The 72,089-nt window shown below is 36.7% G+C and overlaps 5 protein-coding genes and 1 long non-coding RNA gene across 7 annotated transcripts in view; 1 reads left to right on the top strand and 5 right to left on the bottom strand.

The window, feature by feature from the left end:
* Positions 1–14,849: 14,849 nt before the first annotated feature.
* LOC120014172 (uncharacterized protein K02A2.6-like) lies at positions 14,850–18,964 on the bottom strand. The gene is made up of 5 exons (XM_038866091.1): positions 18,634–18,964; positions 18,324–18,399; positions 15,879–16,035; positions 15,407–15,656; positions 14,850–15,322 (listed from the first exon to the last, which is right to left on the bottom strand). Exons 1-5 carry the CDS (start codon positions 18,962–18,964, stop codon positions 14,850–14,852), a joined length of 1,287 nt encoding a protein of 428 aa, XP_038722019.1.
* A 4,271-nt stretch (positions 18,965–23,235) lies between these two features.
* LOC120014171 lies at positions 23,236–23,637 on the bottom strand. The gene has a single exon (XM_038866090.1). The coding sequence runs from the start codon at positions 23,635–23,637 to the stop codon at positions 23,236–23,238; it is 402 nt and encodes a 133-aa protein (XP_038722018.1).
* An 11,879-nt stretch (positions 23,638–35,516) lies between these two features.
* On the top strand, positions 35,517–36,610 carry LOC120015584. Its single transcript, XR_005471791.1, has 2 exons — positions 35,517–35,817; positions 36,445–36,610. It is a non-coding gene; the product is annotated as an uncharacterized LOC120015584 (long non-coding RNA).
* Positions 36,611–45,259: 8,649 nt separating this feature from the next.
* On the bottom strand, positions 45,260–54,980 carry LOC120015247 (uncharacterized WD repeat-containing protein C2A9.03-like). 2 transcript variants are annotated; one of them, XM_038867573.1, is made up of 10 exons: positions 54,719–54,978; positions 53,934–54,075; positions 53,665–53,832; positions 53,489–53,575; positions 53,223–53,357; positions 52,932–53,042; positions 47,386–47,477; positions 47,196–47,301; positions 46,567–46,653; positions 45,260–46,190 (listed from the first exon to the last, which is right to left on the bottom strand). In XM_038867573.1, exons 2-10 carry the CDS (start codon positions 54,066–54,068, stop codon positions 45,777–45,779), a joined length of 1,335 nt encoding a protein of 444 aa, XP_038723501.1. In that variant the 5' UTR covers positions 54,069–54,075; positions 54,719–54,978; the 3' UTR covers positions 45,260–45,776. The 2 variants fall into 2 exon arrangements, with proteins under 2 accessions (XP_038723501.1, XP_038723503.1); XM_038867575.1 differs by having other exon boundaries at positions 45,777–46,190; positions 54,723–54,980.
* Positions 54,981–65,263: 10,283 nt separating this feature from the next.
* Positions 65,264–66,784, bottom strand: LOC120014384 (probable xyloglucan galactosyltransferase GT12). The gene has a single exon (XM_038866324.1). The coding sequence runs from the start codon at positions 66,782–66,784 to the stop codon at positions 65,264–65,266; it is 1,521 nt and encodes a 506-aa protein (XP_038722252.1).
* A 2,176-nt stretch (positions 66,785–68,960) lies between these two features.
* Positions 68,961–72,089, bottom strand: part of LOC120015361 (MACPF domain-containing protein At1g14780-like) — a 7,161-nt gene continuing 4,032 nt past the window's right edge. Inside the window, exons 4-7 of the mRNA XM_038867763.1 lie at positions 71,993–72,070; positions 71,726–71,909; positions 71,105–71,271; positions 68,961–69,895 (exon numbers count right to left, since the gene is read on the bottom strand). Of these exons, the coding sequence (XP_038723691.1) occupies positions 69,188–69,895; positions 71,105–71,271; positions 71,726–71,909; positions 71,993–72,070 (1,137 nt within the window). The 3' untranslated portion in view covers positions 68,961–69,187. The remainder of the gene's footprint in view (positions 69,896–71,104; positions 71,272–71,725; positions 71,910–71,992; positions 72,071–72,089) is intronic.

Genomic DNA, 72,089 nt, shown 5'->3' with positions numbered 1-72,089 from the left:
AAAATTCCATCATCACCTTGCTGCACCTCAATTCCCAAGAAATAAGTCAAAAGACCAAGATCTGTCATCTCAAACTCCTTCATTATTGAGCTCTTGAACTCTTCAATCATGGACATATTACTTCTAGTGAATATTAAGTCATCCACGTAGAGACAAACAAACATAACTTCTCCCTGCAGTTTAGAAATACACAGTATGCTCATAAGGACATTTAGCAAATCCACTTTGAAGAAAGTAACCATCAATTCTGGAATTCCATGCTCTGGGCTCTTTTCAATAAATAGACTTTATCTTCCTCACCTTGAATAATAAACCCAGGAGGTTGATCAACATATACCTCTTCATCAAGATGCCCATTGAGACATGCTGATTTTACATCCATTTGAAAAATCTTCCATTTCATTTGAGCTGCCATGGAGATGAACATTCTCATTGTCTCCATTCGAGTTACAGGTGCAAACACTTCCTCATAATCAACTCCATTTTCTTGCTTGTAGCCTTTTGCCACCAGCCTTGCTTTGTATTTTTCTACATCCCATTTTGCATTTCTTTTAGTCTTGAAAATCCACTTTACTCCGATGGCTTTGTGTCCTTGTGGAAGTGAAGTAAGTTCCCATGTTTCATTTTTATTGATGGCCTAAATTTCCTCTTCCATCGCCTTCCTCCATGTGAACTCCTGAGATGCTTCTTCATATGTTAATGGATCAAAACCTATGAAAAGACATAACATATTAAACTCGTCAGCATTATCAATTCTCCTTGTGACATTGTACAGGTCTTGGATACTTCTTGTCTTTCTAGTTTCTGCATTCGAAGAAGATGAATTGATTGCTGATTGAGGTGAAGTTTCAATCACATCTTTTCTATTATTTTCCTTCTTTTGCTCCATTACTTCTTCATAAACTACTCGACTTTTCTGGTCATTGCTTCCCCAATTCCAGATTTTCTCCTAGTCGAATTCAACATCTCTTGACATTACAATCTTCTTGGTAATTGGATTGTATAGCTTGTATCCATGAGAATTCTCTCCATAGCCAAGCAAAATACACTTCTGACTTTTATCTTCAAGTTTCGTCCTCTTCTCTTCTTGGATTTTTGCATAAGTGACACTCCCAAAGATCCGCAAGTGATCAACTCTTGGTTTTCGTTTACTCCATGCTTCCTCCGGAGTAACATTGCGAACTCTCTTTGTAGGAAACCTGTTAATTAAATATACTACACACACAACAACATCAACCCAAAATTCTTTAGGAACTTTTCTTTCTTTCAACATTCATCTCACCATATTCATAATGGTTTGATTTTTCCTTCCGAAACACCATTTTGCTGCGGTGTTTGAGGCATAGTGAATTGATGAATAATTCCATTCTCCTTACAAAAAATATTGAATTCATCGGAAGTATATTCGCCACCATTATCAGTCCTAAGACTTTTTATGTAACAGCCACTTTGCTTCTCAACTAAACTTTTGAATTCTTTGAATTTGATAAGTACTTCCTTTTTCTCTTTCAATATGTAAACCCATGTTTTTCCACTATAATCATCGATAAAGGTTAGAAAATACCTGTTACCTCCAATTGAAATTGGATTGATTGGTCCACATAGATCGGAATGAACCAAATCAAGTATTTCATTTACTCTTTGTGTTCCTCCTTTCATGAATAGCTTCCGATGTTGCTTTCCCAAGACACAAACTTCACACAGCTTGCTTGGTTGATAAATCCGAGGTAAACCCATTACCATTTGCTTCCTTTCCAAAAGCTTTAAGGCCTGAAAATTCAAGTGACCATATCGAAGATGCCAAAGAGTTGAATCATCTGTAACACTAGCTTTGAAGCAATTTGTTTGATCACAAGGAAAAATCAAAGGAAACATCTGGCTCTTGGTCATCTTCACATGAGCTATCAACATGTTATTTTTATCCTGAACATCAATACCCAAATTTTGCGTGTGCATATTTTAGCCTTTCTCAAGCAGTTGACCCAAACTTAAAATATTACTTTTCATACCTGGAACATAATAGACATCATATATATATCTTTTCTCACCATTCTTTAACGCAAACAAAATTTTGCCTTCCCCCTTTATTGGCTTTTGAGATAAATCACCAAAAGTGATATTGCGAAATTCTTTTTCATCAAGCTCCACGAACATTTCTTTTTCTCCACAAATATGGTTTGTAGCACTTGTATCAAGATACCATACATTGGAGTTGCTCCCTTCCATCTTGTCACTGCTTCTTCTTTCTCTGCTTCTTCTTTATCAATAAAATTCACCTTCTCTTCATTGTTGTTATTATTGTATCAACACTTAGATGCATAATGACCAAATTTTTTATAGCAAAAACATTGAATTTCTTTCTTATCATACCTCCCATTTGATTGTCCACCACGTCCACGGTATGGAATTCTGCACGTCCACGTCCGCGACTTCTTTGATTGCTTTCATCATTGCTTTCTTGTGTTTTATTTGTTTGTTGCCATCTACCTCCTCGTCCTCGTCCTTGTCCTTGAGAACCTTGGCCTCGACCTCTTTGAAATCCACCTCTACTGTATTCATATTTTTTATTACCAAGAGTAAGTTTTGTTTGCAACACATGTCGCACCGAACTTCCTTCTCCTCGCTTTATTAATCTTTGCTCATGAACTTCAAGAGAACCCATCAACTGCTCAATACTCATCTCCAGCAAATCTTTTGATTCTTCCATTGTTATTGCAATAAGATCATATTTTGGATCTAAAGATCTCAAAATTTTCTCCATTACACAAACATCTTCTATATTTTTTCCATTTCTTCTCAATTGTCTTACAATAGACAATGTTCTCGTGAAGAATGCTGAAATTGATTCAGAGCTCTCCTTTTGAAGTGACTCGAATTGAGTTTGTAGAACTTGCAAACGAGCCTTTTGCACCTTCTCTACTCCACTGAATGCTTTCTTGAGAAGATCCTATGCAGCTTTTGAATTTGTTGCTTCAAAGACTATTTCAAACAAGGAATCATCAAGTCCTTGATAGATCGCAAAGGGTGCTTTCTGGTCTCGTTTCTTAGATTCTTGGAGCAAATCCTTTTGCGCCTTTCCTAATGCTGCTTCGTCATGGCTTGATGTAGGCATTATGAAGCCAACATCAACCATCTCCCATACATTAAGAGAACCTAGCAGCGCCTTCATTTTGATATGCCGTATATCAAAATTTTCTTTTGTCAATTTAGGAACTGACATTTGATTGTTGTCGCTAGAAGCCATGAGTAAAAACCTCTTCAATACCAATTTTGTTGGAATATTTATAAACTTGTATGTAAACACTCAAGAGAGAATACTTCAAAGTTTTAATTCTCTGCACTATATCTTAGTGCTCTCTCTCTCCCTCACGGTTACATTCTTCTTCACTACACTTTATACTAAGAGTAGTTAATTTAGATACATGAATTTCTTGATGACTCTCCTTATTTTCTATGTGACTTTTCAATACTCAAGACATGGATATGATCAAAACAATAAATAACAAGTTTAATTAGTCAACAAGATGTTGCTGGGTTTAATGTTGTGAATGATTCGGTAGACGGAATGAATGGTGCAAGCAAGCAAATCCTTTTGCTGTTCCAAGAATGATTTTGAATATGTTTGCCCAAGATAGTGGTGGAGCAGAAGGAAGCCTTTCATGGAGTTTGGCTTGTAAACTACCGTTTGGTGCATACTTTGATAACAGAAGCTGCAAACGAGGTCCAATAGTATCCTTTCAGAGATTATATTTGGATCCCTAGCCTTTCCTAGAAGAGTAGAAGATTTGATGGTGGTAACTTGTGGGATTTAAGGAATCATTTCTTTGCCTCTGACCATCTATTTGGTTTCCATAGGCAAATGGATGGGTTAATTATATTGTATTTTAGAGCACTGAAATATAAGACTTGTTATGAATTATTCATTGAAAGAAATTTTATTACAGAACCATCATTCAACGTTTCAAAATGAGACAAAACACTATAGATTTTTATAGTCACGATCAGACTTCTTGTTTCTGTGGCATTTAGTTAACAGATTTTGGTCAATAAATACGTATATGGTAATTTGACATGTGATTTGAAATTGAATCTAAGTTTTCTAAAACAAATTAATTAAAAATGACATGTCATTAAATTTTTTTTAAAAAAAACATATACGGTACTCTACCTTTCTATCTCACATCTCTCTCTAAAACGTTACTCTCTCTAGAATCTCTCCTCTCTCTCCCCATCGGTAGGCCATGGCAATAAGAGGATGGGCACCGAGATAGTTTGCCTATTTCATTGTGTGTTTACAGCGGAATTTGAGTGTTGCGAACAAATGAGATCAGACGATGTGTGCAGGAACAAACCTCTTGGAACAAAATCCCAAAAAGGGGTGCAAACTCGAGAAAGAAATTGGCCTCCAAGGGGCGCAAGCACACGAAGAAGAAATTGTAAAAAGGCGATTGAATTGAATTGCTATGAAACGAAAATTACATGCTCTTTTTGAGTCTTTGATTGATCAGACCTTGTAAAATCTAAAATCTAAGCTTACATGTTCTACAAAATTGCTAACAATGGTTTTTACAGTTGGATCTATTGAATTGTTGCCAAGTGCCCTATGTTCTTTTAATTGCTCAGTAATGCTGAAGAACTTATCCCTCCTTGACCGACAAGTGTTCTCCACGTCCTAGTGTTGTTGCGTCTCTTCTGGGCCATAACTTCCACGTTGGCCATTTTTCTTTACACGTTTGGGATGTTTGGATAATTGCCATGTTTGATCGATTTACTTCGCTCAAGCTTCTAGCTCGTCCAATTGCTATCTAAACTTGGCCATTCACTCAGTCTTCATTTAGTCAATTCAATGGCATTATTTTATCACGTGGCATATATATATATATGTGTGTGTGTGTGTATATATATATATATATATTATATCCAACAATTACCCTCCAATACGGCTTGATTAAATTCTTTTGATTAAGCCATAATCAATTTTTTAGACATTCTCTGACTTTGTCCTATTGGGCTTCATATTTTCATTATGACCTAACATTAAATGCTTGACTTGTATTTCTTTTCACACTCTTGTCATTGTATACGACGTTGATCTTGGACAACAGCTTTTTACAGGCTAAATGGCCCTGCTTTTGCCACGTTAGCAAATTTCAAATTTCTTGATCTCAATTTGATACTTCGTTTTATCAAGTTAACCATCACATCACTCTATTTGGTTAATCGTGCCACTTTCTTCGGATATCGTTGCCTTTATACTCGTTTTTCCCTTTTCCTGACTTTTACTTCCTCTTCTTCACCGCATTGCTTTTGTAATTTTTCGCCATTTTCATACTTCCTAATTCCTTAGCCATGGTGAAAGCTTCTTCTTCCAAAGCCAAAAGGACCTCTTCTTATCAAGATTATCGTTCTACCTTGAGAACAATTTCCATTGAATCTGATTATCTCTTCCCCCCTGAACTGGAGTCCGATAATTTTTGCCTTGGCCCTGCCTTTGTGGATGGGGATACTGTTTCTACGGCTCCTTTGGGTCAACTTTTCTCACTGACAGGATCCTTACCTTTTACAAAGCCTATTGAGTTTGGCTTATTATGTACGCCCAATGTCGTTCGTACTTGGCCCAAACATGACAATGCTTATCAGATCTGGTATCAACGCATTATTAATCATGCTCCTTCGTGAGCAATACTCGCCCAAGCTGGTATTCTAGATTTACTTCAGCTTTGTACTTCTATTCCTGTTTATGATCTTCTATTTCATTTTTTTTTACTTCTGTATTCGTTCAATTTTTCTACATGTGATGACATTACTTTAAGTGCATTATTCGTCTAGCTAGACGTTGTTGATTTTACTTTTAACTAGGAAGTAATGGTTTTCCACTAATTAGCTTTGACTTTCAAGTCTATTTCTAACGTAATCCATTAGAATTTTGCCCTATTTTTCTCATCTGTCTCCCATTTAATGCTCTGTTGGCTTATGTAACCGCTTCATCATAGATTTTACAACGCCATCATGGGGAACTGTGTGCCCCACTTTGTTTTAAGGGCATGAGACGTGAGACATAATAACTACATTCTTTTCATATCTTCTTCTGCCACGTGTATCACTAACTAGGTGGTTACTACTATGTAGGTAACTTCTGTAGCCTATAAAAGCAGGCTTTGACCCATTATTCATTATTTTACCCTTCGTCTTCTTTCTTGCTTCATGTTTAAGTTTCTTGCCATGACTTCTTCATCCTCGCCTTCCTTGCTAACCTTTGAGATATTCCTTCAATTGCTGTAAGACCCCTTCGTTAATAGTGATATCGTCTTTTCTTCAAGAGTAAATAGGTTTTTAGGTCCCGTCTTTACTCTCTTAGGCACTCTGGGTTCCTTGGATTCGGCTTGTCTATTTCCTGCTTCACAACCCTTGCCTTTTACTGAGCCACTTTCTTTTGCTAGGCTTTACGATGTTAACGCTATTAACATATGGCCTACCGAGGATAATCTACTATGTTCATGATACGAACGTTTGATTGCTGATGAGGCAACAAAGCAGAGTTTCAGGGTCGTTGGCATCTTGAATTTCTTGGAGGTTTTATTACACGCTCATGCGTATGATCTCGTGCTATTCCCTATAGCAATGTCTTTTTGGTATTCAAAATACAATGTTTTCATCTTCTCTACCAGTCCTATGATCGTTATGCTGCGTGATCTTGGTGCCTCTGTTCAACTTTCTCCACTAGGTGAGTCTATTTAGGCCCATACACATTTTAATTCTGAGAGGTGGAACCCCAGAGCTTTTGACTTCTCATCCTATCGTGCCCTTATGCGTCAATTCTCCTATAGCCCAAATAGGCCATCAAGGTCTGAACGGACGTCTTTCATTTATTACTGGCTTTGCAAGTACATCTTATGCATTCCAGCTTCTGAATCTGCAATGAGGTATTATTCTCTGGCTGGTGACATTGCCAATGGGCATTGTTTTGATTTGTCGTCCTTCATCCTGGCTGCATTGTATAGAGGATTGGCTGTCTTGCTTGAACAACTACGCTATGGGTAGGACTTAATTGGGTCAGGCCCTCTCTAGCTTATCCAACTTTGGCTAAGGGCCTATTTTCCTTTCTTTGGTGTTGTACCCAATTACATAGATGACGTTGAACTTCCAGGTAGCATCTTTAGTTACTTGCCTCCTGTTAACCTTCCATTACAAGACGTTTTTACTTATTTCTTTACTCCTAAATCTTTGCCACCTTTTCCTTTCGTTGGAGATGATTATCCTCCTTTTGTTTTTCCTTCTTCTAATCAAGTCTCAGAGGATTATGGATTAATCGTTCTGGCCTGGCGTAAATTCTTAGTTGGTCGCGAACTGTTTCATGATTTTCTAGAAGGAAAAAGGGGTGTGGAGATTTATTCTCCCAATTTCGTTGTAGGCCAATTCAGTCTTTCTCAGGCATGGCCTGTTCCTTTGTTTTATGGCCATAACTTGCGTTCTATTGAACGTTTCCCTTGTTTGACTCTTAATGACCTTACCATTATTTCTTCTGAGTTTGATATTCTCCTTTCTTCCTTTCCTGCTTTGCTTCCCACACTTAGCTTTTCATCTCGTCATCCTATCTTCGAGACTTTTTGGCTTGAGGCTAGGCAGCGTTTATTTCCTTCTTCATTGGCCACTCTTGTTTGGCCTCTAAATTTGATCCATCTAGAGTTCTGCCTCTTGAACATCCACTAGCTAGTTTGGTGAGCCCTTCAAGGCGTGGGAAACGGCCCATAGATGACTCGATTTGCATTGCCCGTCACAAGGTATTCTTTATGCTTTTGTATGCTTTTGTATGATTTTTGTCTAATATTTAGAGACTAATAACATCTTTTATGCGTTGTAGAGGTTCCAAGCTTGTCCTACTACTCCTTCTCCTCATTCATAGGTAGGATTGTACGTGCATGAATTTTCTTTTAATAAATAGGTCTAACCTTTTTTTTGTTTGGACGAAGCATCTTTAAGGCTTCTTACCTCGAGCTGGATCTCAGAATGGAGTCAGCTACAATTCACACCTCCCAATGCTCATTTATCTCCTGATGAAATTGTCAATCTGGACGAGGCTCGTGATCTATAGCCATGTATGCTGCATTTCTCGACATGAATCCTGCTCAAGCTGGGTTACCCAAAAATTTCATGCGGCTTGGCTTGATAGAGTCTTCTATGCCCTATACTTTTGTACTCAATTCTCTTCCTCTGAGTGCACGTCTTTTAATATCTAATGGTGTGCAAAAGGTTCATGCTCTTATTGAGAAATACCGTCAGATTCAATCTACCAAGACTTTGGTAGAGTCATTGACCATTCAGAGGTTGCATTCGTCCAATGCAATCACTAAACAGGAGACTGTTGATGTAAATTATTGACAATCGAATTGTTGAGGATGAGTGGGTAAATGTAAGACAAAACAGAGAGATTTTACGTGGTTCGGCTTTGAGCTTAGGTCCACGGTGTAGAATGATATGGTCTTTTATTTATCACTTGTGATTACAGAGTGAGTAAGAAATCAAAGTCTTCCTTCTGAAGCCTCCCTTTCCTTGTCCTAATGAACTCCTTTTATGCTTTTCTTGAGCAGTTACCAACAGTTGTGGCAGTTGGAGAACTCCTTTTATGCTTTTATTTATCACTTGCAGTAGTTTCAGCTGTTACCATTTAACGAGGAACTGCCTTATCTTCGGCTTCGTCCCTTAGTTATTGGTTCGGCCTTATTTGTATCGGCTTTGTATTGCCTTTTTAAGACCAAGTCCTTTTTGGACTGTATGTTCTGGTCTGATTTTTGTTGGGCTTCGTGGCCCTAGCCTCTGTTGGGCTTTTATGTTGGGTCTGGCCCGTTTGTATTTGTATATAGATTGGGTTGAACAGGACCCATAATTTGTTAAGGTTGATCTTGACCCCTACACTTTGCCCTCTATTTTTAAATTTGGTTTAAACTTAAAAATATTTTATTTGGGGTTGCGTCTTCTTTAGAGCTCTTCGTCTCTTCACCTCTGTTTGCAATTTCGACTGTTGAAGTTTTTATGCAATAGTATAACTCTTAACGAGCCCAGGTGCGAATAACATCATTTATGATATTCATTGCATTCCCAACATGGGCTGCAAGGTTTAAAAGGGATTTTGTAATCGATAAACATTCTGATTTCGAGAATGGCCCCAAGCGTTATCACAAACTCTGTTCAACGCATCTCTGGCCACTCGAGGCACTTCCGTATAAGATTGGTTTCGTTCGTATTCGTTTTAGAGATTTCTTTCTACCTCCTCCAGAAGTCCTTTTAAGCATTCAATGGAGTTTTGAGGATTCTCTTCGTATAATTCTTCAGACACTACAAATATTTCAATGATTGAATCGTCTGGTTCGTTGTTGTTTCGAGATGTGGAACCTTCTCCTTTGGTCCCTGCCTTTTTTGAAGACGATGGATCTTCGTTTCTTGCCCGTTTTGAAGGAATGGGATTCTCTTTCTCATCCAATGCTCTTTTTGTAGGAGTTGAATCAGAAGAACTCATTTTGCTAGGTGTTGAGAGATTTTTCAAAAAGAAGAAGGAATGTCCTCTCCTTCCTTCTTTTCGTGTATTTAAGGGTGAAGGAATCACGTTCAAAGAAGTAGTTATTTTTCGAAGAACGTGGGGAAGCTAAACGGTTACACCGTTTTAAGAGATTATAGTGTCTCTTTGTATTCTGGAATTGAAAATAGACGATTCAAATACCCGCCTTCGATATTCGTAGTCAAAGAAATGGAATTTCATGGAAATCTTTTTGAAATAAAATTGAAAGAAGGAAAATAGACAGGGGTTTTAATCTAGGGTATAAAGAACACTATCTATTCCATCTACAACAGATCCAAGCTGTACTGTGATCTCAGTGATTGCTTCGTACAATTTATCTGGATCATGACTACCTGCTTGTCTGCCCCATGACATATATCGAATACCTTGTATGGCATATTTTGAGACCATGAGTTGTCTTCTATAGTCTTGAACTTGATCGGTTGCTTTCTTGAGTCTTCTTTTGGTTTCCATCAAAGCTCTATTAGAGAGTCAATGGTTTTCTGGTGATCTTCTTCGTATACTTCTTCTCTTATAGGAGAGAGGTTGAATCTGGGATCATTTCCATCTTCATTCCCTTTAGAAGTAGAACCTTCATCGATTTTAGATTTCTTCGCAGGTGGAGAGTTAGGAGTATCCATCCTTGAAGATTTTTTGAGGAAAATATTGGTTTCTGCTAATTCCTTCTTTTGCATATTTATACAAATGGAATATGAAAGAACTTATTAGAAGTTGTGATTAGTAGTGGGAAGATGGATAGTTATGGAATCAATCCATGTCTCTTTTCGAGGAGTTGGAATGCCTTTTGGTTTGCTCGAGGGTTAATTTATCAGAATTGATGCCAATTTATTGGAGTTGAATTATTTTTGGAACTTTGGGAAGCTTCGTCTTCCTCTAATAGAGCTTCGTCTTCTAACGAGGAGATTTTTGCTTCATCTAAGGGCTTTATCTTTGACAGAAATTGAATATATTTGGAATCTAACGAGGAGATTCTTGGTTCGTATAAGAGCTTTATCTTTGACAGAGATCAAATAAATATGGAATAGTATTTATAAAAAGTTACTATATAAACTACTCAAGCCTTTAAGGTCTTGGCCATAAGGCATGATACATTCTAACTAGATAATTTTTCATAAAAAGATTGATGTTTTGTAAAGCTTGTCGCAGCTTTTGAGGATCCTCCTCCATGGTAGCATATTCTGACATATCCCGAAGCCGATAAAGTGAACTTCCTGCCAACTTGTAGGCTCTGGTAAGTTCCATTATCCTTCTCTCTGCTTCATGGAGGTCTTCATCCAAGCGTATCACCAGATATTGCAGATCGGAGATATATTGGTGAGGATCATACCCGTCGGGATAGAACTTCAATTGTTGAAGTTCTTCTACAATTTCAGATGGTCCTTCATCTGACTTGGTTGGTGGTTTGGACATGATTTTCTGATATTCAGGCCTAATAGGAAGCTTGGAGGAACTCATGACTGCAGAAGTTTTTTTGTTTTGGTAGTGGTGTTTCTTTGGTTTTCCTCAGTGTATTTATTGGGAAAGGAGCGCAACTTTAAGAGCTAGATCGTGTTTCGATTCTAAGTAGTCTTTAAGGAGATGTGATAATGTAGCGCCGCCATTTTCGCCATTTATCAAGAAGTTACTTTTGATCGAACGGTTCTAATCAATTCAGGAAGAACGATTTCCGAGGAGTTTTAACTTTTGAATTTTGAATTTACGATTTAGTCCTTGAGGGTTTTTTAATAGGTTACTGTAACCACCCACTATTTCAAACTTCAAGAACACGATTCGACTTTCGGTACGTTTTTACTTCTTCTTTTTCGAGTTTTCAATCATGGCTTGGTTTGGTTCCTCCGAAGAATTTATTGATAGGTTTGAGGGAGAAAACGAGAGGGACGAATCTAATTTTGTCCGCAGATTATTTCGAGTGAAACCCAGGCTATTATGGATATTCAAGATGAGTTTTCTGAAGGCGATATATCTGAAAGAGAACTAGGAGATCAAACCCTAGTCTTAGGGTTTCATCTTACTCTGAATCTGAAGGAGTATCGAGCAAAAAGGTGATTAGTCCATCTAAGGTTAGCTTTTTACCAACCACTCGTTCAAAGAGTAAGACTCAAAAGGTTGTAGAGGAAGATATAATAATAGACAAGGATCCTGCTTCTGTGTTAACAGAAGAGGATTTAAATAGCTATAGGGCCGAATTTGGAATTCCTCAAGAGATAGAAATACGAATTCCTGCTCCTGGTGAATCAGCTTCGTATGAATTTCCAGGGTGGACTGTTGTGTATGTGTTAGCATTGAGATGTGGATTCAAATTTCCCTTAGGACCTTTAGTTAGATCAGTGCTGAGATTTTTTGGAGTTGCCCCCAGTCAACTTATACCTAATGCTTGGCGTATTTTACTTTCTTTAGAAGCTTTAAGTACAAAATTTAAACTTACCTTTGGTCTTCATGAATTTCTTGCTGCTTATTTTTGGCAAGAAAATAAGAAGGATGTAGGAAGATTTATGTTATCAAAGAAGGATAAGGAAAATTTGATTGCTGGAACTACATCTAGTGATCATAACTGGCAAAAGAGGTATTTCTTGGTGAGGAAGGAAACTCTTTTGGAAGATGATGATACTATCCCTATTTCTTGGAGTATTCAAGGTAAAATTAGTTAGATTTATTTTATCTTCATTCAATCCTACTATGAATAATTGTCCTTTTATTGCACGAAAATCTCCTAAGATAACCATTACTAAAGAAGCTCAGAGGAATAGTCAATTGTTTTTGAAGACGATTCTGCGTTCTGAAAGAGATTGGAAATTTGTTTCAGCAAAGTATCTTTTTGGAAGTAAGTTGATAAAACATTTATGTTTTTGGTTTTGTTTCGTGTTTCTAACAATTTCTCGTCTGATTTTTGACAGAGCCTCATATGGCTCCAAGAACAATCGTTCCTTTGACTCTGAAAGAGATTGCTGATAAGAAGAAAATCCAGAAAAGCTCTAAGGAGAGAAGAACAAAGAAGAAACATGAGTCTAGCTCAAGACTTCACAGTGAATTGGGAACAATTGCTGAAGTTATTGAGACTCCTGAAGTTCCTGAGAGCAATATAGATGGTGACTCTACACTTGTGAGGAAGAAGAAACCTAGGCTATCGTCTCCTTCTTTGGTAGGTGAAGATACAGAATTGAGCAAGGAAGCCGATGATATCGCTCAAATTCCTGATGATGAGGTGAGAGAGGAAACTGAAAGGAGGGAAGGAAAATATCCTGTTCATCCAATTTCACCTCTGAGAGCTCTGATTGAAAAGGAGTTGAGATTATCGGGTATTGATCTTCCATCTAATCTTCCGGCGAGGAGTTTCGAAATGTTGATCCCTAATATCCCTCTTTATTCAAGGCCTGCTGAGTTATTTCCTGATTTGTATAAATTGGCTTATCCCTTTGGTTTTACCCCTCCTAAATTGAATCTCGAGGATGGTTCTCTTTATAGCATTTCTCATGCTTTTCAAGTATTTTCAAACCTCAATTTACTTTTTATTTCAATGTTAATTTAAGATTAACCTTCGTCTTTTTCTTTTAGGCTTTGTTAGTTTAGCTTTACATTGACAAAGAAATCAGAAATTTAAAGGAGGAAATAAAGAGTCTTCGTCTTTCCAGCGGATTATTACAGGCTGATATTGAAAAAATTTCTAAAGCCGAAGAGCAAGAAAAGAAATTAACGATGGAAGCTGAAGCTCAATTGGAGAAGACGAAGAGTGCTGCTGCTGAAGTTTTAAAGAAAGCTGATGATAAGTTCGATGAATTGGACAGAAGGCACATTGCTTTGAAGACTGATTTCACATATCAGGGTAGACAATTGTCTAACGTAATACAGCAGCAGAAAGCTATGGAAGAGGAGCTTTCAGCTTTCAAAGTCAAATTTGAAGAAAACGAAATCAAATTGAAGGATCTGCAGGAAGTTGACTCTAAATTGAAAGATTACGAAATTGAATTAAGTGCTTCTATTGAAAAAGCGAATCGGCTATCAGATGAATTGACAGAATCAAAGGAAGATGCCGATTTCTATAAAGGACAATGTGCTCTCGCCGCTGGTAAAGAGAGAATCAAGGCTTTGGGGGAAGTGATGATGCAATATAAGGCTGGTACCTTGAATGAGGAAGAAGTTGATCGAATGATCAAAGAATATGAAGAATTCAAAGTTATCGATGCAGCGCAAACTTCTGCCTCCGAAGCTGAAGATGATATTTAGGCTTATATCATTTATTGTTGCAATCTTGTATATCCCTTTTTATCTTTGTAACCCTAAATACAATCATAACTCTTTTGTTTCTCTTATCAAGTTTATGACTTTAATTATTTGCTCAAGATTTTAATTATGACGCAAATAATAATCTTATAATAAAATTGTGCTTAATAAAGAGTTAAGTGTACATGACCTTTTAGGAAATTAGAACACATCAAGCTTCATCGCTTTGACCTTTGTCCAGATTTTATCTAATGTGCCAATGGATCCTGCAAAAATCAAGTATAGAACGATGGGGGTGATGTAATGCGGTCTGTCAGGCACTTATATATGCTAAGCATATATATGTATATATTCAACTCAATTGAGAAAATATATACATTTCAGTGATTCATCATCCAGATCCTTGTAATAGATATATATACATAGATATATTTGTTATTATTATTATTTTTTTGTTAGGAAAGATATAACCTGAGATGTTTTACATTCCAGCTGTTGTTAAGTATCTTCCCTTCTTTGGTTTGCAACTTGTAAGCACCATTGCCGATGACATCTATGACTCTGTATGGTCATTCCCATGTGGCCCCCAGTTTTCCGGAATTCAATTGTTGTGTGTTCTAGAAAACTTTGCGTAAAACCCAGTCACCAATGTTGAAAATTCTTGAGTTGACTGTTTTGTTGTAATATTTCGCGATCTGATGCTTGTAGGCTGCTGTTTTAACAAATGAGAGATTCCGTCATTCCTCAAGAATAGCTAATTCTTCGGTGAGGACGATGTTATTCTCCTCATCTTTCTTCCATTCGAATCGTGCTGTTGGGAGGCCAACTTCAACTGGTAGCACTGCTTCAGTTCTATAAGTTAAAGAAAATGGAGTTTCACCTGTTGAAGTTCTTGCTGTTGTTGATATGACCACAGAACCCCTGGGAGTTCGTCGACCCAGGCTCCCTTTGCATTTTCTAGTCTCTTTGTCAAAGTGTTGACTATCGTCTTATTAGTAGCTTTTGTTTGGCCATTCGATTGTGGATGTCTTGGCGATAAAAAACAGAGTTTTATTTTCTAGGTATTACAGAAGTCTTGGAGTTTATGACTGATGAATTGAGATCCATTATCGCAAATGATTTCAGAAGGAACTCCAAATCTGCAAATGATGTTTCTCCATATGAAACTTTTAACCTCCTTGTCCCGGACCTGTTTATACGCTTCAGCTTCCACCCATTTTGTGAAATAATCTGTTAAGATCAATAAGAAAACTCGTTGTCCTGAAGCTGGGAGAACCTTTCCGACGATATCCATTTCCCATCTCATGAAAGGCCATACTGATGAAATTGGGACCAGCTCCGTTGGTGGTTGATGTGGGATTTGTGAAAATCTTTGGCATTTATCACATTTAGCCACATATATGGCTGCATCGCCACGAAGCGTAGGCCAATAATAACCAGTTTGCATGACTTTACTGGCTAAGCTTTGGCCACCTGAATGGTTTTCGTAGATACCTTCATGCAACTCTGCTAGGGCATATTGTGCTTCATCTTGAGATAAACATCATAGCAAAAATCCTCGATATGATCTTTTGTATAAAATACCATTAAGTATTGTATAACGAGATGCTTTACGTTGTAGTGCTCTGGCCTCATTCTTATCTTGTGGTAACACATCATCCTGCAAGTATTGTATGAATGATGTTCTCCAATCATCATCATCTTCAGTAATAACGAACGATTGTTCCACCATGGAATGTTTGTTTATTGCTGATGATTCCAAATAAATCAATGGGATGTTCAGAGTTTTTTGCACTTGGATTGCTGATCCCAAATTCGCCAGCGCATCAGCTTGTTGGTTCTCTTCTCTAAGGACTTGATTAATCTGAAATTCTTTGAATTCAAGTTGCAACTGTTGTACTAACTCCAGATAATCGTTCATTCTCTTATCTTTTGCTTGATATTCTCCATGCAATTGGTTAACGATCAATTGGGAATACGAAATTACGTGGACACGTTGAACTTTTAATTCTTTTGCTAGTTTCAGTCCCTCAATCAGAGTTTCATATTCTGCTTCATTGTTTGTAGCATGAAATCCGCAATGTACAGCTTGAGAGAATCGATCTCCTTGTGGAGAGATTAAGATGATACCTAAGCCGTTTCCTTTTGCATTAGTCGAACCATCAACAAACAATTGCCAAATAGCTTCATCGTTTTCGTTGTTTTGACATAATTCTTTTTGAGCATTATCTATCATCCCTGGGCTGAACTCAGCAATGAAATATGCCAAAATTCAGGCTTTGATCGCTATTCGAGGTTGATATACGATATCATGCTCAGTCAATTCAATTGCCTACTTTGTTAATCGTCCGAACTGTCACGCCCCTCTCTCCTAAGGTATACCGAAGTGTACCTAAACCCATAAGAACGTGACCGGCAGGGGACCCCATCCCCCGAACCAACCCTTAATCCAATATACCTAAATCAATATATAAAATATATAAAATAGTAACAATTCCTGAAATATAACATGGGCATAGTCTCTCCAGAATACCACATATATACACCTATCGAAAACATCGGAGTATATATACAACAGCGGAAATAAGAAGACTTATCTACCCGAGATCAGACTGAGTAAATAAGTAACATATATACAAATACAAAACCCCAAATCCTTAAAACTTGCTAAAGAAACAGCTCGAGGCTACACACCAGCTCATGCGTCCCGCCGCTGACCAGCATCACCTAAATCCAACTCACCTGAAAGGGAAACAAGAAGAGGGGTGAGCCAAGAAGCTCAGTAGGGCATAGAAAGGGAACACCGATATCAAAAAAAATAAGAAATCCAGGAATATGACGCATAATATGCAACACAATAAATATACAATCATTGGCAATTCAACCAAGTAATATGGTAGTCGATAAGGCTATACAGCACTGTAACCACAAACACTAGTCTCCGGTAATCCATAATCCATAATCCACCCCTGGACCCACCCTAATCCCCATAGGGTGTCTCCCAGTCCAGGTCCACACCGAAACTGGATGGGGATCGGATATCCCGATAGCATAGCCTACACCAGAGAGCGTCCCCTGTGATGCACCTCACCTCAGACGGTCTACAGGTACGTACCCGATTGATTGTATAATCCATAATAATCCGATTTATTGGGCTCCTATATGGGCCCCATAGTTTACATCAACCACCTCCAATCACCTCACTCCTAAAAGCATGTCAATAATGATAATCGACAGAGAATACGTATAAAACATACAAACAGGTCGAATTTCCACCCCTGGAAACCGACAGAACCACAATATAGTAAGAGTCCGTGAAACCGGAACTCTAGAATCACACGCAAGATACATAGAAAACCCCTACCTGAAAATCAGAAACCGAATACCACGCACGCGTCCCCAATAAACCCCTAACTCTGAAAGTCAACCTGCTTCAAATCTCAACCGGGATCACCGTCTACATCGAAAAACACATTATACGAAAATACAGTTAAAATACGTTCGGTCAACCATGGTCAACGGTCAAAGTCAACAGTCAACGGGCAAACCGGATCAAATGGGTCAAAACCGGGTCAACCGGGTGAAATGGATCAAAGCCGGGTCAAATGGGTCAAAACCGGGTCAAACCAGGTGAAATGGGTCAAAACCGGGTTATACCAGGTCAAACCGGGTTGAACCGGTCAACACATCAGTCAACCGAGTCAACTCGGCCTGACTCGGTCAACGTCATCGCCGGCGATCCGGCCACCCAAACCTGCCAAATCTTATATCAAATTGAAGAGCTCGATGAAATGAACTCATAGGTACCTGAATCAAGCCAAACCGTCGCCAGAATCGGCCAGATCGACCAAAGAAAGTTCACGGTGGCCTGAACTTCAATCTCAGATTTCTCCCAAACTGGAGCTCCGATCGACGTGATTCAAGTTGGGTTACACTCGTCTCGTCCGTACGCTTCTTTTGATACCAGCCTTGACCGTCACCGTCGCCGGAATCATGAAATCACAGTTGAACCCGTTTTAGAGAGAGAAAGAGGAGAGAGAGAGAAAATCGTGGGAGAAGAGGGTATTTTTTTATTTATTTTTTATTTTCTTTAATTTTTCTTTTATATAATATTTTACTTTCAAAAACACCCATCTTTCAAAAACACCCCTAACTAAAATGTTCAAATTAACTTCAAAAATTTATAATAAATCCAATTTAAATCCGATTCGAGTAATTCTTGCGCCAATAATTTTCTTTTTAAATCTCCCATTTATTAAAAATATTTTCATTGTTTTATCTTGATTTAATTTTTATTCTCTCTAAATCCCGATTCACGATTACCGAGGTTCACTCCACCTCGATCAACGTGTCAAAATACCATAAACATTGTATAATCGGGTCAGGGTATTACACGAACAATTCTGGTTTATGGAATACTGTTTTGATCGGGAAGCTTGTCATCATCGTGATAAGATGACTTTGAAATTAAGGACGAAGCTTTCGTGCTGCAGTGATAAGTGCTAAGACAAGTTTTTCCATTAGAGGATACCTTGTCTTAGCATCTAGCAAACTTCGACTAACATAATATACTGCATGTTGCCGATTGTTTTCTTCTGTTAGCAGTACTGCACTAATTGCAAATTCAAAAACTGCTAAATAAAGATAGAGTATCTCACCGGTTTTTGGCTTCGTGAGAATTGGAGGATTGGTCAGATATCCTTTCAATTTCTTTAATGCCGTCTCGCATTCCTCCGTCTAATTAAAATTATCTGATTTCTTCAAAGCCGTAAATAGATTATGACATCTTTCGGAAGATTTGGAGATGAATCGATTTAGTGCTGCAATCTTCCCCGCCAAACGTTGTACGTCTCGTATGTTTGTGGGAGAAGGAATATTAAGTATCGCTTGAATTTGATCAGGATTTGCTTCAATGTGCCTTTGTGTAATGATGAATCCCAAAAATTTTCCTGCTTTGACTCCAAATACACATTTGAGAGGATTTAATTTCATCTCATGAGCATCAAGAATTTCAAATGCTTGTTTTAGATGCTCAATGTGATCTTCGGCTTTCAAAGTTTTCACTAGCATATCATCAATATATACTTCCATCGACTTTCCAAGCAGGCTGGCAAACATGCGATTGACAAGTCGTTGATACGTTGCTCCCGCATTTTTCAATCCAAATGGCATCACCTTATAACAATATGTGCCTCGCTCGGTTATGAATGCAGTTTTTTCTTGATCTTTGGGTGCATCAAGATTTGATTATATCCAGAAAATGCATCCATGAAGCTAAGTAATTCATGCCCTGCTGTTGCATCCACAAGTACATCAATATGAGGAAGTGGAAAAGAATCTTTTGGACAAGCTTTATTTAGATCCGTGAAGTCGATACAGACTCTCCACTTCCCATTCTTCTTCTTTACCATGACCACATTTGCAAGCCAGTTTGGGTATTGAACTTCTCAAACGAACACAATATCTAATAGCTTTTGAACTTCCTCATTGATAACTTTATTTCTTTCTGGAGCGAATCTTCTTCTTTTCTGTCTCACAGGAATAAAGTTATCATTGACTTACAATTGATGAGTGATGACTTTCGGATCAATTCCAATCATATCTGCATGTGTCCAAGCAAAAGTGTGTCTATGATTTTGCAGAAATTGAATTAAATTTTCTCGAAGTTGGCAATCCAGGTTTGCACCAATCTGAATCTTCTGTTCTGAATACTCAGGATGAATGATGATTTCTTCTATCTCCTTTTTAGCCGGTTCTTCTTGATTGTTCAGAATCGGCCCTTGCTGTAATTGCTATAAAGCTTTGGTTTTTCCTTTCAACGCTTGTTCATAGCAACTCCTTGCCTGACGTTGATCCCCATAAATTTCTTGTATTTCATCTCTTGTTGGGAATCATATTACTTGATGATAAGTTGATGGTACAGCCCTCATTACATGAATCCAAGGTCGTCCAAGTATCGCATTATATGGAGATTGACAATCTAATATATTAAATCGAACCTGGAGATTTACTCCTTTTGCGTATACTTGCAAATGAATAGAGCCGATGGTATATTGTTGTTCTCCGCTGAAGCCAATGAGTGGAATATGACCTCTAATTATATCGACTTCTGAAAGTCCCATTGCTTGAAGTGTGGACATGAACAGTAAATTTGTTGAGCTGCCATCGTCAATCATGATTCTTTTAACTTCACAATTGGCAATTTGCAATTTGCAAAGTGATTACCAGGGCACCATCATGCGGATTTAGTAATTTCGTCATCTCATCGTCTGTGAAACTGATAACTTGTCTCGTGAATTGTACCATCGGCTTGTCATTCCATACCTCAGAATTTTCTGTCTGCTTGACATGTTTCTTTGCCGATAAATGTGTAATTCCGCTAATTTCTGATCCGTCGAATATTACGTTAATTGTCTTTTCTGGGGGAGGTGGTTTCTGTTCTTCTTCTCATCTTTCTGCTTGGGCCATTGTTGCTTTTCCTCTTTCAGATAGTAAATCCCGAAGATAGCCTTTCTTTAACAATTGGATTACTTCTTTTTTGAGGGTTAAACAATCATTCGTTGTATGCCCATAATCGTTGTGAAATTCACACCATTTGGAAGTATCCCGTTGATCTAGCGGTTTACGAACTTTATCGGGCCATCGAACAGCATTTCCCATTTTCTTCAACATTGATAAGACTTCATTTGGTGGAATCACCAAATTATATTCAGGAGATCGGGACTTTTTCTTGAAATCAATCGGCTTGGGATCTCTGCGAGGATAACGTGGAGCCTCTGAGCTTGTTTGTTTTTGTTCAGATTTTTTCGGTTGCTCTATTGGTCGTTCTGGAAATCTTCCTTTATCTTCTTCCCATTTGATCTGAACGCTTGCTCTTGCCTGCACTTCTTGAAATGACTTACGTGGATAACGAGTAAGCTTTCCGTACAATTTGCTTCTAGGAACAAGAGCCATGCGAAATGCATTGATTGCAATCTCGTCTAAGCACCCAGGAATTTCCAGTTTCTCTTTATTGAATCTTGTTAAGAATGACCGCAGAGATTCTCCTTGTTTCTGCCGTAGCCGATATAGATCATCAGATGTTGGAATTATTTTCCTGCTGCTTGCAAACTGTTCAACGAATGCGTTGGCCAATTGTGTGAATGAAGCAATTTGCCCTTCTGGAAGATTAAGATACCACTTGAAAGGAGGTCCCACCAAAGTTGAACTAAATCCTCGACACATGCATGCTTCATGCTTATTAAGCGGGTATGATACTAAAGTCAATCGTTGACTATACTGATCCACATGATCTTCTCGGTCAGTGGTACCATCATAAGGTTTGATATGTGGTATGATGAATTTCTTTGGGAGGTCTTCCATGACAATGGCATGAACAAATGGAAATTTGAGGAAAGTGTGATTTTTCTTTATAGGTGGTGGCATGTCGGGTATCCTGAAGAATGCTGACTCCATTTCCTCCAATCTTTTGTCAACGCTTCGATGTGTCGCAATTTCTAGCAGTGTTGTGGTTATATTTGACCATGCACCAATTGTTGGGATAGTCGAAGATGAAGTTGGTATTGGAAATAGCGGTGCCATATATTGTGTTGTCGGCCTTAGGAATTGAGTTGACGTTGATACCAATGATGGTTCTGTCTGATGCACAAATCCTGGTAAAGGGATGCTTATGTTGGGAATTTGCGTCGTCTGTCCATCGTTGGGTCGAACAGAAGTACTTGGGACAGTACTTACAGGAATGGTTCTAGTTATTTGTGGACTTGAAGATTGATTCATCAGATCTAGTAGCCTTTGATTCTCTCTTCGAACGGTTAAATTTTCTTGCTCCAACTGTTGGACTCTTCTTTCGTGTTCATCGAAGCATTGAATCAAAGCTTTCATCTTCTCATTTACAGCATCATCCCGTGAATCTTCTGAGTTTGCCATTTTGATAAAACTCTTCCCCTATCTGGCGCGCCAAATTGTTGATGTAAATTATCGACAATCGAATTGTTGGGGATGAGTGGGTAAATGTAAGACAAAACAGAGAGATTTTATGTGGTTCGGCTTTGAGTCTAGGTCCACAGTGCAGAATGATATGGTCTTTTATTTATCACTTGTGATTACAGAGTGAGTAAGAAATCAAAGTCTTCCCTCTGAAGCCTCGCTTTCCTTGTCCTAATGAACTCCTTTTATGCTTTTCTTGAGCAGTTACCAGCAGTTGTGGCAATTGGAGAAGTTCATGGCAGTTTGGGGGAGTTTACGGTAGTTTGCAATAGTTTCGACTGTTACCATTTAACGAGGAACTGCCTTATCTTCGGCTTCGTCCCTTAGTTATTGGTTCGGCCTTATTTGTATCGGCTTTGTATTGCCATTTTAAGACCAAGTCCTTTTTGGACTGTATGTTCTGGTCTGATTGTTGTTGGGTTTCGTGGCCCTAGCCTCTGTTGGGCTTTTATGTTGGGTCTGGCCTGTTTGTATTTGTATATAGATTGGGTTGAATAAGACCCATAATTTATTGAGGTTGATCTTGACCCCTACAGGGACAATCTTAAAATTATTGGACGCTTTTGCCATCGAAGACTCTACTTTAGAGTTTCTAAGAATTCAGCAAAATGACGTCCAACACTTCATCTGAGCTGATCATCTATAATGACATGATTTCTCGTGATTGGCAAAGACTTCGTGCTGACATTCTAAACCTAGAACGGTTTTTTGAAGGCCATTAAATATATATTTTTTAATATTGTAAGATTGACATTTTCATCGTTCCATTTAATGAGATAACTCATTCTTTTTTAAGCTGCATTTATAATTATAGCTTTTCGCGTGCTACTTCTCTTAGAACCATTTTTCAATATCATTTATCTACTTCTTAAGTGCTTCTTCAATGTGTCTGGCTCATAATCATAATGATATTGCTTTTCGCCTTTTGACTTCTATCTTGGTGAATGGTTGATATGCCATGCACCGGGTTCTCTTTTTGAACTCTGTATAATAGGGCTTTTCATTTCTCAGCAAGCCATTCTTTCTCCCCTCTTTTCTTCCCTTAAATCCTTTTGAAGCTCCATTTGGGGAGGCTAATTTGTTAGTATGGTCGTCATTTGCAATCCCAACCATGTCAACTATTTAGCCCTTGCTACTGTTGATGGTCCTCTTTCTTGCAGAGGCGCTGCTTCATTTCAAGGGAGTTTTAATCGGTTTGTATGGCTTAGTTTTGACGTTACCTCATGCTTCTATTGGGGTTTCTTGGGGTTTTTTATGTCTCTAAAAATCCTGAGCAATATTTGGCAGTATCAATCGATTGTGCAGACATCTTGAAATTTCTTATTATGAGTTAATTCGGCCTGTTGTTCTCTAGGTAAGTGGTTTCATTTCTCCAAGTAGACAATTTATCTTTTTTCTGTCATTTTTATGGACGTGTTTGCCCCCCCCCCCCCCCTTTTTTATGTATTTTCATGTTCCTAAACTGATGGGATATATTTTTTCAAATATTTGTCATTTACGGCACGAATGTGTACTTCCCCATCCAAGTCTTTCAAATGATACGCACCATTAGGCAATACAGATTCCATTTGGTATGGTCCTTCCCAATTAGGTGACCATTTTTCATATTTTGGGTCTTTCATTTCAAAAGGTAATATGGCTTTCCATACTAATTCCTCTCGGTCAAATGACTTAGCCATTACCCTTTTATTGTAACACTTGGCTGCCTTTGCCTTTTGTATTTTGATTCTATTAAGTGCATCTAATCTGATTTCATTCAATTCTAATAGGTTTTGCATCATAGCTTCCGTATAATCTTCTTCGCTCAAATTATTTTGTAAGACCATCTGCATTGATTGAACATTTATCTCTACAGACATAATTGCTTTTTGTCCATATACTAACTAAAAAGTTGTGATGTTGGTAGCATTCTGTTCAATCATTTTCCTTATGATATTCTTTAGAGTCTTGTTGGATGATTCAGCCTGTCCATTAGACCGAGCATAGTAAGGGGTTGAATTAACTAGTTGGACGCTGAATTTGTCCAAGAAGCTTTTTACTCTTTCTTCATTAAGTGAAGTCCCATGTCAACCATTGTAGTTTGGGGAATCCCAAACCTGTATATGATATGATTTTTTTTTGATGAAGTCGATCACACTTTCTAGGGTTATTTCTTTCAAAGATATTGTTTCAACCCACTCGAGAAAGAAATATGTGGCTACTATGATGAAAGTATGTTGCTTGGATGATAGGGGATATATTTTCCCTATCAAATCTATGGTCCATCCACTAAATGGTCGTGGTTTGACGATAGGTACCATTTCTTTGGCAGGTGCTATTTGGATGGGTCCATATTTTTGACAGGCTTGACAACCCTAAGTAAATTGAGCACATATCTCTCCCATTTTTGGCCAAAAATAACCATGTCTTATAATTAACCATCTCATTCTTACGTCAGCTTGATGAGCTCCACATATTCCTTCATGTACTTCAGCCATTATGGTCTTAACTTCTTGTAGACTTACACATTTTAGTAGCACTCCATCTGGGCGTTTCTTTTAAAGTGTTTCATCCACCAGTAGGAAATTTAAAGTTTTCAACTTTGTTTTCCTAGCCACTGTTATACTTGGATTATTTAAGAATGTGGCTATTTCTGTTCTCCAATCTAACTCGTCCTGATTTTCTATACTCAAGACTTCTACGCTATTCTTGTGAGGGCTGATTTGATATGCTCGTATTTGGTAACATTGTGTGTTAATACACTAATTTCCTTAAAACCTGATGCCAGTTGTGCTAGTTCATTGGCCATGTCATTATACATTCTTGGAATGTATTGTACTTCAGTTTGATCAAATTCGTCCAATAAACTTTGTACAATTTAATGTGATGCGAGTAATGAATGGCTTTGGCACTTGAATGTTCCTAATATTTGGCAAAGTATGAGCTGGGAATCTCCTTTAATTTGCACATTCTTAACACCCATTTCAATAAGGATTTCCAGGCCGATAATTAATGTTTCATACTTGGCTTGGTTATTTGTACATACCTCTTCTAACGTAAAATAGAATCGATATGCTTGATTCAATGGTGTTATAATAACAATTCTCACTCCTGCCTCTTTGGACTTTTTGATCCATCAAAATATGGAATATATGGGCTAACATCTATTGCACATAGATCTTGTTCTAATTCTTTGGTAGTGCTTAAACATGGGTGATCGGTCAAGAAATCCGCCAGGGCCTGATTTTTTACGGCCTTTTGAGGTACATATTGAATGTCGAATTATGATAGGGCTAATGCCCAATATCCTATTCTTTGATGCAAAATTGGGCGAGAAAACATTTATTTTATTATGTTTACTTTAGAATTTAAATACACTGTTATAGGCCTTATGTAGGCCCTTAGTTTAGTACATGTAAAAAATAAAGTCAAGCATAATTTCTCTAATGGAGACTAATTACATTCATATTTGAGTAATTGTCTACTCAACTAATAGATGGCTCTTTCCTCACCCTGAGAGTTGTCTTGCGCGAGCATCCCTACTATGGATTGATCTTCAGTCGATATGTACAGCTTCAATCACTTTCCTCACGCAGGAGACACTATTACTGGTGGTCGTGATAAATAAGCTTTTTGGCTTTCAAAAGCCTTTTGATGTTCTTCTTTCCAAATGAATTCGTTCTCACTTTTCAGCTTTAGCAATGCTAAGAACACTTCTATTCATCCTGCACGGTTGGAGATAAAACGTCTCAAAAAATTTACTTGTCCCAGAAATCGTTGTAGTTCTTTTTTAGTGCCTAGTGGTTTGGCCTCTAATATGGCCTTAGATTTATTTTGATCTATCTCAATTCCTCTTTGATGCACTAAGAATCCTAAGAAATTTCCAGTGCTTACACCAAAGGCACATTTAAGCGGATTTTTGTAAATTCTCATCCATTCAAATAACTTTCGTAGTTGTCTGAAATGGTCATTAACTTTTGACGATTATATTGTGAGAAATTAAGTTCATGGCCCTTTGATATGTGGCTTCAGCATTTTTTAAACCAAATGGCATATCTACCCATTCAAAACAACCCAACGACCCTGGACATCTAAAGACAGTTTTGTGCACATCGTTTTCATCAATAAAAATCTTATTATACCTGGAATACCCATCCATGAAAGAATAAAATTCATATCCAGCAGTTGCATCTATAAAAGTGTCTACTGTGGGCATTGGATATTCATCTTTGGGCGTGGCTAGATGTAGTAATCGGTTTCCCTCCGACCAAAAAAATACAAAGATAGAAAAAATAGAAAAACAAAAAAAAAATTCAAAAGCCCGTTCTTGAGCCCACAAATATTCAAAAGCCCGTTTTTGGACCCACAAGCCTATAAAAAGTCATTACCTTGATTTTTGAGCCCATAAGTACCCATAAATGAAAACCCTAGAAAATATCTAAAATTTTAAGAGAATTAAAAAATTTGAAAATAAAATCTTAAGAGAAAAAAGGTGACATCTTTTAGGGTTTTACAAAAAAATAGAAAATACAAAAAGGTTAGTTTCCTAGGGTTTCCACAGAGAGAAAAAAAACTAGGGTTTAAGGGGTAAAAAGGAGAAAAGAAATATGGAAAAAGATACAGCACCAGTCACACCATTTTGGTGAGGGGCGGGAGAATTGGGAGACAAAAGAGTGTAAGAGAAAGGGGGCAATCGATACAGAGAAAAAAAAGAGAAAGGGCCAAAGGAGAAAAGGGGCATTAGAGAGAAAGGAGAGGTTTCTTGGTGAGGAAAATGGAGGAAAAGAAATAAATAGAGAGTAAGAAACAAGGGGAAATCGAGAGAAAAAATAAAGAAAAATTGAGGAGATATAGGAGAGCTTAATCTTGCGCCGCACAAATGAAGACACCGTGAAAGAAGAAAGCAAAACCAAGAAATAGAGAGTAAAGGGACAAGGAAATAGACAGCAAAACCAGGAGAGAGAATCGGGAGAAAAGAAGAGGAGAGCAAAATCGGGAGAGGTAATAATCGGCTATTTCTTTGCCATTTTTCGATATTATTTCTGGTTTGATTTACGGTTCTACATCTCTGAATATTATGGTGCATGTTCTTGGATTGCTTCTTGATTTCGGTTTCTGGGTGTGATTTTCTTGGCTTAGGCCTTTGTTGCTTACTGTTTTTATTTTCTTGCCTTAGCATGAGCCTTGTTTGCTTACTATGTTGAATCTGGGTCTTTGACGCTTGGTAGATGCCTGGGTTTGATGTCTCTTTTAATCCATAAAACTCAATTTACGTATAACATTGGGGTCAAATCCTTGAGATTTGGCTGGTGTGAGGGTTTGTGCTGTTAATGATGAGAGACTATGCTATTAATGATAAGATTGAAATCCTGTTCACGTTCATGTTGATTTTTCTGGGTTCAAATCCTTGCTGGATCAGATTCCGTGTGCCTTTGTAAGTTTACGTATATATATATGGTGTGTGTGTATATGTGTATGTGGTGTGTGTGTATTATATGGTGTGTGTGCGTGTATATATATATACAGTGTACTTAATTTGATTTGAATTTCTATGACATTTGAGCACAATTTTGACCCCATTCTCTTGTTGATTTTTGGATGTGGACCACGTCGGACTTGACTTTGTTTGGGGCCGGAGAGCTTATTTGGAGATTGGATTGGGTTTTAGCAACATACAGGCTCAATGGGCCATATTTGTACTTTTGTTTATTTTGTATATATTTTTATCTTGTTTTTATTTGGAATGTATATCTTTGTAAGTGTAAATATGTAATAGGGTAGTGGACATAATGAAAAGTTGTGTAATTTAGTTTTTTGCATGTTTAATGGAGTAGTATGCATGTTTAGGGATTGGTAAATTTAAAATATCAAAGATGCATTAGTAGTAGTTAATAAATTATTTAGAATGCATAATTATATGTTAGGTTGTATGTTTAGTATTGCAAATTCATCAATTCAACAACCACATCTTTACGAAATTTTCATTTAAACAAAATAACGGGAAAACAATAGATATCCAAATTAAAGTCAATTAAGAGGAGGACTTGATGACATTTAGCTTCTGTCTAGACTTTAATTATGATATCTTCATTTAAACGAAAAACAAATGATAAATTAATTTACCGGATACCTAAATTAAAGTTTATTAGGAGGACTTGATGACATTCAGCTCCTGCCTAAACTTAATTATGTTATCTCTTCAAATTAAAGTATTATTTGTATTCGTACGAATAATGGTAACTAAATTAAAGTTAATTCGGAGAGGACTTGATGACATTTAGCTCCTGCCTAGGTTTTAATCATGTTATCTTTTCAAATTAAAATATAATATGTATTCATCAAATAAAGTTAGACCACTTTTATTTTGTGATTGTGAAAGTCCCCTTGGTAAAAAACTCAATGCCCTTTTGCAAATTCCACCAAATTCTTTCCAAGTAAAAACAACATTTTTCAGCCAAGCCAGGAATGGCCATGGTAATCTCGTACACCCTTTTTAAAATTTCAAAACCCGTTTCAAGTGTGATTTTTCATCAATTCCAATAAAACCCGTCAAAATGGGATTTTCAAAATAAAGCTTTGGTCTAACATTAATGGAAAACATTCCACCCCATTTGATAATACATAATTTTTCGAACATATGAAAAATTCATTAAAACAAATTGGGATAAACAAATTTTCAGAAAAAACACATAAATCAATAAAGGTAACCTTTTAGGGAGTTGTCGGGTGTCTAACACCTTCCTCACACTCAATAGACCCTTTACCCATTTTCTGGTTCGTAGATCAATTGGTGGTGACTCTAAAAATTTTTCATTCATTTTTACCCATCTCCTTTTTAAATACTTCCATCACCGGTCCGCGTCGTGACCCCGATTGCGAGAACTGGCGACTCTACTGGAGACATTGGTTTTTATACCAAAGGGGTCGAGCTTGTATGATTGATTTTTGTGCTTTTCCTGTATAGTTTTTGTTAGTTCCTATTTGTGTTTGTATGTTAAATTTGAAGAATTTGATGGATTTGTCTAATGTTGTAGATATCTTCATCGAACATGCTCCCGCACACACATACACTTATCACTGCACACACATAACCCTATACCCGGGTTACTTAGTGATTAGTGAGGGTTGACCTACCACTTTCATGGGATTCACTTCCCTGTATGGGTGGGGGAAGACATCCTCCTGGATTGACGTCCTCTTATGACATTAAGGGATGGGCTTTTGTGATCCAATGGAGCAAAAGTCACCTGATCCAGAGACCTTGCGATTAGTTAGTTAAACCACCCATATGCACTATTGGTAAACCGTAGCCATGGTTCTAAACCTCTAGACATTTTTAGGCGGTATTACCCATTTTAGGAACAAAGGGGGCATTCCTATCCCTAACTATTTATTTCACATGCCTATACTATGTTATATTCTTGTACATTTATATACCATGTACATTTATCCCTTATTTACATATTCATATGTACTTGATGCATCAGTCAGTTACACTTGTATATACACATTTATTAAACCATACATGTTCATACACTTGCCATGTATATGTTAGCCTAGGTTGTACACATGTGCATGCTTGTTAATTATCCATATATGTCCATATATACTTGTACACTTATTTAATTATCTATACATGTCCATATATGCTTGCACACTCGTTAATAGTCCATACATGTCCATATATACCTTTCATATACATTATTCATTACCTCTACATATACAATAATTCATGAAAAATGACTTCATCTTGTTTAGGGTACACATAAATTCATGGTAATGCATAAGCACACCTAACAAAAATTGGCCAACTAATAAAGATTACTCTCATCATATAGATGGCAAGGAAAAAGGAAAAACACCAATTCACTCATATCATTGCCATCCTTATCATACAAGATTACAATTGTGAATTGCTAAAACAATGAAGAATGAACAGCAAAAAGAACTTGGTCCAGAGGGAAATTCAGAAAATTAAAGATTTGGAAGAGCATATGACCATGTTAATCAGTCAAATGTCATAAAGCTGATCCCCTGGCTCTAAGATAGTTTGGGGTTTGGAGATTTTCTAGAAAAAGTCAACCCGTTCAATATTGGGGCAGTTTCGAGGAAATTGACTCTTAATCTTCCTATTGATCAAGTTGGAATGGATCAAGCTGGGGCAACTTTCGGGGAGCTGTGTGAGCGATTCTAGGAATTCTATGTTGCTGTTGTGAAAGAGGATCAGAACTTTGCTGTTATGCCTTGCCAAGCCATCCTTCTTCCCTCAGGTTTTGAGTTCAGTAACTGGACCAATTTGGAATTGCCAGTTTCTGTCAACAACCTTCAAGAGTAATATCCATATGCACTACTATCTGTGGTCCAGCTCATGGCCATTGATTGAGTTTTAGGAATGAGCATGTCTTTACTTTACTTTGATAAATTTCTATAGTACGGCTTTTGCATGTTCAATATTTTCATGTTCTCATGTTTCTGATGTTCCTATGACAATCATCATTCCCACATTTATTTACCTTTATTTGTCCATCACTTGTAAATTCCAAATCTCACACATTTCATTTTGGCAGGATTGAAATTGATGATAACGAAGAAGATGAACCTAATGAACTATATTTTGGGGCACCCATTAACAATGTTGAATCTGACTTTAACACTGAGGATGAGCTTGAGATATAGCCAGAAATGTTGAGACAAGTTAACCAAGAAGAAAAGATAATTCAATCACACAAGGAAATGACTGAGGTTGTTAATTTAGGAGCTGAAGATCAGAAAAAGAAGTTAGAATTGGTGCAGCCTTTGAAGGAGAGGATAGAAAGAGATCAATAGAGTTGTTGCATGAATACCAAGAAAAAAATACCAAGATATTTTTGCATGATCATATTAGGATATGCCAGAATTTGATACGAACATAGTGGTCCATAGATTGCCATTAAAGCCAAATTGTCCTCCAATGAAGCAAAAGTTGTGGAGTTTGAAGCCGAAGATGCTTTTGAAGATTAGAGATGAAGTAAAGAAGCAGTTTGATGCGGGATTCCTTGCTGTAGCAAAATACCCAAATGGTTTGTAAATATTGTACCAGTATCGAAAAAGGATGATAAGGTTTGGATGTGCGTGGATTACAAGGACCTTAATTGAGCAAGTCCAGAAGATGATTTTCCTTTACCCCTGATTGACATACTGGTAGACAACATTGCTAAGCATTTCGCGTTCCCCTTCATGGATGGATTTTTATATTATAATCAGATCAAGATGACACTAGAAGATCAAGAGAAAACTACTTTCATCACTTTATGGGGTACCTTTCTCTATAAAGTCATGTCATTTAGTCTAAAAAGCGCAGGAGCTACTTATTAGCGGGCCATGATCACTCTGTTTCATGATATGATGCATAAAGAGATTAAAGTATATGTAGATGACATGATTTCTAAGTCAAAGCAAGAGGAAGATCACATGATTGACCTGGAGAAGTTGTTCAAGAGGTTAAGAATGCACCAATTGAAGTTGAACCCCTCGAAATGCACATTCGGGCCAACCTCAGGGAAGTTGTTGGATTTTATTTGTAGCAAAAGAGGTATTGAAGTGGATCCGGACAAGGTGAAGGTTGATTTTGGAGATGCCCCCTCCTCACACTAAGAAAGAAGTCAGAGGTTTCTTGGGGAGACTCAATTATATTGCCAAGTTCATTTCACAGTTGACAATTACATGTGAGCCAATTTTTAAGTTACTTCAGAAGAATAACTCGTTTGAATGGAATGAAGAGTGTCAAGTTACTTTTGAGGGGATTAAACAGTATTTACAAAATCCACTGGTCTTGAATGCCTCCGATTGCAGGGAAACCGTTTATTCTCTACTTGATCGTATCGAACAATTTGATGGCAAGGAAGATACTGCGGACAGACTACTATTGGCTCACCATGAAAAGAGATTGTATTAACTATGCAATCAGATGCCACAAGTGTCAGATTTATGCTGATAACACTCATGTTTCAGTGAACCCTTTACGTGTATTGGCAGCCCTATGGCCATTTTCGATGTGGGGTCTAGATGTTATTGGCCCAATTGAGCCCAAGGCTTCCAATGGTCACCAATTCATTCTAGTTGTAATTGATTATTTTACGAAGCGGGTGGAAGCAAATTCTTATGCCAAAATGGCAAGAAGTGTAATTGTTCGATTTATGAGAAAAGATATTGTATGTCGTTATGGGGTTCCTGAAGGATCATTATAGACAATGACACAAATTTCAATAGCAAGTTATTGAACGATTTCTGTGAGCAGTTCAAGATCAAGCATCATAATTCATCTCCTTATCGTCCTAAGATGAATGAGGTTGTTGAGGCAGCTAACAAAAATATCAAGAAGATCATTCAGAAGGTGACAGAGAATTACAAAGATTGACATGAAAATCTTCTTTTTGCTTTATATGGGTACCAAACTTCTGTACGCACATCCACTGGTGAAAGTCTTTTCTCTTTGGTATACGGGACAGAGGTGGTTCTCCCCATTGAGGTGGAAATTCCCACACTCAGAGTGGTGGTAAAAGCCAACTTAAAGGAGATGAAATGGGGCCGAACTCGATATGAACATTTAAATTTTATTGACCTCACAGTTTCAGAAAAGGAGATCTAGTGTTGAAAATGATTTTGTCACCTCAAAAAGATCATTGAGGGAAGTGGACACCAAATTATGAAGGACTATATGTGGTGAAGAAGGTCTTTGAAGGAGGAGCTTTGCTTTTGATGGGAATGGATGAAGAAAAATTGTCTAATACGGTGAATGTAACGCAATCAAAAAGTATTACTCATAGCACAAAAAAGAAAAAAAGAAAAAAATTAGGGATAAAAAAATCCCGCTAGAGTGAAAACCCGAAAGGGCGCTCTAGGCAAAAATTAGGGATACAAAAAAAAATTCGCTAGAGTGAAAACCCAAAAGGGCGCTCTAAGTAAAAAAACCGCTAGAGTGAAAACCCGAAAGGGCGCTCTAGGCAAAAATTAAGGACCAAAAAAAAAGAGAAAAAATCTCTCTAGAGTGAAAACTCGAAAGGGCGCTCTAGACAAAAATTAGGGACAAAAAAGAAAATTCCCGCTAGAGTGAAAACCCAAAAGGGCGCTCTAGGCAAAAATTAGGGACAAAGAAAAATCTCATAGAAGTGAAAACTCTCACGGGCGTTTCAATTTGGGCTGCAAGTTCATGTTTCAGATTGTTTGAAGAAAGATGGTTGGATCACGAGTCTGTTGAATTGATGAGTGGTCTCTGAGTTGGCTGTTAATTTGTCTCACATTGACATAGGTCGGAGTGCAGAATTAATTTCGTAGTTGTTGGGTTGGAGGACAGTCAATTGTACATGCACCCAAAACTGGGGTAGTTTTTGGAGTGTTCTTTATGCTATCAGGTATTTCACCTTGCTAAGGTGTTAGTCCGCTACACAGAAGGAGAAGTTTGTTGGCATAAATGGAAGGTTCAGAGATAGCCTCATACAAGTCAGATTTGATCATTGTTAATTGGGTGCACACAAAAACTGGGGCTGTTTTGGTGCAATCTTTGAATTATCACATCATCTTGGAGAAGTTCGGTTGGTCCTTCCTTCCTTTGACTTCTCAACTTTCTTGTACATATTTTAGTCTAAAGTGTTTTGAGGAAATTCATTTATTCGGTTTTGTTGCTTGTTGTCTCCTTTTCCATATCCCAATTCAATTCTCATTTCATACTCCAAAAATTTATCATTTGCTTTCAGTAATTGACAAGCATGGCCGTATTTTTTAATTTATCACTAATGAAGTTTTGATAGGAAATATAATATGTGCATCGGGACAATACTTTTGACAGGAAGTTGATGGATTTTGGCATCCTAAGCTGGAGAAGATCTGAATGAAAAGCCTGAGGTTGAAGCAAGTGTTAGCAGGAAAGAAAAGATCATAGTCCTAAGTCGTGTAAAAAAAAGAGAGAAAGAGAGGAAAAAAAGAGAAAAACAAAGAAGAAAAAGAAAAAAGAAAAAGAAAAGAAGAAATGAATTGAATTGAATAAAGAAATTCAGATAAATTGGTAGCCTTGAATTCAGAAGCGTATGCACATGCAAATTTCAGGGAAAAGGAATTGATTATGAAAATACGCAAGGAAAAGGAAAAGAGATAGCTCAAGAGTTGGGATCTAGAATGGGAAAAGGCCTTTACTAATCAGATTCGAGAAGATACATTGAAAACTCAGTGAGTCAGAAAGTCAATCCTTATAGGGAAGCAAATTTGGTTTAGCAATTCGCAATTGTACGCTTGCTGGAGGATGGCAAAGCCTTGAGAAAACATGCATTCATTCATTCATGAGACATTCATAATTAAGCAAAATAGGTCATCGCTGCATATTGTCTGTGGTTTGTGTATTATGGCAGGTTTATGCAAAAGGTACAGTTTGGACAACATCATTCTTCTCAAATTAGATACCTGACACTCGATTGAAACATCTTTCTGTTAAGGTGGGGCCACAAAACTTTCGAACCTCATTCGTAAGGTATTACAAAAAAAAAATTCAGCCAAGCCGAGAATAACTACAGTGATCCCGAGCACTTTTTCTCAAAAAAAAGGGAAAAAAAAAAGAAAAATCTTTTTTCAGCCAAGCCAGGAATGACTACAGTGATCCCGAGCATTTTTGCTCAAAAACAAAAAAATCTTTTGGAGGCCAAGCCGAAAATGGCCACAGTGATCCCGTGCATTTTACTTTTCTTGCTGCTCAAGCTGGGAATGACCATAGTGATCCCATGCACTTTCTTTTCTTGCAGGCCAAGCCGAGAATGGCCACAGTGATCTCGTGCATCTTTCTTTTTTTGCTGGCCAAGCTGGGAATGGCCATAGTGATCTCATGCAGTTTCTTTTCTTGCTGGCCAAGCTGAGAATGGTCATGGTGATCCCATGCAGTTCCTTTTCTTGCTGGCCAAGCTGGGAATGACCATAGTGATCCCATGCAGTTTCTTTTCTTGCTGCCAAAGCTAGGAATGGCCATAGTGATCCCATGCACTTTCTTTTCTTGTTGGCCAAGATGGGAATGGCCATAGTGATCCGATGCAGTTTCTTTTCTTGTTGGCCAAGATGGGAATAGCCATAGTGATCCGATGCAGTTTCTTTTCTTCCTGGCCAAGCTAAGAATTGCCATAGTGATCCCATGCATTTTCTTTTCTTCCAGACCAAGCTAAGAATTGCCACAGTGATCCCGTGTACTACCTTTTATAGCTATTTCCTTACGAAAATCGATGGACTACACCTTTGTTTGCTTTTTATTTCATAAAAGACATACAAAAAAGGGGCAGCTGTAGTAACGGTTACCATTAAGCCAAAAAAATAGAAAATAGAAAAAATAGAAAAACAAAAAAAAAATTCAAAAGCCCGTTCTTAAGCCCACAAGCCCACAAAAATTCAGAAACCTGTTTTTGGACCCACAAACATATAAAAAGTCATTACCTTGATTCATGAGCACATAAGTACCCATAAATAAAAATTCTAGAAAATAACTAAAATTTTAAGAGAATCAAAAAATTTGAAAATAAAATCTTAAGCGAAAAAATGTGGCACATTTTGGGGTTTTACAAAAAGAATAGAAAATACAAAAGGGTTAGTTTCCTAGGGTTTCTAAAGAGAGAAAAAACTAGGGTTTAAGGGGTAAAAATGGGAAAAGAAAATTGGAAAAAGATAAAGCACCAATCACACCATTTTGATGAGGGGGCAGCACAATTGGGAGAAAAAAGAGTGTAAGAGAAAGGGGCCAGTCGATACAGAGAAAAAGAAAAAGAGAAAGGCCAAGGGAGAAAAGGGGCATTAGAGAGAAAGGAGTGGTTTCTTGGTGAGGAAAATGGAGGAAAAGAAATAAACAGAGAGTAAGAAACAAGGGGAAATTGAGAGAAAAAATAAAGAAAAATTGAGGAGATATAGGAGAGCTGAATCTTGCGCCGCACAAGTGAAGACACCGTGAAAGAGGAAAGCAAAACCAAGAAATAGAGAGTAAAGGGACAAGGAAATAGACAGCAAAACCAGGAGAGAACGAATCGGGAGAAAAGAATAGGAAAGCAAAATCGGGAGAGGTAATAATCGGCTATTTCTTTGATTTCTGGTTCTACATCTTTGAATATTATGGTGCATGTTCTTGGATTGCTTCTTAATTTCGGTTTCTGGGTGTGATTTTCTTGGCTTAGGTCTTTGTTGCTTGATGTTTCGATATCCGGTGTTGGTTTCCTTAGCATGAGCCTTGTTTGCTTACTATGTTGAATCTGGGTTTTGCTTGGTAGATGCCTGGGTTTGATGTCTCTTTTAATCCGTAAAACTCAGTTTACGTATAACATTGGGTTCAAATCCTTGGGATTTGGCTGGTGTGAGGGTTTGTGCTGTTAATGATGAGAGACTATGCTATTAATGATAAGATTGAAATCTTGTTCATGTTCATGTTGATTTTTCTGGGTTCAAATCCTTGTTGGATCAGATTCCGTGTGCCTCCGTATGTTCACGTGTATATATATATGGTGTGTGTATATATATGGCGTGTATATGTATATGTGGTGTGCGTGTATTATATGGTGTGTGTGTATATATATATACACAGTGTACTTAATTTGATTTGAATTTCTATGGCATTTGAGCACAATTTTGACCCCATTCTCTTGTTGATTTTTGGATGAGGAACACGCCGGACTTGACTTCATTTGGGGCCGGAGAGCTTATTTGGATATTGGATTGGGTTTGAACAACATACAGGCTCAATGGGCCATATTTATATTTTTGTTTATTTTGTATATATTTTTATCTTGTTTTTATTTGGTATATATATCCTTGTAAATGTAAATATGTAATAGGGTAGTGGAAATAATGAAAAGTAGTGTAGAGTAGTGTGGTTTAGTTTTATGCATGTTTAATGGAGTAGTATGCATGTTTATGGGTTCATAAATTTATAATATCAAAGATGCATGAGTAGGAGTGGTTAATAAATTATTTAGAATGCATAATTATATGTTAGGTTGTATGTTTAGTTTTGCAAATTCGTCAATTCAACAACCTTATCTTTACTAAATTTTCATTTAAACAAAATAACGGGAAAACATTAGATACCCAAATTAAAGTCAATTAGGAGGAGGACTTGATGACATTCAGCTCCTACCTATACTTTAATTATGATATCTTCATTTAAACGAAAAGCAAATGATAAATTAATTTACTAGATACCTAAATTAAAGTTTATTAAGAGGAGTACTTGATGACGCCTAGACTTTAATTATGTTATCTCTTCGAATTAAAGTATTATTTGTATTCGTAAAGTAATGGTAATTTAATTTACTAGATACCTAAATTAAAATTCATTAGGAGGAGGATTTGATGACATTCAGCTCTTGCCTAGGCTTTAATTATGTTATCTCTTCAAATTAAAGTATCATTTGTATTCGTAAAAATAATGGTAACTAAATTAAAGTTAATTAGGAGGAGGACTTGATAACATTTAGTTCATGTCTAGGTTTTAATCACGTTATCTTTTCAAATTAAAATATAATTTGTATTCATCAAATAAAGTTAGACTACTTTTATTTTGTGATTGTGAAAGTCCCCTTGGCATAAAACTCAATGCCATTTTGCAAATTCCACCAAATTCTTTCCAAATCAAAACAACATTTTTCGGCCAAGCCTGGAATGGTCATAGTGATCTCGTGCACCCTTTTTAAAATTTCAAAACCTACTTCAAGTGGGATTTTTCATCAATTTCCAATAAAACCCATCAAAATGAGATTTTCAAAGTAAAGCTTTGGTCTAACATTAATCGAAAACATTCCACCCCATTTGATAATACATGATTTTTCGGACATATGAAAAATTCATTAAAACAAATTGGGACAATCAAATTTTCAAGAAAAGCACATTGATCAATCTAGGTAACCTTTTAGGGAGTTGTGGGGTGTCTAGCACCTTCCTCACACTCAATAGATCCCCTTACCCATTTTTTGGTTCGTAGACCACATTTTTAGTGTCCAATTGCATTCAAATCAATTGGTGGCGACTCTAAAAATTTTTCATCCATTTTTACCCATCTCCTTTTTAAATACTTCCATCACCGGTCCGCGTTGTGACCCTGATTGCGACATTAAATTTAAATTTCTGAAATCTATGCATACTCTAAGTTTTCCATTTTTCTTCGTAAGAGGGACTATATTCGATAACCATTCTACATATGTAGCAGTCCTGATGAATTTAGCCTTTAATAATTGCACAATTTCTTTCTTGATTTCAGGGACAACATTAGTAGCAAATCTCCTAGGGGGTTGTTTGTGAGGCCTATAATTCAACCTAGTTGGCAATTTGTGCTCCACTAATTGTCTATCTAAACCATACATTTCATCATATTCCCATGCAAAATAATCAATACACTCTTTAAGTAAAGCAATAAGCTTAACTCTAACCTCTGTGTCGAGCAATCTACCGATGAAAGTAGGTCGATGCTCCCCTTCTTGTCGCGGCTCCACTTCTAGCAGTGGATCTTGAACTTTAGCGAATCCTTGCTTTTTTGCTTCGTCCAAGGTACCCCCCAAGTTTATTTCTTCTGCGATATTGCCTTCGTTCAGGCAATCTATTCCATATATGTCCGTGAGTTTTTCCTCTATTTGATGAGCCATGATCTTGGCTCTAAACTCTTGCATCACGGCCTGTTCTTTTTGTGCAATATGTTCTCCTTCCTCGTATTCTTAGTGGTAAGCCATTAATCTGTCTCTGGCGATCGTTACTGCAGCCTGCTTCGCAGTTTGATTGTCTAACATTGAGAATCATCATCAGCTTCTTGGCCGGCTCCTCGAAAGCCACTAAATTGGGCCTCATTGAGTTAAACAGATTGATCAATTGTTCGACAGAACAGTCTTCGTTCATAGCTGTCATGGTAGAGTGTTCTCCATCTTTAATTAGTCTAACTGGTCCATAATTTCCTTCATACATGTGATACTCGACCATGTTTGCTTCAGCCGTAAATGACTTTTATCAGCATGTACTATTTCGGCTTCGTCTTTTTAATTCTAGAATATCAAGCATTGATGTAATGAAGATAGAATACATCTACTGTCATGTATCCAATCTCATCCCAACAGCATGTTGTAATTGGTAGGTCCATCGATGACAAAGAAAACGGTGGTCCTGGTTGTACTCCCAATGGTTATGTCTAGTGACACTACACTTTTAGCTGACGACGCTCCTCCATTGAAGCTGGTCAACACCACTTCTGTTGGAATTAAATCTCCTTCTGATTTGGCAAACTTTTTGAGCATCTTGTATGGGATAGCGTTGATAGCTATCCCATTATCTACTAAGACTCTAGCCACTGGAACTCCATTGACCGTTGCGTGCACATAATGGGGACGTAAATGCTTAGTCAACTTCTTAGGTGGTTTACTGAATACCACTTTATTGGCCGCATTGATCTCTATTTTCCCCTATTCGTCTAAGGATTTCTTACCTTTGCTTTCCACCCCAACCTCCATGATTTTCAGGGATTTTGGATGGTAATGCTCTACTTCATCTTCACCCTAACCTATGGGTTTTGGCTGGCTAGAGGATGCTTCAGTTTTCTTTACGGTGGAACATGACACTCTCTTTGTAACTTTGGGCGTTCCATACAGGACAAGAAACTCAAACCCCTATCACCATGATTCTCCTAGTGGCCCCACAACAGGATTCCCAGCTCTGTATAATTCTTTTGGTAATTGACCAGTTGAAATCTGTCATCTTTGAGCCTCTGTTACAATATCAATTTCCTCTTCAACATCTATCATCCCATTATCTTCCTCTTCGAGCTAATCAATGATGAAAGACGTTGCTACTTCTTTATTTCTTTCTTGTTCGTTTTCCCCATCATAATCTCCTTCATCCATAGGTGGTGCTTTCTCATACTTACTTGACAGAAGATAGTTATTAGCCACTATGGGTGGCATTGTACCAAATCATATGGTAACAGGAGTAGCGTCTTCATTTTCATCATCTTTCTTCCTATCAAACATGGATTTCCCACTGTTGCTTGACTTCTGGGCGACATCTATTTCCATGCGAGTCTCATCTTCTTAGGTTTCAATAGTGCCTTTGGTGGTATTTGTAGCTAATCCACTGCTTACTTTTGAGCGAATCTGACCATATCTCCTTCTCATCAATTGGCCATAATTCCGCTGATACCTTCTTTGTTGAGTACGGGTCATCTCATCGAATGGGATTGATCTCTTAGTCCAAGCATTGTAGGAATGCCAGACATTAGCTTTATGTACCTGAGGTCGAAATATTCTGACACTTTGGATGAAATTGGAATGTTCTCCATAAAACCTTGGTGCATAACTCCTTGGTTGCCACGCAACTGGCTGCCTACCTTGTGCGTAGTTTTCTTCTATCTTTAGCTGCCATGCAACTGGCTACCTACTTCATGCATAGTCTTCTTCTTCCCGTATCGCATCTTGTAGTTTTTATATCAGCCTGATACTATTGTGACATCTTACGCATAAATCTCTTGCTTTGTCAGGGTTATATGTCACCTTTCCTTTAGTTTCAAGTCTATTCAAAGCACTAGGACGTAGTTCATCCACCCCTTCATCCAACACTAGCTTAAATTTAGCCAGATTTAGCTTGGTCAAATCAGATGTGACCATATTCACTCCTGTTGTTTTGGGAAATGGATCTTCGTCTACTTCCATTTTCCCTTTGTAGAAAGCAATTCGTCCAGACTCGATGGCATCCTGTAGCATGTTATGAAAAACAAGACAATTGTTAGTAGTATGAGACCATGCATTATGCCATTTACAATATCTTTTCCCTCAAATTTGTTCTGGACTAGGAAGTCTATGTTTATCACTCAACTTAGTTTTTTTTATCTTTATACATTTGATTGAATATCTCGTCAGCTTTTGATAAGTCAAAAGAAAACGTTCTAGGCTTCTTTTCTTTGGACCATCTTACTTTTCAACAATTTTTTTCTTAACCAAAGCCTTACACACATTGGGTTTTCCTTGTATTAATTCGGCCAAACATACATCGGCCTGGTCCTTTTCATATCCTAACTCATTATCCACGTCTAATTCGTTTATCTCATAATTTGGATCCTTATAATAGGTTCCTCGACTTGAATTTTTCATTTGTTCCTCTTCTCTTAGTAGTTACTCATATTTTAACTACATTCGTGCACAACTGGAAGAGATCAGGGAATTCCCTATCCTGAAACTTCTTCTTTAAATCAAAGCTTAGACAACTTTGCGTGATTCTAACAAATTCTCTTTCGGGCGAAGGAACAAAAGACTTGCTCCTGGCCGTTTTAAACCTTTGAAGGAAGGTTTTGGCATATTCACCTAGCAATTGCTTAAGGTTAGCTAAATCTGTTGGCGTAACTTCTAATTCAGCTCTATAAAATTGACTATGAAAGAGTTGCTCCATTTGCAGCCAATTTTGGACTGACGAGGGTCATAATAAAAAAAAGCAGTAGCAGTCATCAACAAGAAAAGGGTCCGGTCGCCTGGCGGTGAGTCTTCAAGAAGAAGAAGATGAAGACCTCAATCATCAAGAACCCACAAAATCGTACCTGAGAGGGATTGTAATCGAGAAGCCAAAAGGAGGACTCTCCTTCCATCGCTGATTTTGGTTAAATCTTTCAGCTCTCTTTGGACTCAAATCTGCCCTAGAATTGAAACCAGTCGCAAGATGGAGATGGAGTGCAGTGTGGTGGTGCCTTCTTTGGAGATGGATGCGAAATCGTTGGAGATGGAGGTGAAATCGCGAAGCTTTATCACGAGGACAAACGCGATTCTCGTTTGTCGCGATGCGAAGCTATTGACCAAATTTACTAGTTTTAGGGACAAGTAACGAAAAAACCCCTGTACTTTCAAAAATAGGTAAACTAAGCCCCTCAACTTTCTTTCGTGTCAAAGAAACCCTTCAACTTTGAATAGTGGACCACATTAGCCATTCCGTCTCATTTTCCATCAAAACATGCTGACATTGCAGTTAGTGAATGACATGTAATTTTTTTAATTTTTTGATATTCCATGTGTATTCCAGCATGTCATTGGAGCCCTTATACTTTCATAAATGGGGCAAATAAGCCCTTATCGTTTTTAAAAATGGGTCAATTCACCCCTTTATTTCAATCAATTGCAGAATGCTCTGTATTTCGGTTTCACCATTTCAATCCTCATACAACAAAATCATCAAAACCCCAAAATCCCTAAATCAATTTAGGATTTATACTTTTTCTATTTTAAGAAAAGTAAACAATTTAGAAGAAATTGTTTAGAGAAAAACAAAGACGATAACAGATTTATAGAGAGAGCTGTGAGCTCTAGAGAGAGCGAGAGTGGATATATGTATTGTAGACATACATTTTTGTGTTTATTTGTTTGTTTCTAATTTTTGTAAAAAATGTTCAATTTTACACCCATTTTCGATTTTTACTTAAATTAAAGTCATGTCAGTATGTTTTGACGGAAAATGAGACGAAAGGGCTAATGTGATCCACTATCCAAAGTTGAAGGGCTTCTTTGACACGAAAAAAAGTTGAGGGGCTTAGTTGATCCATTTTTGAAAGTACAAGGGTTTTATCGTTACTTGTCCCCTAGTTTTACGCATATCAGAATTCATATTAAGTCTCACCGGTAGATTGATCTAATGGCCTAAATGAAAAGTCTACATGAATTCTAAGCAGCGGGTCTGCGCATATGAGAAGAACCGTATGTGTGTATATATATATATAAAAAGAAGAAGACCAGATTATGGTAAACAAATAAATAATTCAATATTTATACAGATAAAAGAATTAAAATAAGTTCTAATAATAAACAGAGTAATAACAAACAAAATTGTATTAATAAAAAGCGTTTAAAACTATCCATTGGTGGTCAGACCATCCGGTGGAGGTATGAGCAGATATTTAAATGCAGAAACATTTATAATTTAAAGCATTGAAGGCGGTAGAACCAGCCAATTAATTGATAAACATATAATATGATAAACGAAGGCGGTTAAACCGGCCAACAATTTGTATTAAATTGCATAAATTTAAAATTTACAGATGACTTGTGATATCTGTGAAATCTGTCTGTTGCATAATTTAATAAGTACAGACGTTTTAGATATCTATGATATCTGTCTGTAGACTTGTGCAGACATATATGTATGCAAGCATATATGAAAGCAGTTTTGAAACTAACCTACTAGTGGAGAGCTCCTAAGAGACTTCAGAAGAGGGAGAGTTTTTAAGAGATGTGAGGATCTGTGTTCCGAAAGATGATCACTACATACATGTCTTCTCCTTATATAGAGGGAGAGAGCATGACAAAATGTTCTAACTTTTGTTTTAACCTACTTTTGCTATAGCTCTCACTACTTTTGACTTTTTCCTGTTGCTTTGTCCAGGCACTGTAGACTTGACGACTTCCTGTAGCTTTCACGAGCTATTCTACATTCCGTCGTCTTTTTGGTCTTTGACAGCGTTTTTGACCAACCGGAAAAAAATTCTATTAAAAACATGAGAGAAATGGGTTGGTCACTGTAGGTGGCATTTATGCTTACTAAGCCATTAATTTATCTCGTAGTTGGAATACCATATGTAAATTGGTATTAGGATTCCCTAATTTTGTATGTATTCTCATTACCAGTAATCATATTATCATTATATTTTTATATTAAAATGGTGCCAAATACTGTAATGTCAAAGGAATCCAATTACCAGGAATTTAGTTACCATTGCAATGCAAGGTTAACCACATGGACCCTCAATGCGTTACTCCATAGCACATTTTATGTTATTCCCAGTAAATGTCATATTGATAATTAAAAAAAATTAATAGGGTCTGTTTGGAAACTGTTTTCTGTTTTCAAAAGTAAAAAAAGGGTGTAAAATTCATTTGGCTGCCTGTTTTTAGTAATTGATTTTGTAAAATTGTAAATTTGAAAAATCACAAAACCAAAACAAGTTTTAGGCGTTTTGGGCTGTTTTCGGCAAAACACGCAAAATGGTTTTTGAAAACAAAAAATAAAAAGCGAAATAGTTTTTCGTAAAAATAGACGCGATCGCGATTCAGCTCCTTTTCTCTCTCGACAACCCTCGTAGATCGAAGCTTCTCTGCCTATCCCCCATAGCAGATCGTGCCTCTCTACCTCTCCCCATAGCAAATTCATATCGATTCAGATAGCAACCATGTTTCAAGTTGGGTTGGCTCTCAGGTTTCTTTCATGATTGACTTTTGGAGTTTAGGTTTAGGCTTCCTTTGATTCTTATAGGCTTTAGGATTGTTCTTGGGATTCTAATTAGGTTTAGGCTTCCTTTGCATTGTGATTTGTAGTTAGGGATGGCAACGGGGCGGGCATGCCATCTCCATCCCCGTCCCCGAACCTCATCCCTGTCCCCGTCCCCATCCCCATCCCCGCTCATTGAGATTCGGGGATCCCCGTCCCCGACCCCGATAGTGATGGGGATACCCAACCCAGACTCGACGAGGATAATTCAAATTTTTTTTATATTTAAACTAGTATTTAGAGAATTAGAGTGTCGAGATTATCAAAATAGTATGTTTGAATATTTAATTTGTCATAAACTTTAAAAAGAAATTATACTAATATATACATCATAGTATAAAGTATTTATATTATATAATGTATAGGGTTTAGTGGTTTACTTAGGGTTTATGACTACATAGGGTTTAGAATTTAGGGTTTACATATATGATTATAATGATCCAAATTAAAAAAAAAAATAATTTGGTTTTGTTATTTAGTTAGAGTTTAGGGTTTAGGAAGTAGTTTTAGGGTTTAGGAAATAGGGTTTAGGGTTTATATATTAAAGTATTAAGGTTTAGGGTTTAGGGACTCCCTAAACCCTAAACCCTAAATTATTATATAATATATATGATATATCTATATAAATATTTATTTATTTAATAAAGTATTAAGGTTTAGGTACCTTAAACCCTAAATATATTATATAATATATATGATATATCTATATAAATAAATAAATAAATAAATAAATAAATAAATAAATAAATATATATATATATATATATTAAAGGGATATTTTTGGGTCGGGTTCGGGGCCAGGTATGGCATTACCATACCCTACCCGTCCCCACAACACCTCATTCGGGTGACACCCGAACCCGAAATTTCGGGTCCCCGACCAGAAATTTCTGGTCGGGTCCCCGCGGGTCTCCGGACCCACGGATCAAATTGCCATCCCTATTTGTAATGCAATTAGTAGGAGCCAAGCTTGTTTGATTTCCATATCAAGTATTTTTTGTTGGTTTCTTAAAATTTTAAGAGCTGCGTATCAAGTATTGAATGAACATCTCCAGGAAGCCTTGATTCTTGCAGATTTTCTAATAATTGGCATAAGCAATCTACCAAATGAATTTTCTGTTTTCTGTTTCTTAAAACAGTTTTTCAATTACACAAAACCAAATGAAATTTTTAACAATTTTTTTTTCTTAAAGCTCATTCCAAAATCTAAACTCAAAATCAAACTAAAAAATACAGAAATTTCCAAGCAAACAGACTGTTATTTTAGTATTTGAAATTTTCAATAGTGTTGGTCCGTAAAAAAACTCCCAAGTTCGAAGATTCTAGTCTCCCAAGAATTCACAGTACGAAAACATGCTGTAAGCCAACCGATACATACTTCTTTCATTTCTATAGACTGCTTCCTCTTTGATTTGATTTCAAAGAAATCGCAACTTCCCCTCGAGCACAGAACAATGAACCCCCACATGGACAGAACGATATAAGCAGAATTCGCCACCATCAGCATGAACGCACAGGTTGTTGCGCAGAGAGCAACAACCTATATCTTCCACTTGGTCATGAGTACACAACACACTGAGAGCTTCTTTCACTTATCAGTAAGGATCAAGTTTGTCACTGTACATGTTCTGAACGAGGTTCTAGCCAAGGATATGTTATTCTATCATTGAATACGACTGAATCATCAGAAGGATGCAAAAAACGTTTGGCCAACTCATCCATCACAAGTCCCAGAACAAAGTTTCTGCTTCATCAGTTATAAGTAAGAATCAAGATACCCATAGTTATGCCTTTTGTTAAACTGCAGCAAACTTCCGTAAGTTCGGTCCCAGATTCCTATATACAGAGATTCATCATCTGGGCTGAGCGCTACACCCGAAATCTCGCCAAAGAAATCAATCTCTTGCCTCCTTTTATAATCGGCTTTTGTACTATACACATGTACAAAATCAGCAGGTTCAGCAACCACCATGAATTGGCCATCTGATGAGAAGCGAATTGATCGAACAGCCCCCAAATTTCCCTTCAGAATTGCAACAGGCAGCGACAGGTTTCTAATATCCCATACTCGGCAAGTCTTATCCTGATTACCTGTGGCAAAAGTCTGCCCATCCGGGTGCCATGCTGTTGCGAAAGAGTAATCCAGATGGCCCGCCACTGTAGATAAAGTCTGCAAGAAAAGACCAAATATGAGATTTGAATAGTCTGCCACACTTTCCTTTGAAACATAATACCATTAATATGAAACATAATCTTCATCACAATTAATAAACTGCATTAAGTGCTTCTCAATAGTCAATAGTGCATCTTCCCATTAGGCAGATAACTGAAGCAGTTGCGTCTCTTTTTCTAAAAATGCATTATAAAATTGGAAAAACTGTGGTAACTGGTAATAATGAAATTGTGTTTGATTTTAAGGGGGGAAAAAGGATTTGAAAATAAAGAGTTCATGAATACATCATGAGGAATAATGTGCAAACTCATTTCATCATCGTCTGAGGTTTATGCCAGAGCATATGATGTCAAATAACATTGTTATATTATACCTTTCCATTTTGCGCATCCACAAGCAATCCATCCAGGTTATCCCCAACAACAGCTATTAACCTACGATCAGGACTCAACGAGGTATGCTGCATCAGGGTATAAAACAAAAGGCCAGATATCAGTCATACTTTAGTAATTGCACATACATAGTGTTTTTTTAATGCAAGAGAAGTCTGTTGACAAAATATCAGAGCTTTCAATTGACAAAACCTGCATCTCATAATGATTAATATATCCAAATTTGGCAGCAGCATCATTAGATTCATTACCGTCACGGCTATTAATACTCAAACCTATTGCTCTACTAATCAACTTGTCAAATAAATGAATTTTACCAGCACCAAAGAACCAGAGAGAACACTAAATGGAAAGTCTGTTCTGTAGTATTAAACACAAACACGCACACACATAAAACTTCCCTCCAGTCTTATAAACAACCCCAAAAGATACTGCTGCACAGAAAGTGAGAAGTCGACAGTTCTTACTTTATCTCCCTTTTACCAATACACCCACTCCGCCTCTTTATCTCCCTTTTACCAGGCTCAAAAAAGCGGGGGAGGAAGAAAAGAAAAGTAGACAATGCAGAACTTAGCATGCTAGTAAACTTGCAGAGCTTAAGAGCGCTCACATTCACTGGCCAGGGGTAACGGAAATGATTTAATATTTGAAACCTCTCCATGTCATATTCTCTTAAACCACAATCATTATTTGACGCCATGAAGTGTACTCCACCCCTGCAAAACAGTTTCAACATCATCCTGTTCGCCGACAGTATATTCTGCTCAAAGACAAATCTTGGGAGCAAAAATAAACGTTACCTTAAGCTGTCGTATATCTCAATAGCGTTTGTGATGGCATTATCATCATACGTGGTGCGAGCACAGAAGCTAACTCCTTGTTTGTCCAAACGCTGCAGGAACAGGGATATAAATATAATACAGTAAATTCTAACAGAATGAAGAAATCTACATAAATTCAGTTCAAACCCTGTAGCTATTCCTATAACCCAAAATACATACATAGTTTTTTGAAAAAAAATAATTAAAAAAATGGTTTGGTGCAAAAGAGAGCCACTGATAGTGATTTTCATCCCATTGACTTACAACTTGCATGATGGTCTATAACGTACAAGCAATAATAAGCTGGTGTGACGCATAAACACAATTACATGTCTCAAAGAAATTATCATTCACGTGATCACGTCATTTTACTTTGTACTGTCAACTACAAACCAACAGACAAATATTGACTAACGGAAGAGCACCAAAAGGAAATAGCTCAGATCTTTGGAGATGAAATACTCCTTTCAATGTGTAATGCATTTTGAATTGTAACTTTCATTAAATGCTAAATAACTGTCGTGTATCTGTATCCAAATAAGTTATACTTTAAATTAAATGGTAAATTTATGTTGGGGGATTATTGATGAGAGGAGACACTGCAAGAAAACAGAATATTTATGGGAATGGAAAGAAAATCCAATATGTCCGTTTGCAAAAGTTAAAAAGAAAACAAATTATGCATGACTGAAAAGACTGAAAAATTTATAATAACTACTAGGGCATGCAAAACAATAAAAAATATTTTAAAAAAGGAGGCCAAAAAGACATGCATGGCTAGATATGTGGTCTGGGACTTTAGGTTCTTTAGCCCGAGATCAAAATTTCTTGTCCACATCCAATTCTAATAATTAATAAACTCCTGGAATATTCTTTTTAACCTAAAAGATTTTGACAGGGAATTAGATGAATTAGGAATTTGCACTTCAGCAACGTTAAACACCATGCAATACAAAAATAAATGGAATTGCACACTACAGACGAAGACTATTAAAAACTTTTCCTGCTCGCAGAGGATGATGGAAAGCAAAATATTGTACGAAACACGAAATGGAAAACAAAACCCCAATTAGATTTTCAAGGGAAGCCACTTGGGGTAGGAGGACCCTGACCTTGGACAATTTACACAAAGTCCAATAGTAGTAAAGAAATGCTGTTTCTGCATAAATGCAAAGAATTGATGCGTTATATCACAAAAGAAATTGTTCATGGTTGTCTAACCTATAAAATACCGCATCGCAGCTAATGGGGTACAAGCTTGGCCCACCGCAGAAAACTTGAAGAAGAATGTTGACATGAAGTTATCATACAGCTCTCCCAGGGTACAATGTCCCTTCCAGCACTCTCTTACCTATCATATGGACTCTCAGGAGAGAGAAACCTTAAAGAGCCTCTGAACGAAAGGAATATCCTATTCCAAAAATAAACAAAGACGAATAGGTCCAGATTTTAGGATATTGGTCTTCTGGCTCCTGTAAACGCGACGAAACCATGCTAATTGATGTTTTAGAGCTCTTTGATTGAAATTAAACTGAAGTCTGATTTGAATTTAGGTAGGCGTACCCTTGCCACCTTTCTTATTACATTCTCTTTTTTTGCCCAAAAACAAAAAGATACTTATGGAAGTAGTAAAAATGTACATGAACATATGATCAACGTTGTCAAATCGAATCGTATGAATCGATTCATCAAAATTTGGAATCGTGAATCGTAAGCCTCACTTAATTTTTAATAATATATTACAAAATATATATATTCATATAAAATAAATTTATGATACTCGAAAACATATTTATAACAATCTAACATGAATTAGTATTAATTCTGGTCAGTTCAGTATGGTATGATAGATAATTCTTGAGGTTAGTTGTTTTTTATTGATTGTATCACAATAATATAGTTTGGTTTCTGGTGAATCTTGCCTTTTAGGCCCTAAATTTGCCTGTATAAGTGATAGGTCAGATGGGCTCGCTTCTTGTTCTTCCTTTCAGATCCATTTGTGTCCCCTTCTCAATCTCAAACTTCTCTGTAGCCCACCTTTTCCCTTTCAGATCCTTAGTAGATTTTGTTCCCTCTCAGTTACTTGTTTTCTGCCTCTGGTGAAGGGACTGCGCATTCGCATGCAACTTTGTCCTATTCAATATAGGTATCTCTGTTATGCAGGAGAGAGGGAGGGAAGTCTTTGGTTTTTTCATTTGTGTGAATTTCTTCTCTCTTTTTTCCCTGTCCTCTCTAGTTGTAGTTGTTTTTGTTTCTTCTGAATCATCTGAATCGAACAATTCAAACCGATTCATGCGACTGAATCACATGAGTCCTTCTCCAATCCGATTCAATGGACGATTCACATCGTTTTCCTTCAAAGTCCAACCGAATCGCATGAATCAAATTGCGAACCGTACGATTCTAACCACCATGCATAGGATTACTAGAGAGCGTAGCTTTAGACCAAGTAAATAACACATGAAATCCATATTATGCATGCCACCAATAATTTCTAAACGGATGCATGCAGTTTACCCAAAATGTTTTAGGAATATTGATTCTGTTGATGAAGATGAAGATGATGATGAACGGAACAAGCTAGGGTAGACAAATTATCATTAACAACGGGATCTAAGATGACTGTCAATGGAAGAGACCGTGATGCTGCACCATAGAACCATTGGACCAAGAAAATATCATTACAATAAATGACCCTTATTTTCCATCATAATTGACACTATCAAGTCTGCTTGTGGCTTCTCAATGAAGTGAATGATGAAGGTGACCCATTGGTGATAGCGCCTGACGTGTATAACTGTTTAAGGCTCAAGGATGGTCACAGATCCTGGATATGCTAAAGTGTACCATAATGAAGACATATCTTTTATTTCAAATGCAAAAGCCAAAAAGAGATTTTATCGAAGGGATGCACCAAGAAGGTGCAATTCACATAGAGGATTACAAAGTTAAGGAGCTAATGTTCTCATGGAAATTAGTACACATACCTGTCGGCTAAAACTTAAGTACTTAACACAGATAAGCCAATTATCCATAAATTGGTTAGGAGAAGATTCTTGATCATTAAAGGTTCAGTGATTCTTTTCCTACTTTCCTTCCACATTACAAAATGGTTGAGAGAAGAATCTTGAGCATTAAAGGTTCTTCAATTTTTTTTCCTTCCATGCTAGCTAACAAGTAGCTAAGGAGACAAACCGCAAGATTTTCCTACACGATTTGTTATAGCATATATCAACACCGTAACTCAATTGATACCCATTAGAATGTGGTATAAATGATGTGCAACGCCTCAACCCAACAAGTTAGCTTATTGGTTTGAATGAAAAAGTAACTAATTTTTAATATGGTATCGGAGCGAGAGGTATTGGGCTCAAAACTTAGCTTTTGCAATTTAAACCCCCATTTGTTGTTGCCTCAAAGTGTGAGCCTTGAGTGTGTGTTTTTGCCCCAAGTGAGGACCTTGTGTGAGAGTAGCCCTAGTGTTGGGCCTCGTTTTTTATGCACGTGTTGGGCCATCGGATTGCCCAACCCACATGTGAGGAGGTGTTAGAAGAGGGTATAAATGATGTGAAAAGCCCCAACCCAACAATTTAACTTATTCGGTTGAATAGCAAAGTAATTAATCTTAACAATAGAAATTAGACTCCAACTAAATCCCCAAACTTTCCTAGTCCAACTACAATGCTACACGATGTGATTTGCTGAGTCTTCAGCAATGGCACAAACTACGAGTATCATTGTGAAGACATTGTTGAATGAACGAGATGGCAGAACCCATCAAGAAACGAGACTCCATTGTGAAATGGTGGGTTTTAAAAAGGATTCAACCGAATTAAAAAGGGGCATAAGCAATTTCTAGTCACTAAAGAAGGAATTTGAGCTCAACACACATTGTGAAGTGACAAAAAAGCTAGCCTTATTGGGCTGTGTATGAACACTGTAGAAGCCCTAGGAGGAAGACAATATGTTAGCACTTGGAAATTGCATTCTCAAGCGGGAGAGCCACGAGATGAACTCCAGGTTTAAATCCACAGGATAATTCAAATTTCAAACAGTTGTTTTTGACTTTTTGTCATTGTCAGCTGAGCGAGCAGAAAGTTGCTCAGAAGTATGCATTCCAGGCCTCAAGCAAAGATGGGCTAAAAAAGAACTCCCGCAACTGATTAAAGAGTAAATAAAATAAATAAATAAAAATGAAGCCTAGAAAATCATAACAGTTATATTCTGTTTCCAGACAGATTTAAGGCTTATTCAGGGGACTTTGAGTGGGAAAAGTTAAGAGAAAATAATTTTAAAAAATCCTTCAGAAAAAAGTTGTGTGACAATGAACTTAGGAGTCACAAACCACGCAATAGAAGCTCAAATGGCAGTTTTTTTTCCGAAAGCAAGAAAAAGGTTATGACTCAATCTGCAGAAAACTCCTGAGAAGTGAAATTATGGAGAAATGAAGCTGCACATATAGTGGATAATTTAAAGGTGGGATGTCCAATTAGTTTAGTTCTTGAAAACAGGTTACATAAATTTATGCGACCATTTATGGGGAAGGAAAGGGGAGCTCTAGCCTGAGCTTGGCACGATTTAGCAGAAGATTTTAGTTGTTTCTTGTCCCTGGAACTGTTGGCGAGGCATTAATCTGGTTCCTCAACCCTTATTAGAGAAGTGGAGGGCTTTGGAGACTAAAAGGTGATATTTATCAGCTGATTGAAAACTAAACAGCATGAATTATATAGAAAATGAGGGTACCATTAGATTATGTGAAAGAGAATATAGACAAATTCCTAGGGGAAACTTGCCAACCTTATCTCATTGTATTGGGAGAGAGATCTCATGGACGTAAAAGTCTTAGGAGTCCCTTAGCCTAAAGAAAAGGTGATAAAAAATATGTTGTTTCTCTGAACAAAAAGAATTTCATATGATGAAATCAACAGAGTTGACCTTGCAGTAAAAACCATTATGAGAGTCAATATTTCTGCAAATCTCTATTTCAGGAATCTCACATGGTGGTTGGTGGTTGATGATCAGTCAGTGAGTATTTACAGTGAGGCATATCGGTTAGAAGAGCGGGTGCCTCTTAACAAAGAAAATATTTTTATAATATATTAATCGATTGTGAACGATACAAAACTACAAGACCCAATGGGTTTTCATGGATCCCCTGAAAGCATGGATTTCTTCAAATTATATTTCGACAGATAATTTATGTGGAAATCCTCGTCATGTCATTTGAATTAAAATTTGGTGGATTCTTTCAACACTACTTCAATTGCCGTAATCCCTAAGAAAATTAGGTCTTAGAACATCCATTCTACTAACTTGAGCAAAGTTCACATAGAAATAGAACACTCAGACTGAAGATTAAATCGAATATCACATACCACTACTAGCCAAGTAGCCAATGCATGTACGTGCACATATGCACACAGTTACAAACATCACAGGGTATGTAATTACATATGTACATGTAGAGCGCATTTTCAAGAAATTAAAGGGAAAAAAATAGAATATGCCATAACCAATTTACTCACCTTGCAAGTAAGCTCTCCTTGGAAGCCTCCTGCAACCAGAAAATTATCCTTGACTGCCAAAGTGCTTATTTGAGTTTGTGTGAAACCTTCCAATAAACTTCCTGGATGTTTCTACATCACAGAACAATAATAGTTAACAACACAAGAATGAAAGACGAGTAAATGTATGTAAATACAGGACGAAAAATGAAGCACATCATAGAAAATATTTGAAATCCATTACCTCTCTACTCTTCATGTAATCTCAAAGGGGCCAACATAATAAATCTAACATACAATTAACTGTAGTACCTCTACAGGTGCAACATGTCCAGCAAAGTTGATGACTTCTGACAAATTGCAAGACAGCGATGACCAATGCATAACAGAATAGTTAGACATGAGATAAACATCATGTTTTGACGTAGCCCAAACCAAGTTCCTTAGCTGCATAGTGATCAAAGCAAACACTGGTTTTTAATTGCGTATGAAGATGAAAATTTAGCTTCTCACTTTGAGAGCATCATGGTAGAAAATAATGAAGAATAAGGCAAGGCACTATATTCAAATTCCTATACCTGAAAATGAAGAATAGTAGGCTTAACTAATCTCGTATTGTGAAAGAACTCATAATAGTTTCCACCCTTCTCCATCTGCTTACATTCCTACAATCAACAACAAACCATACAATAAAACCTTGTATATAGTTTCCAACACTCCACAAAAGATTTTTTTAAGAAGAGCAAAACAGAACCTTGTCTACAGCTTCCCCTGATGAAGGAATGTTTTCGTAATTCTTGTACTGCTCAAGCCTCATCAACCTATATTCTTCTCTCGTTATGTTCAACCCCTCCCATGGAATACCTTGAAGGTCTTTCCCTGCCCTTGCTTGCGCAGAAGATATATCAGACACCCTGGTGAGCTGCTCAAGTAGAAAGATGGTCAATACTCATTACTGCAAGCTAGCAACAACATACTCGAACAACATTGATTGAAGAAATGAAAAATAAGAGAGAAAGTTACCATTTCATATTCATTAAGATCCATTGCTTCACCACCTTGGTCATAGTTTTCTTCGTCCATTTCATCAACAAAATCTGGCACTTCCCCATCTTCTACTGCCATGTGATGGAAGTTGTCCGCTGGGTGGTAGGACATGCTATGTCTGTATTAAAACCTCAAACAAATGAAACTTGAAAGTTCTCCATAGTCACGGTATGATAGAATCATAAAAAATTATTTAGAAATGCCACAAAGTTAAATAGGAAAGAAGGAAGCTCTGGAGAGAAATCCAACAATGAAAATGCTCCAAAGACAAGATAAACAAATAATTCCAATTTTACAGACCATATCTCAATATAATCAGCAAAAAATCTTCCAAAACTTCTAAAACAAAAAATTTCAAGAAACAACAGCAAAAATAGAGTGATTGGGGACACCTTCAACAAAAAAATCACGCTGCAAATAGTATGATAAAGAATTTATCAAAAAAAAAAAACCCCACCACAAACACGCACAAAATTTTTTATACAAAACCCTCAAAGCTTCTCACATACAAAAGGATAAAAATAAACAAAAGAAGTGAAAATTAAATAAACGGACAGAATATTACACTCAAATACGAATAAAAACCTCCATCAGTACAACTAGAAAGAAAGAAATAAATTAAATCACCGATATCAAAATTCAAAAGAATACCAAACACAAATAAACAAAGGCGATGCTGATGCGTAAAGGAACAGATGACGCAAACCCCTTAACAATCACAAAAAGAAACTATGTTCAAGTACAAGAAGAAGATCTCTTACATACACGGGAAGCCGAAAGTCGGTTCGAATGACAAACGGGAAAGGAAAGTGCGATAGATGAGAGAATGAAGGGATTGCGTTGGATATCGATGATGGCGATGGGAGAATTCTCTGCTCTTGCCAAAAACAAACAATAATAAATAATTAATTTAAGATGGATGGGAATGGGATCTATAATGCTATTTGTCGGCCAAGATCAATTTGATGATTACTGGTGCACGCAACTTCGCCATGGTTATGTGTGTAAGTGTGTTGCTATGAGTATTCACTAATCACTACCTAGCTATCTATTAAACAACATACCGATGCATTCCCTACATGCTTTTGCCAAGGTTAAAAGCGTCATCCCACCTCCCAGCGCAGAAGGAGCCCCAACCTTACACGTGTCCACATCTTAGTGGGTTTAAATTCATTTAACCCAAGTATTTCATTAAAGCAAATGAGGAGATTATTCCCCCTCAATGGTTGATATTGTATCTTGCATCCTCTTTATCACAAGATTTTTGCCCTTTACTAGGGCTTACACTGTTTGCAGCAGCATATGTTTGTGAACTCAATCAAGAACTCAGTTCAGAATTCTCTATTCCTCTACCAATAGCATATGGTGAGCTAAATCCAGAAGTCCCTACTTCTCTACCAATATTCACTATTCCTATACCGGCACCTCTTCTACCAGTGGGTCCTCTGCCAGCACCTCCTCTACCAATGGGTCCTTTGTCAGCAACTCCTCTACCAGTGGCTCCTGTACCAGCAACTCCTCTATCACCTCTCCCACGAGCTCCTCTACCAGTGACTCCTCAATTAGTAGCTCCTCTACCAGTGGCTCCTAGACCAGCAGATCCCCTCCAAAACCTCCTCTACCAGCATTATTAAGACCCACATGTTCAGTGGCTTGCTGCAAATGAAATATATCATATTTTTATATATATAACAAAGCAGGGATGTTATAGTAAGTAAATGAAATCACCTATTCCAATGGTGGGTTTTTACAAGCTCTCATGTTGTGCCCAATCCCTCCACATTTAGTGCATGTCACTTTGGGATACCTCGTTCTCAATCTAGTGCCAGATTGAGGCTCATCATGCTCTCGTCTTTTCTTTTTCTTTAATCTTCAGCAGCTGAAACTTGAACTAGAGGAGGGATGATCTTGTCAGCACCTGTTGATACCCACAAGTTCTGTCCGTTAGTTGGCTCCATATTATACTGATAAATCTTCATGAAAGTTTCCCTCGTACAAGCAGCACGCACAAAGTTGACTATATTTTTTTTTCAGCCAACCAATTACAACTACAGCATGTGTGTAAGGTATCTCTATTAAGTTACACCCCCTACAACTGTATGAAGGTTGACCAACATTAACAATATATTGCTCTGATTTTTTTGAAACCTGAGACATGAAAGTTTGAATGTTAGACCTTGATAATGTAGTATATTAACACTAAAAAATGGTAAAAGTATCTAAAAAATGGAGTGTTGAGCATCTCCACTCCATTTTGTTGTCCATGTCCTGTTTTTGTTGAATTCTTTATTCAATTTGTCATGTACTAATGTGCATATATTTATACACACTTTTGTGCGAATTTTCTATATCATTCTTGATAAATTTGATGGGATTGAGTTGGTATTACTTACGTTGTTTGTGTTTTTGACATAGAAGCGTTGGTGTGACGATTTGGAGTAAAAAGAGACGAAGGTGACATAAATTGCATCTCATTATCTATAAATGCCGGAGGGATCCGTGGAGAAGGATGGATCTCATCAGACAAGCAAATCTGGAGGGATTCATGGAGAAGGATGGATCTCATCAGACATGTAAATTTGTAGTAGGAGATAGTTATATGGCCCCTCGAGCACAAATCACCGCTTAAGTGCCCATGTACATGTCTTGCGGGAATAGAACGACTAAACTCAGCAGCTCAAGCGCCCCAAAAGAATCAAGACGGATCAGTTTTTCAAATTTGTCTAGAATTATGTTTTCTTGATTCTAAAAGCTTAGTATAAAAGGGGGGCAACGAGTTTAGGGTTGGACACACTCTTTTCTTGGGTTTTTAAGCAGCAAAACTCTTTCTCTCCAAGTTTTTGCAAGGATTCAAGGATTTGAAGCTTCCTACTCAACAACAATTCCATCAAATCAAGGGGATTTTATTAAACTCTCTTCCATGATTTCTCTTCATAGATTTATTTTTGATACTTGGATGATGAGTCCCTCTCTCTTCCCCTCACCATCAAAGCTCACCAATCAGGGCCGCCAACCTACTGATCTAAAGCGCCGGAGTGCCATGACACATCCCCAACCTTCGTTTACTGTCAACAACTGCCTATTTCGCCAGAATCTCACCTTAAAGTTGGGGCTAACGAAACTTTTGGAGCCCAATCCGGCCACCATAGGCCACCCCTCCACTAACCACCACCACCGTTGAACTTGCCTTGACAAGCTTTATAGGTTTCAGCCATTGGACGGTCGGAATAGTCGTCGGAAAGTGAAAACTCATTTGTGAGTTCGAACACTTATTTTTGAAATTTATTTTCTGGTTGGTGTTAATTGATTTGCTTTCTTTGATCGCGTGGTATTTCGATAATTTTGATGGAATATTTTAGTGGATTTTTATTTTTTTTAATGGGTCATATAGAGTTTCGAGTTTAGCTATGTCACTTATTTAAAACAATGGTTTTAACTATTTCATTGATTTAAAATAAGTGCTTTAACTATTCAATTGCTTGGAAACAAGTGCTTTAACTATTCAACTGATTTGAAACAATGAATTTAGCTATTCTATTGATTTTAACAATAGATTTAGCTATTCCATGAAAGAGGCTCCTTAACCTGTCGAGAAGAAGATGTCACTAATTAAAGCATGGGAGGAGAGTGGAAAAAGGCAAAGCTGAGAACAATGATTTAGGTGTTATTTACACCTCGTAAGATGAAGATGCAGATGATATCATCAGAAAAAATGTTTTTGTTATTTTTGGGTTCATGGTCATTTTTTGTTAGTTTGACATAGATAAATGTATTAAAGAAGAACATTTCTACTGTCACCATAATGGAGTTCTTGCCTTTGTTTTATTGTGTTCGCACATTTACCAGACATTTATATTTCATTTCAGACATTGACTGTTGATTTCATATTTAGGTATTCCACTGATTTTAAACATTGGAAATAGATATTCTATTGATTCATAACAACAGATTTAGCTATTCCACTGATTTTTAATAATGGACCTGAATTCTTATTCTTATCACAAACTAACAGCTACTATCCACTTTGTTCCTGCCATGATGGAAAATAAACAAGGCTAATTGAGGTTAAGTTTGATAATCAGAGGAATCTGTATTAAAAACAATGGATCCTTATATAAAACAATGAATTGATATTTCAACTTTGAATTTCATCTCAAGTCAGGTCTATGATTATTCCATTGATTTAAATAGTGGAATTAGTTATTACATCAATGAAATCACGCTATTCCATTGAATACCGTCAAACAATTCTTACCTTTTTGAGTTTATTTTGAACAATTTACCTAAATCGAATTAAAGCTCAACCCAAGCTTTTAAATTTAATTACAACAACACTTGTCCACCTGATGTATTTCACATAGGAATTAAACCAAACACTGAAATTGCAGAATTTGAGGGCAAGATCCTATCCTCACATACTAATCCTTTCTCAGAAGACCCAAACATTAGAAACTCGTGTGCAATTTCATAGAGACAAAAGCTTGAAAAACTACACACAAGAATTTTTTGGTAACTCAATTATTCAACCAAAGCAAAAGGCATATTTATTCAAAACGAAACATTCCAAATCGAAAGAGACAAAAAAATTCCCCAAATTAACACACCCACCAACAAAAAGTAACAATTGTATCCACAAAGCTCTAATACTAAACAATCACTCTCCTACAGCTTTGAATCACAAAAAATCAACAAAAGAAGAAAATTTTGAACAATAATACGAAAAAGGACGAGTGAGAAACATCAATGAGTAGAGAAAAGCAGTACTAGGGATCCAAAAAAGGATCCAGATCTTAGCACCAAGATCGGTGTGAGAACAATAGTGAAAAGCAGCTAGATCCATGGACACCACCACACAATAGCAGAAAAGAGAAATAAATCGTGGGGAATCACCACTCAAACTGAGCAATCGAGCAAACGAACAACGTAAGCCACTTCATCTTCGTTTAGAGAGAGCAACCGAGCAAGAGAGAGATTCTATGGTTTAGAAAAAGATAGATGGAAGAGAGGGAGAGGGAGATAGGAGAGAGATGGATGAGAGAGAGAGTGAGGGTGAGGGGACGGTATGGCTCAGTTAAGAGAGAGGGTGTGAAAATTTTAAAAATTATACAACTTTGGCAAATGATATGGCACTGCCACATAGATTTGGGTTTTCTGGGCTACCAAAAATTTGGACTCTTTGTCATTTTTCATAATCAAATGTCTTCATTATCAGAGACATAAACATCATTGAAACCATTTTCATCATCAGCACCATCACGGCCAGTTTCCTCAAACTCATTAGCACCTACACCTCCAAAACCCTCAGCATTAGTACCACCCTCAGCAGTACCCCTATCATCATCAGAAGCACCACACCCTACCCCAGAATCAGCACCCTCTCCACTACCTAAACCAGCACCCTGTCCACTACCTAAACCAGCACCCTCTTCAATGCCTTCCAAACTTTCCACTACATTATTATGAAACTCATCATCACTATCATTCAGATTAATTACTCCACTAGCACTATGATTTTGTACTAATCTTTTAAGCTTGTTTGTTGAGCTTGTCATGTGTCTTCTCGGAGAAGGCTTCATTCTCTCCAGTTTACCTAATAAGTATCAAATTAGAGGACAATGGATAATCGCACAAAACGAGTATAATAGAACAAAGAATAATGACACAAACGAGCATAAAAGAACAAAACCAAACAACTAGGTCTGAACCAAAGGTTCAAAAACCTAACATGGGTATAGTCGAAGAACAATAAACCAAAAATAAATAAAGATAAATCAAAAAATTCGACCACATAATCGCTCTTCAAACGATCGAAACTAGGATGACCTCCGTATAACATTGTAATCGATTTATTAAACAAGAACCCACTTAGCAGAAACGATGAAGAATTGCGATCGTCGAACGAGAGAGTAGTAATCTAGAGTGGGATTCGCGTTTTTGAGATGATCTGCATCTAGGGTTAACGAGAGAGTGTTGATTGAGAGGGGAATGGGAAATATTGGGTTTTGGGTGTTTTAGGATAAATGGTTAGGCGCGTAAAATCTATACAACTCATCACCGTTTCTAACACCATTTGCCATGTCAACAAAACTTAACGGTCAACATGCCACATGAGAACATTGACTGCCCTAAACTAGGCAAATCTGATCGAGTGTGCAATTTGTCACAAATTTAAACTTTGGGGTATCAAATTGGCATAAAATATCTTTCAGTGTGTAAATTGAAACACAGGGTATCTTTCAGTGTCCAAATGTGCTATTAACCCATTCTCTAGCCAAATGAGAAAGATATTTTTTTAAAAGGTCATAGAGATCGAAACATATTCATTAACCCAAAATAGGAAAGAGAATATGAGGCTCGTAGGCACTTGACCACCATAAAGATGGATTACAACTAGAGGACTATAAAAGAAAAACAAAAAAACACAAATACAAACTTGATTATCACCAGATACCCCCAGACGACACTGTATTCCACTGGATACGTCGAAAACCAAACGATACCATATTACATCGGACTTCGTCGGATGAAACATGGAAACATGAAGAAACAACAAGAACAAAGCCAATCTAGCCATTTGAGAACTCCTCCAAATAGATTTGGAAGATTTAGATCCAAAACCAACTCCACTGAAATCATGACTATCCATACTTGCTTTTAGAGTTTGAAACTCAGAACGTGCTAAAGTACCTCCGATTATACATCATTCTTGAAGCAAAACCATATCCCAAACGGAATTCTGGGAAGAAAATCATGATCTGCTCTTGGTCCTTATTCAACAAAACAACAACAAACTAAAAAGGAAAAACTAAAAAAAAAAGGAGAATGGAAGAGAAAAAGGAGGACTTCTCCTCCCCTCAGATTCAGATCTGTAAGAAAGAGAGGGGTCTTAGTTGAGAGAAAATTTGAGAGAGAGGGGAAAACGACAGGAGAAATGCGAAAGATATTAAATTATTTTGAATACTTAGTTAGAATATATGCTATCCAGTTATACGTCGAAGGAGCAAATTAAAAATGCATCATTGTCATAGTAGTCGCTATAGATCCCATGGCATCAACTATATGTTCAAATAGTGACAAACGGTACACATCTGATGTAGGACAATATTTTTTTAGTAGTTTTCTTTAGTAATTAGGAGATTTAGTCTAATTATTTTTTTCCTTATTAGAAGTCTATTTCTATGAGAAATTTAGAATTATTAGGAGTTTTAGTAGTTAATTAGAATTATAGTCAAATTAGTATTTTTTAATTTTGTTTAGGGTATCTTGATTTTTAGTATTTATAAAGTTGTTAGGACCTTGTTCTTGGGAGTGACGTTAGGGCTGAGCTTGGGTTGATATTGTAGGCCATTATCGGTCAACCGACCCATTATCGACCAATCAGTAATCAACCGTCAATCGATCCATGAGAGTCGGGCCGATAATGACAACCGACCCATCATACGTGGGTTGGACAATGGTTCCTAAAATGCCCAGCTGTAAATTGTGCCAAAAGCCCATAAACATTACCATTTATGATCCAAGCCCATAAACTCCCTAGTAAACTCTAAGCCGCAGACTCAATCTCTCTCAGTGATTCAGTGATTCAGTGATTCTATCTCTCACAGTCTCACCCACGGGTCACGATGCAACGTTGAAGCCCTAGTTGTGATTGTTTCACATATCGTCTCTCTCAAATTGTCTCTCTGTGGTCATATGCTAACTAAGAAAGCGTCAAAACATCTCTTCCTCCCTATTTTATTCTCTTTCTGTACGGGCTTTGCTTTGCTCGGTAACTAGTATTGATGATTTGATGCAAAATAAATTATGGGTTCTTCATGTTAATTTCTCTATGCGTTTTGTAGGTTGATTACCATATAACCTAAGCCTTATTCAGATCTTTCTTGTCAAGTCAAGATATATGGAATGATCTTACATGTATCCATGTAATCTTAGCTTTGCTTCGTTACAGATCCAATTTCTCCAATCTTTCTTTTTGGTTTAATAGTTAAATTACTTAATTGATTTGTTGATATTGGTGATTTGGGTTTTGAAACATTTAGAGTGTGTTTGAAAATTCTTTTTGTTTTTAGTTTTTAACAATTTTTGAGTTTAGATTTGGAAACAAATTTTAGAAATTAAAACATGTTAAAATATTCATTTGGTTTGCGTTATTTGAAAACTATTTTTCGAAACAGAAAATCAAAATTTATTTGGGGAGTGATTGTTTTTGAAAATTAAAAACTATAAGGACCAGTTGAGACAATACTACAAGCCCAATGCTCCAAATAAGCCCATTGCTCCAAAAAAGCCCAAAGCTCAATTACTTGAAGATGAAGATGACCTGCGTTAGAGAGAGAGCATAGATAGCAGAGAATGGGGACAAGTATTAATTGAAAACTGAGACAAACCTGATCAAAAAGAAAGCTAAACTCAGATAGTGGACCCGAGATTGAAACTGGAATTTTTACGAATTAGTTGTTCTTGCGAGGGAGAGAGAGAGATTGGATCGAGTAAAAGTTTTATTTGAATGGGAGAGAAAAGTACGTGGACTAGAGGGCCCGCAAACACGACGGGAATTCAGAGAAGCTGATGATACAATACTTAGGCGATAGCAAGCAAGCGAGAGAGGAATTTCATGAAGAGATGTGGGCGAAGACGGACCAGATCGGAGATCAACAATGAAGAAGCAGAGACGAGTGAGAGAGGACCGAGTTCGTCAATTTACAATGAGAGGATAAGAGAATAGATTTACATTATTTACAAAAAATGCCATTGATTAATGAAAAGAGTTCTTCGTGTTTTTTTTCAAAAACTCTACAAAACATCATTCCATAGTTTTCATTTTTAAGTTTTTGAAAACAAAAAATGGATTACAATTTTACAAAACAAGTTGTTGAAAACTTAACCCAAATGAATTTTCGAAACCTTCTTTGTTTTCAAAAACAAAAAACTGTTATCAGAATATGAATCAAACACATCCTTATTTTTTAACTTTGATTTTGTTTATCTATAGTTACTGTTTATATATCAATGGTCACTTATTTAGAGTTTTCGATTTCAAAATTTCAGCCTAGTATGAGGTCGGTTGTTACCAATAACCGACCTATTGAGTCGGTTGCCTACCAACAACCGACCCACAAAGGTCGGGCTAATAATTGGCCGATAACCAACCCAACCCATACCCATGTTGACATATCACATATACAAATTTGGTTCACTTATGAATATCCATCTTGGATATGACTTTTCGCATAGAATTATTGCATTAAATGGTCAACTTACCACCTCAGCATGTTGACTGAACAAAATTGTCCAATTCTCCCGGGTGGCTTAGTTGGCACAAATTGAAGTGTTGGTGGCTAATTTGGAACAATTAAACTTTCAGTGGTTAAATTAGAACACTAACCATCTTTCGATGGCCAATAATTGTCTTAACCCACTCTATGGGTATACTACACGTCACATGCCTATCTATAGTTACTGATTATATATCTATGGTCACTTATTCAGAGTTTTCGATTTCAGAATTTCAGCCTGGTATGTTTGGGCAAGCAAATATTATTGGATTAGGGGTTCATTAGATTATACTATAACTATGAACATACTACATGGATGGTGAAAAATATTGAAGTATCTTGTAAAATAAAATTATGCCTTGTGTAAAATGAATTTGTAGCTTTTTTTACGTATAAATATCTTGTAACTTACACTAAGTGTTCGGATTTTAAATTTTAATTATATTTCGGATTTTAAATTTTAAAATTGAATTTCGTGATATTTCACACAATAATTTTTGATACAACAAAGTAAAATTAGAACAAATGAAAAAAAGGAAACTGATACAATATATATGTTCTTTTAAACATGATAATTCATAATCTCTCAAGAGGGTGTCTTTTAATTGTTAAATAAGGAATTGATTCATATGTCCAATTCTGATTATACTTAGTTTAAATATCAGTTATATCTTCAAAATTCGGGTCTAAATACAAAAATCTTGTCCGATTTAAACTTATATCCGAATTTCGTACATGTAACTGATGTGTCTTCTTATTATTCAAACTATATAGAGATTATTGATGTTATATAGTGATTGTACAAGACCAGTTGGTTTGAAACTTCAGATTATTTGATATAATTGACTTATTGTAAAATTTTTTTCTTCTCAACTTGAATGTTGTGTCATTATTAACTTATTTTGTATTTACAACTATATGACTATTTGTTTTGCATTTTACCTTATTTTAAGGCTCTATAGATTGTTTCAATTAATTGTGGTTAAATATAAGTAGAAAAAAATGAATGTTGGATCATCCAACATTATATAAATGTTACATAAAACGTATCTTGGTGCTTATATATGTGTTTTTTGTTTTAAATATTGAAGCATAAAATCACAAGTTTCACAAGTGAGTCATTGGTTAAACAATAATCACGTTGCCGGTAAAGGATCGACCCATTCATTAGGACGTGGGTTCAAGTTCTACTCCTTCCCCTGATTTCAAAAAAAAAAAATCAAAAGTTTTAACTTTCTTTCTATGAAGGAAATAATCTTAAGTATAACAATTAATTCTTGAATAAAAACATCCCCTATTCTATCTGTAAATTTAAATAAATTCTGAGCAATTAACAATTTTCTTAATTGATTAATTTTAATTATTTATGTTGTAAAAGTAATAGGATGAGATTAAATGTAGTTTAATTTTTTTTGCATCAATACACTAAATTGAAGGTGATGGAAAAAATTTCCATCTTAGTTTTTTGAAAACCAAAAATAGAATAAAAATCCTTTAAAGTATTAGAAAATTTTTTTCCGTGTTGGATATGGTATTTTTTTTGTTTGTGTTAGGATATGGATCAATTAATTGGTATTTGGTATGGAATCAATATTGGTAAACTTTTTTACGAATAAAATTGATTTTATTATTTTCTTTTTTAGTGTGTGAGAGGATTCATACTTTCAACCTATTCGAAATTATAAGTAGTGGCTACCAATATTGGTTTATTTTACTCATACAACGAACCAATGTTGTGCATAAAATAAGCTAGAGAAAATGAAATACTATAAAAATAACTAGATTAATGTGAGCATATGGAAATTAACAAATTAAACATGGACATTGATAAGAATTAGCAAAAAATTATTATTATAAATATAAAGTCAATTAAAAGAAAATATGAATATTCTTCCTACTCAATCTCATAGGTAAACAACTCATTTGTACGTAAAGTCTATCCGAGATTGTAAGAATATAAATTAATCGCAAAGTACTCATAAGTATAATCAAACAAATTTGATAACACATATGTATGCACTAACTACTTGATTAAAAGAAACGATCCCACTCATTTTCTCTTCCTATCCCAATCAACTTGGAAACCCAAGAATTCTCTTCAGCAAAACCAATACTAGGATCCTTTCCATCCTCAATCTTCCTTCTAATATTATCCACTCTTTCAAGCACTCCCTTACTTGCCATGTCAAATGCATCTTCCAGGTCCTCTAACTTGGACTTAGCATAGATGATGTTGGGAATAAGCCTTATAACTTCCTTTCTCATACTCAAAACTTGTTTCTTGGAAAACCCCTTCAATGTCTCATTGATGCTGATATTCCTACTTCTCACATCAAATTCAGATATTAAGACTGAATATTTGGTGTAATCTTTTGGTAAGTGCCATATATATTGCGCGTAGGCCGATCCAGGGTGGAAGAAAACCGGTATGCAACCTGCCAAGATTGAATCGAAAATCGATCGCCTTGTGAAGGAGTCACCGGAAGGTTGTAAGCAGAAAGCTGAGCGTCGAAACACGTTCATCACATCAACAGGATTGTCACAACTCTTTTGACTCGAACTGAAACACGAAAACAGTTGGCATTTCTTTCCTGAAGCGATACATTGTTCCATGAGTTCTTCCCGGATTGAGTCATTTTTTCCTGGTCTTGGAGCACCTACAAATGAGAACAAGTAAGGCCTCTTTATGCGTCTCATTTTCGTTTGCCATTCAAGTACTTCATGGTCACTAGATGGATGGAAGTATGTAGGGTAAGGTATCCCAAATTCATTGCTCCATGAAGTTGTCTCAATTGATAACATTGTCATGTTCATAAATTCAGGCAGCTTCATTAGTTTGCTCCCCCAGTCTCCTTCATTGGACGTTTGTCGATGAAAATCCCAACCGATTCTCCCCGAGATAAAGAAATGGTCTCTACCGGACATTCTTTTCCATTCAGGCTTACTCGCAAGCCATTTTGCCAAATCAACCCCAACAGAGTCTCGTACTGTAATGTTGTAACCCCATAAATACCTGCCAACATCAAGACCAGCGTAAAATGGTACAAAAATCGCGGAAGCTAGCGATGAATTGTTGGTTAAGCACTCGTACTTCTTCATTCGATCGCGGAAAATGATTTCTAGCATGAATTGGTTTGTTGCGAACCATCCATTCTTTGATAAAACATTCATAGGATTGTGAATCTGAGAACCAAAACCTTCATTTACTAGATAAGGGCACATATCAAACCATTTAACTAGTGACCTGCAATTCTTGATCACATCGTCGTTGAAACGACTAGGAAGATCATGCATATATATATACCGACCAAAGCACGAATCTGAATTTCCATCCTCAGTTTCTTCATAATCATCGTTGGAATATTTCACATAAGTATTAGCACTAGACTTGTGATCACCATAGATGATAGTGGAGAAATACCAGTTGTTTTGGTCTCGAATCAAAGCCGAAGAATCGAAACTGATAAATAGGACAAATAGGAGAAAAGAGACAAGAAGGACTAACCATAGTTGATTGTTATGACACCTAGTGATGCTAATTACTTTCTCCATGATTCTTCTCTTCCTTCAATCAAAGAAACTATATATATATATATATATATATATATATATATATAGTTGTAATTTGATATGCAGTAACAACTTGTGATGATCAAGGGTACTGTTAAACCCCAGATTGAGAGAGATTTGGAGTGAAAAGAATCAAAGGAGCGAGACTATGAAGAAGAAAGGTTTTTTAGAGAGCATTGATTACGTAAAATTAACCAAATAAGGTAATGTCTTAATTTGGCCTTTAAGGGGAATTCCTTAACATGCAGAAATTAAACTATATTCTGCGTTTCCTTTTCTGTGTGCAAGAACACTGTACCAAATACAAGGTCATTTTACGAATAAATAATTTTATTTAAAGAATAAATAGATTAATAATAATATTTTGGATACTGAAGCAAGATCATCTTCGTGATACTTTTGTGGTTGACTTTTTTTTTTGTTTCTCAAATTAATTAATGAGCACTTTTTATTATTATTTTTGTTAAAATTCATTCTACGTGCATTTACTATTAATAAGAGTCAATTAAGGGAGACTGTAATTAATTTAAAATTCTTAAAATTGTTTTGGGTACAAAAAAAGAGACGGATTGACTAATTGTTATAAATGCATAATTATTAACACTATGGTAAAATAAGTGATAGAGAAAATGAATTAACACAATGGTTTTTTTTCCCCCCTGGAAGTCTCATAAATTCATATACCATGACAAGTTCCTTTTATAGTTGTATCAAACATAATCAATTAAAGATTTGTTAACATTCTGTTTTTATATGAGGATATGTATTAGTTTTTTTCTTTTTTTAAATTTTATGTATTATTTCTAAGAGATTATTTTTTAAGTTTCTTATTCTATTTAACATCTTCCTTGCTTTCCTTTTCCTTTCTTTTGAAGCATTCGAAGGGATTCTCTGCGTGCCCTGCACTGCCGTACCAGCCCTGCTTCACTCCGTCAATGCCGCGGAAATCATCCTCGACGCGCCTCGGTTTCTTGGATCCCAGAATCTCATTTCCTCGTCGCAATCCGCAAATTGAAGGGGCAATCAACAACACCTCTCAAAGTAACTAAAATATGATCAAGTCTCTTGGGTGCTGAGAATGGCTTTTGTACAATGCACTGATAATTGTTTTTGTGCAAAATGTTTATAATGGCTTTTTCATTTTTTTTTTTAAGAAACGTTTCTAATGCTTGAAGTAACTCCATTAAATTCACTCTTAGTAAAAAAAAAAAAAAAAATACAAATCGATGGATTTGTGATCTAAGATGAGAAGCGATGCTGATTACCGACAATTTGTGCATTGAAGAGGTCAATACAATAGCAAGAGAGAAAGGGAGTAATAATTTATGAGGACAGAAAGCAAATGATAAAAAGGGCGTCTCATCCAAGACTTCAGGTCAGAGTCCTCAATGACTGCAATACTTCCTCCTGACATTCAAGTTGAAGCATATCGACAATTTGGGCAGCCATAAATACAGTAAAATGGGCAAAGTCGTGAGCTCATAATGGCTGTTAAGAAGATTTTCTAGTTCTTATCGACTATTCCAACAAAATGGGCGGTGCTATTGATGAGAGAAGAAAAAGAAAGAAAAAGAAAAGTCAACATTATTTGCATATCACTGAGTATGTTTGGATTGATAGATGTGGAATGAAGACAAGAGAAGACAAAAGGAGTTTTCTTCCAATTCTCTTATTGGGATAGTTTATAAATTAAGTGGAGGATTTGAAAGGAGTTGAGGGAAACTTCATTAAATTTTTGACAAAATACTTCCTCCCAAAATGAGGTCATTTGAAATTATTTATAAGTTAAAAATCTAATTTTAACTTTATACGTAATACTTAAACATAAAAATAAAGGAATAAATTAGTAAATTAAATCAATTTTCTTCCATTTCTTTTTAATCTATCCAAACATGGGAAAAAAAAAATTATTTTACCTTCCATTATCTCCCTTCTCCCAAATCTCTCAATCCAAACACACTCTAAATGAGTTGAACAGGAAGGATGCATGACAAATTATTCCCGTGGAGCATGCCTAGACTTGTATGAGTTTATCTAAATACCTACTAATGGTGATAATGCCTTCCATAGTATATATATAAAGCAATTATACCAAAATATATGAATAGCTCATTGGTCTAGAAAACTGTACATGTATGTAACCCAAAAGACTGAAAGATGAGGACCAAAAAACAGATTATCTATAGGTAATAAACCTTAAATCTTTAATTCTATGCAATTGCTCTCTGTACAAATGCTAGGACATAGCTTTTATACACGATATATATAGTAATCAGCAAAAATCACGAATGAACAAATACCCATGTAAAAATCAAACTACCAACTCCAAATGCGCTGAGGAGGCACAAAAAGAAATATCATCATAAATAATCTAGTAATCATAATTCATAAATAATCTAACAATGCAAACTTCACATGCAAACCAATCTTACCACCCTCAACTACTAGCTTCGCAGCTGTCACCATCCAATGCCCTGGAGCGTCGTGTGGACCCCGTACCACTTCAGTGGTCTCCACATATTTAAGCATCTTTCCCGCTCGAACAGGCACAGGAGGACCATCTGGATAGACACCTGAATTAAGTGCAGCTGGAGTACGCTTTTCTCTATCAGTGATAGTTCGTTGAGTGAAGGAGAATGTCGTGCTCAGATTCATTAGGAAGCTTGACTTTCGGGAACCTTCTTGTGCACCAGCCCACTCTGTCTTCCGGATTGTGCAGTTGGGTAAATGGGTAAAGAGGAGACGAAGGTGAAGCACTGTTTCAGGCCACTTACCTTTGCTGAAGAGTTGAGCACCAGTTATGATAAAAACAGTCTTTGGGTGTTCCTGTAACCAGTTTGGATCATGCTTGACAACCAATGTGCAAACCTTTGAGTATCTCTTCCATCTAACTGGTTCTAAGAATTTATTCCTGAGATCGTAGTCATCAGAACTCCGCCATTCGGATGGTCTACGTATGGTGGAGTCAGTATATGGAAAGGTCATTATTTTTGGGAGGCTTGAGAGATGTTGGAGATGTAATGCTAGTCTGTTGCATTTCTTCCCTTCTAAGTACAAGCGGATGCCAGTAACTGGTTTTTCGTCACTTGAAACCTGAAATGTACAAATATAAAATTGAAGTACCGAAAAAGTTATTATTAACTGGAACTGTAGATTATTAAAGTTCCGCAAGAGGGCTTAGCCTTAGGCATTTTTCTTTGACAAGATTAGGATGAGCTTCGTTGTAGTCAAGAAGCAGAAACTTGACAGATTCAAAATGAGTAAAACCTACTTTCAGATGAAGAAAATAGAATGAAATCAAGAACAAGAATTCTCTCTTTATCTCTCATGGACAGAACACACACTCATCCTATGTGACCTCCTCTTTTCCCCTTCATCCATAAGCCACTATAGAAGAATGAAAACGAAGAATGTCAGTAGTCCTATGGGAAAGTGGAAACATTAAAGGTGGAAAATGGTTTACAAGTGGAAACACCCAATCATGAGTGGTGCTATTCTGCTGAAGCAAGTAATCACAGTTAGCACAAAGTTAATTGAGCAGAACAACAGGGCTGTATGGTTACCTTGAGTTCACCCTTTGGTCAATGAGAATGTGGCATGTTCATGAAGAAAATTGTAGCTTTCTTCAGAGTTCAGCCACAGAATTGGATCAAAATGTGTAAGGGACTGATGCAGACAAAGAAATCAACAAAAATGAATTTTCCAGAGATATAGACAGATATTTACGTGCTGTTTTTTTATGAAAGACAAAATTATCTCCAGCAGATAATTTGGAGATACCAACCATTAGGTGACATCTACTATGATTTGTCTGATCCATAAAAAAAATCTGAATGTTCTAGTGTTTTGGAACTCCTATATATAGGAGATCTTTGTAATGTTTTGAAAGGGATGCGATAAAAGCGTTTGCTTGTGAAAGTTCCTTCTTTCTTTAACTTTGAAGGTAGTCCCTTCTCACTTTAGGACCGGACACTGATTTCCAGGTCTGTCCAAGGAGGTGGACTCCTCCCACACCCTCACTCCATCACTTTCACACTTTTCTACCCATCTTGCCCCAAATATTAGCTTAAACCAAGGTTTACTGGGAAGCTTCTGTTCAACCAGAAGCTTGTGCTGCATCAGTGACAGTAGCAAAAAAAAGATTAGGGGGAATCTTCTGGAACCACATTTTGGGGAAGAGGTTGTTAAAGATCTTAGGTCCCTATAATGTTTTTTCTCCTGCCACCTGCTTGGTGAGTCATTTTAATTTTAATAAAACTTATTTTATAGAGAGCAGAAATGATTTAACTAGTACAAAAATACCTGCATAGAGCTCACACACAGCTTTGGACCCATAAAGCTGAACTGTAGAGAAGGACAAGAAGCTCTTCTTATTTGATGCCGAAGTGGAAGCTCGCAAAACATGGGTATCCATTGTCTTGGAACTTGAAACTCCAAGAAGTATTGTAGATCCTCTGGCGCAGGCTTATCTGGAAACAAAGACAAATCAAGAGCATTAAGTTTTAAGAAATGAACACTAAAGTTAGTCCTAAATAAAACCCCACTGTATGAGATGCAAACTTAGCTATTTAGGATAAATGGCTAAACTGAAGAAGAGAAAAGTTCATTATGTTCAAGAGGCATTTTTATTTTCAGGAAAAATCAAACCTGTTGATAGAATATAAAGTATCCAATTCTGTGTCTAAAAAGCTAAGCATTATTCCAGCAACAGTTGAACAATAAATAAAAGAGAAAGCCGGTGACTAGGGGAATTCAATTTTATTTCCAGCAACTGTGGCTCTCTTTTTTCATTTTGAATACCAACATAAGTCCAAGTCAGAAAACAACATCTGACACCATAATTATATTACGGCAAAAGCTGAGCTATGGGACAAGACAAGAAATTTTTTAACTCTTTTCCACGAAAGACGCAAGGGTACTTACAACGCAAATACAGATTGATTGCGTGACTAAGATAACCACTGCCTGGAATCCCAGAAAGAAGAGAGGTAATTGGAATGAATTTGAAGAGAATTCCTTCTGGTTTAGCAGGCACTGTCTGGAGCCAACTGGAGTGACTGTGAAGAAATACATCTCCACCTCTCTTTGAGCAGATGATGGTGAGACCCTGTCCAAATCAGAGGGAAATAAATGCTTAAAATTGAACAAATTTCTACGACGTGTAACTTATCTTCTGAACATTTGACTCACATCCTTGCTTGATGTTTCTGTAATACTGGTCAAATGCATGGCGTTCGACTGCAGAATACGATTGAAAACATCTGGAACCTACATGGATTCATTCAAT

This window comes from Tripterygium wilfordii, chromosome 14, assembly GCF_013401445.1.
Source record: "Tripterygium wilfordii isolate XIE 37 chromosome 14, ASM1340144v1, whole genome shotgun sequence".
Lineage (NCBI taxonomy): Eukaryota > Viridiplantae > Streptophyta > Magnoliopsida > Celastrales > Celastraceae > Tripterygium > Tripterygium wilfordii.
Note: the sequence above shows the minus strand (reverse complement) of the source record. Positions and strands in the feature narration are given on the sequence as shown.

What these genes read in the sequence shown, in the direction of transcription:
- LOC120014384 (XM_038866324.1), bottom strand. Translation starts at nt 66,784, where the DNA reads ATGGAGAAAGTAATTAGCATCACTAGGTGTCATAACAATCAACTATGG.
- LOC120014171 (XM_038866090.1), bottom strand. Translation starts at nt 23,637, where the DNA reads ATGTCTGTAGAGATAAATGTTCAATCAATGCAGATGGTCTTACAAAAT.
- LOC120015247 (XM_038867575.1), bottom strand. Translation starts at nt 54,068, where the DNA reads ATGTCCTACCACCCAGCGGACAACTTCCATCACATGGCAGTAGAAGAT. An exon ending in GAGATATACGACAGCTTAAG is followed by an intron (nt 47,302 to 47,385) that starts GTAACGTTTATT and finishes ACTGTTTTGCAG; the next exon opens with GGGTGGAGTACACTTCATGG. An exon ending in TGGATGCGCAAAATGGAAAG is followed by an intron (nt 46,191 to 46,566) that starts GTATAATATAAC and finishes CTTTTCTTGCAG; the next exon opens with ACTTTATCTACAGTGGCGGG.
- LOC120014172 (XM_038866091.1), bottom strand. Translation starts at nt 18,964, where the DNA reads ATGCCATTTGGATTGAAAAATGCGGGAGCAACGTATCAACGACTTGTC. An exon ending in AAACATACGAGACGTACAAC is followed by an intron (nt 18,400 to 18,633) that starts GTTTGGCGGGGA and finishes CAATTAGTGCAG; the next exon opens with TACTGCTAACAGAAGAAAAC. An exon ending in GAGATCGATTCTCTCAAGCT is followed by an intron (nt 15,657 to 15,878) that starts GTACATTGCGGA and finishes AAAGAATTTCAG; the next exon opens with ATTAATCAAGTCCTTAGAGA.